This window comes from Lindgomyces ingoldianus, assembly GCF_010093535.1.
Source record: "Lindgomyces ingoldianus strain ATCC 200398 unplaced genomic scaffold BDR25scaffold_54, whole genome shotgun sequence".
NCBI classification, from domain to species: domain Eukaryota; kingdom Fungi; phylum Ascomycota; class Dothideomycetes; order Pleosporales; family Lindgomycetaceae; genus Lindgomyces; species Lindgomyces ingoldianus.
The window spans coordinates 144,583-216,671 of NW_022985215.1; the positions used below are offsets into that span (position 1 = coordinate 144,583).

A 72,089-nucleotide genomic window follows, 5' to 3' on the forward strand; every position below is an offset into this window, starting at 1 on the left:
ATTTAGGCATATTAGCTACTTACTAATATTAACTTAAATGCACAATCCTTAAAACATGTCTAACCTAGCGCTACCTCTATCTAGACCTACACTCTCTTTATTTAATTAAGTTAAAGTTAGAGCTAACTTACTTAAGCTAAGCATAACACTATATTAAGTAAAATGTTAGTACTTAATTATTTATTTTAAATATATTAAGACCTTTTTAAGTCTTTTACACTTTTTTTTACTTTTTTTATGCTATTTATTTAGATCTACTAATATATATAATTAACCTTATCTAAGTTCTTTACACTAACTTCTACTTCTTCTACACTGTTTATACATATATAGTGTAATATATAGCTAGCCTTATAAAGACTTATTAATTTTTTACTCTTTTTACACACTCTAGATTAGCCTACTTTATCCTTGTTTATATGTAAAGATTAAGAGCAACTTAGAGCTAGTCTTTTATAAAATAATATGCTAAAGGCATATATTATTACTACTATAACTTATATTACTTTTATAGACTTTAGTCTATTATAGAATTCTATTAGTAGCTATCCTAACTATAGTGCCTTTTACTAGCCTAAAAAGTAGGTTAATAAAAGTTAAGTAGATTCTTCTTAGTATTCTATATATTATTTAATAGGTAATATTAACCTTCTTACTTTTTTAAATTTACTTTTATTCCTGTGTTATTTGTTGTAAGGTAGGCACTTGGTAAATTTTTTCAAAAGTATTTTTAATTTTATAATATAGCTTTAGCTTTTATGTTAGCTAACTATAAATAAATAAATTAAAGTGCATGTAGTATAAAAGTAAAAGTTTTTTAGATTATAGAGAAAATGTACTATATGCATAGCTTATTAAAGCCTACTAAGAGTAACATTTTTTTCTACACATAGCTATACTTTTATAATCCTGCGTAGGCAAATAGTGCGCGTATAGGGCATTAGGCTAATAGTAGTCTTAATCTAACTATACTTACGCAGCTACTATAGATAGTTAAGATAGATTATAATAATTTTTAAATTAAAATATATAAAACTATATATAAGTAGTTATAGTAAGCTTATAAGTAAAATAAAAAGTTATAGATTACTTTTAATCTATAACTATAGTTAATTATGTAGGCTAGGGCTAATTGATATTAAGAGAACTTACTTATTACAAAAAAAATTACTACTCTAGTCTATAATAAGCTAGTTAAAGATTATAACTAAGATTTTATTTTTTACTACTAACCTAGCTCTAATCTAAGACACTGTTAGTCTTTATACTAAAAAATTAAACATACACATGCAGCATATTAGCCTCTCTACTACATCTTAATGTTTTTATAAGGTACCTTTAGCTTTTACTATAGTTTATAGCTGCGTAGTTTACGCATGTCTTACACCTAAAATACTTTAACTAATTCTAAGTATTACTAATTTTACTTATTTCCTTAGTGTAGTAGTTTTATTATGCCTTTTAATTATAGTCTATTATTCTAGTAATTTATTGTTAACTGCTAGGCTTAGTGTAAATAAAAAAAGCTACAGTAGATTACAGCAAATTAGGGATAGTTATGTGCTAACTTATATTAAGAAGTGCATAATGCATTAAATTAAAATAACCTTTAGGCTAATTTAGTTAAAATTTAAACTATTTTTTTTAAGTTATATTAGCAGCAGTTGCTTTATTACGTAGTGTTATTAAAACTTTATAGCTATTATTTAAAAGCTTAGTTAACCTACTTTATTTATTACTTTTACTACTAATTCTAAATAGCTAGAGTTAGAGCAAGAGATTAGTACGTCCTTTTAGCTATTAGATTAGCTAGATCTAGTTGCGCGCGTTTTTAAGCTGCGTCTTAACTCCCTCCTTACAGACCTCTAGACTACCTAGGTATTTAGCTAGTACACTAGTATTATGTATACTATTAAGTACTAGAAGTAAGAGTTGCTTTATGCTTATATTTTACTTTTTTTATGTTATAATTACTATAATTAGTTCTTTAACCTAAACTTTATTAATTAGGTTATATAGGCTAAGCTTTTTATAAAGGCTTAAGATCTAAATAGTGTTCTAAGTAACATTATTAAAACTACTAACGTACTTTATAGGCGAGTTGCTTACACACCTAAGTTGCTTACTTTTGCTAAGACCCTACTATACTACTTTTCTTACACTAATGCATTTCTAACAACACTACTTAAACATGTTAAAAGAATGTTAAATGCAGCTTACACTTTAAGCTTTTAAATAAAATGTAACACTTTTTAACTAACATGCTGCAGCTATTTATAAGGTTTTTTAAAAAATAATAAGTAACTAACACGCTAGACAACTTTTCTAAGCTAATTATATAGCTAACTTATAAAAGCTAGATAATAATAAAAAGTAGGTAATTATTTAGTACATACTTAAGCTAGATACGCAAGAATTTCCCTCTTAGCTAGCAGCTATAGCTAATATAGCTAATTCTTTACACGCTAAGCATAATATAGGCTATATTAGTATAAACTAGCCTAATATGTTTATTAAGTGTTACTTAAAGCTTAAAGTAAAGTTTAAGTGTAAGTATAACTATAAAAAAGCTTTTTATAAAAATCCTATAGTAATTTAAAGCTAGTTTAACTTTATAAAGAATATTAAAGCTAAGTATAGCATCTAAGATAATAACACATACAACTTTAATAAAACAGAGTTTATAATAGGCTAAATATCTACTAGAGCAGTTGTTAAAAGTTTAGAGAGATAAGAACAGCTAAAAGCAGTCTAGCTAGGTAACTAGAAGTAGACAACAGCTATTTAAAGCATTAATGCTAAAAGGTAAGCTATTCTACTTTTTATTATCTTTTAAGGTAGTAACTACTTTTTAAACTAGTATAAAAAAGAAAATCTACTTTAGAATTAAGTTATTATAATCTCTAAGCGCAGCTAGACTACTAATTAGCTTAGTTTAGACTAGTTAAAGCACTTTAACACGCATATAAAGAAGTGTACTATTAGTAGCTACTATCTGCTAGTTATTAATAGCTATAAAAGCTATAACTTACTTTATTTCTAGTAATACTATAAAAATAATAAAATTATTACTATTTATATACCTTTTTACTTATTACACCTTTTATAGCTACTTAATATAGGTTGTTTTACTTTTTTAAAAAAAGTGTATAAGTGCTAAGCTAAAAACCTTATGCGTAACTAGATTACTTATATTATAAAAATAAAGTTCCTACTATGCTTTAAAGCAGCTTATAATGCTATAATTACTTTTAGTAATATCTAAGAAAAGTTTTAAAGCGCTAGATTAGTTCCTTTTAACCTATAATAAGTTATAATAAGCCTTAATATAAAGTTATGCACTTTATTACTACTACTACTTATATATAATAAGCTCTAGTAGTTGTAAACCTTAAGTAATACTTTAGAACTTAAGTTGTAATTAATGCTTATAAAAATAAAAATTTAAAAGTATATAAATAGTTTACTAACTTCTATAGTTAAGGCGTTTAAAAAGGTTTTAAAGAGGGCAGTAATAATTACGCATAAGCTAGTGTTAGTGTAATAAGAAATTACTAAGCTTTAAGCAGCTAATAAGGCTACTACATAACATAAATTACATAAAAGAAAGTAAATTAAAGTAAAAAAGACCTTAATAATTTAAAAAGGCCTACACTTAATAGCTCTAAAGGAGTTTAAAGCGCGCAGTAATAGGAAGAAAGTAAAAAAGCAGGTGCAAGCTAAAGTAGGTAAGCTATCCTAAAGGCGCTGCAGATAGTGTAATTAGACTAGGCATAACGCGTAAACGTGTAAGCAAGAAGCAGAAGTAGTATCTAAATAATATTCTAGGCTGTACTGTACTATATAGTGCCAGAGCGGGTTGTTATGGGCCATAATAGAGTTTGTTAGAGTAGGGTCTTAGCAAAAGTAAGCGACTCAGGTGTGTGAGCAACTCGCCCATGAAGTACGTTATAGTTTATAGGCTATGTAAAACCTTAAATCCTAGCATGCCTTATATATAGACTACTAAGCGTTCTCTCTAAGTAACCTGTTAGAAGCAATTTCTAAAGAAATATAGTAATAAAACTCTAGTTAGTAGAGATAGTTATTTTATATATTAGTGTTAACCTAGTCTAACTTAGGTTATAAAGTGTTATAGTTAAGATGTTATAGTTAATAATTACTAATGTAACAACTGGCTATCTAGGTGTTTCCTAGGCTGTCGTAGACTGGCCTAGACTGCACTAGGCAGTCCCGGACGACTCCCGAACTGTGCTGTTAACCCCGCACTTCCTAGACAATGCCTACCTCGCCTAAAAAGCTGGGCATCCTAGACAGGTAATACTTTGAACTAGACCTACAGCATACTAGATCTGTCGCTACTAGCGCTGCCGTGCCTGGCTCTCTAGAGAAGTATATAGCCAGTTGTAGAAGCCCTCTTTAGATAGCAGAGGATCGCCTTAGGAATTAGGCAGGTACTAATTGTACTCCTATGTCACAGTCACGCCCTTGTTGGTTAATACACCTCTTGATTGCAAAGTGTATACCCTGTTTTTTACAACTAAGTAGTGCCTTATAGTCTATACCTTTTATATAAGTACAACACACATGTTAATATAAAGGTCTATGCCTTTATAAAGTTAGTTAAGTATATACATAAGTATATTTATAAGGGGACTAATTAGGTTACTATTTATATCTAGTAAAAAGACAAAGTTGCGCAGTATCTAAACATGCGCTATATTAGACTAACTAAGGCTGTTTAGTAATTAATAAAGTTTAAAGTTTATAAAAAGAAACTTTCTGTTATTTAATTAGCAGTGCATTTACTAAGACAGCATATAGTTACCTTTTATAATAAGAACAGTGCTAAACAGGTAAAAGTTGTAGTTAAACAGAAAAGATTATTATTAATAAAATAGTTTAAGTATAATGCTTTTTATAAAAATAAGTATAATCTTCTTTACTAGGACTTTCTAACCTAGTATTGCTAGAATCTAGAGAAAGATAGTAGTAAATAGACTTAGTTCTAGCGTAATTAGTACTTTATTAGTTATGTTTATTTTAATAATCTTTTCTTTAAAAAGTGTTTCTATTTTAGAATGCTTCTTATATAGATTCTAGGCATAACTAGTTTTAAACATTTTTATATAGTTAATAGTTAGATCTAACTTACTTTTAAAAACACTTGTTTAGCTCTTAATCTTTTAGTTAAAAATAAATTATAGTTGTCTGTACGTAGCAGCAGCGTCGCGGCCTGGATACAAGCGATCACGCACAAGCAGGATCACGTATCTATGTTACATGATGCTTGTGCGCGAACCTCTATGCGCAAACATCTAGATATCTTCTTTTTCCTCTATACAGAGAAAAGATAAAAGCAATAGAACTAGAAACATATTACTCTTACTTTACCTACTTTATATGCTATGCACACTATACACTACTCTTACTTTTACTACTTAAGTGCTTATACTATAAGCAGCTAGCTGTTAGAGCTTATTTAACACTAATTAGTAGTTAATTTAATTAACTATAAATTAGCAAAAGTAATAATAAAGTACTTATACTTTATAAGGTACTTTGTTTTGTTACTTATCTCTTAGAAAAAGTAACAACAGAGCACCTATGCCTTATAAGGTACTTTATTTAGTTACTTATTTTTTAGAATAGTAAATTAATTCTTTGCATTATACAGCAAGCTCTGCTACTATATAAAGTAAGAAAGAGATAGTGTAAGACGCACACTAAAGCTACTAAAGCTGTATAACTTAGTAGCTAGATAATAGCACATTAATCCTTTACATTATATAGTAAGCTCTACTACTGTACAAAGTAAGAAGGAGATAGTGTAAGGTGTACACTAAAGCTATTAAAGCTGCACAACCTAGCAGCTAGATAATAGCAGTACCTGCGTAATCTACTAGAAAAGCAATTAACTATACTATTATAATAAAATCTTATTAGCAACTAATAACTCTGTGTAATAATAAAAAGAATAAGAAAAAATTTTTATTATATAAATAACTTATAAAGAATATAAGAATATTAGAGGCAACACTATAGAACAAGACTAGCTTAGAGTACTAAAATAATAAAATTAATATGTTAGAAGCTTTAATAAGCCTATAAACTTAATTATATATAAGTTATATAATTACTAATCTATATATAACAACTTAAAAGGGCGCTACTCTTCTAAGTGCGTATATTAAGGATTTTAAAAAATAGACATTATAAGACTTTTTAGCACTTAGCTGCGCATTTAAAAGAGAGCTTATATAAGTGCTAAAGAATAAGAGAATTACACTATAGCTAGGCACTAAAGGTACCTAAGCCTAAAAGCTGTATAATATAGCATAAAAGAAGGTAATTACACTAAAAAAGCTTTATATATAACCTTTATTACTATATAAGGCTCTACACAAAAGTAGACTAAACATAATGCTGCTATTAACACTAAATGTACTAGTATTACCTACTTTTATACTTTAGCTAGCACTACACTAATTACTATATAAACAATACATGCTACTCTACCTAACGCCTGCTCTACACCCTTAATTGTACACACCACTGCCTGCAGTAGTGTATGCACTACTAATGCTACCTGTATAATCCCTACTATATTGCAACCTGTATAAACTTCTACTCTAAAAAGAAATTGCTAAAGAAAAACTTTTAGTAGATAAAATTATATAATTTTAAAAAGCATAAAAAAAATAATAACTATATAAGTTAACTATATAATATTTTTATAGATAAAATAAGAATCTTTATTAATTTATATTAATAGCTAGATATCTAGAAAACTTAGTATATAGACATCTTTCTAGATATCTTAAAAGGTTAGGTAAATATGTACTATATGTATAACATAGGCTCTAGACATAACTAGAAGCATTTATATAACACCTTAAGTAGTTACTTTAACACTAATGTAAACTATAGCTAGTACTAGATAGACTAGATAATAATAACTTTTACATAATACTAATAAAAAAACTTTAATAAAAGTTTATATAAAGTCTTTAAAATAATAATTAACAAGCTTATACTTATATAAAAGGCACTAGAAATAAAATTTTAAAGAGATGTTTTACTGCACACTACTATTATATAAGCTTATTAAGGATAACTAGAACTAGAACATGCTATATTTACTATTAAGCTTTTATATAAAGCCTTATTTAGTAACTTACAGGCATTACTCTAAGTTACTATAGACTAAAGGGTAAACTAATACCTTTAGAAACTGCCTAATGTATACTACACAGACTACTAATACAACTCTGCATAACAAAAGTCTATATAATAAAAAAAAGCTTCTTTTTGCATAGAAAAAAATAACATAGAAGATCTTTATCTAGGTTTAGGCTATAATTTAGAGACAACTGCACATAGATAAAAAAGTGCTTTATTTACTATAAAAAAATATTAGTTATTAAACTACTTTTATAATAACTATACATAAGTAAAGAACTAGTACATTACTTTATATAAAAATTTTTATAATAAGACTTTATTATGTAAAGCTATTACTTTATACATTTAAAACTTTAAAAGTTACTTTAAGGAAAAGAATAATTTGCATAATATAAAGGAAATAAAATAGAAGGGTAAAAATGCTAAAAAAGCTATTAACTACTTTACCTCTACTGCCTATCTACACTATGTAATAGGAGAGGACATCTATAGCATTAAACTTAAGAAATATGCTAAGCAGTTTATTCTTAATAACTAATACTATATAGTATACTAAGGCAAACTATAAGACATAAGTGTAGTAAAAATCTCTACTATTAGTAAGTCCTAACTTAAGGTGTATATATAAGAGAACTTATATATAGAAATTAATTAGACACCTAGCTAAACAGATATTAGCTTTAAAGGCTAGACACTAAAGAAATTAATTAGTACTATATAAATCTAGAACCTAATTAGTCTAGTTACATACTACATCTTAGAGACTTTAACACTATTCTTGCTATTACTAGCAGATGCTAACTAACTTAAGGCATACTTTAATAACATTTTAAATGTTATTATATATAAAGATAAAACTACTGTTTTTATTATATAAAAATAAAGACACTTTTTTTTTAACATTAGTAAGAAAGAATTTATGTCTTTCTTTACTAAATTAGAACTTTACTGCCTTTACTGCTAATTTAGACACCCTTGTATAAAGAAACTCTAGAAAATGCTAACTAGCGCTAGCTACAACATTAATGCTGCAGTGCTAGAAGAGATTAAGAAGTTCTGCTACCTCTACTAATTATATAACTAGGCCTTATAAAGATTTAAGTTTATAATTAAAAATAACACCTACTTTAACTATAAAGTTGTTATTAATGTTATATAAATTAATAATAAAGATGTTTTACATGTTATTAATATAGACACATTATTTTAAGCTACTACATTCCTAAAATCTATGTCTGCACAAGATACCTAGAATGCACTATGCAAATGCTAAATTAACACTTATTAAAAACCCTTAGACTATATTATACATAACCTTAGTATAAACTTTGCTTTAAAAGATTTTTAAGCTTATGCAAAGATTATAAAAGCTATATGTAGGTAAATGCCTATAGAAGTATATTAGGCAGTTAGAAAGGTTAAGCGCGCGCACACACCTCTTTAATAAGTGTTTAACATCTTAAAGACTAAGCTAAGTAACTATATAGATAATAAGGCTATTCTGCAGATAGCAGTTAAGGCTCTAAACAACACAGCTAGCCTACACAGTCTAGTACCTACGCTGCTAGTCTTTAAAGCATACTTAAAAATTAACCTAAACTTTTTACTATTACTAGACATTATTACATAAGCAAGCGCTATATAAAAAGTAATAAAGATACTTTAAAAAGACTATGTAAAAGTAAATATTAATTATATAATTAACACTTATAATAGCTTTATAACATATAAAGTTCTTAACCTCTTTCTTAGCTTAAAGATTATAGCATAAAGAGAGAAAAAAGGCTAGACTAGCCTATATAAGATTAAAAGCATTAAAAAAAAAGATGTTATTATTAAAAAAAAAAATAGCCTACTAAAGCTCTAATGTACGCAGGTTAAACTATACTATAAAGAAAAAAAAAAGATAACTTACCTATAATAGACAACTTAGATAAACTAATCTCTATATAAAAAAAATTTTTAAAAAAAAGAAAAAAAAAACAGCCTTATAAAAATGTTATAAAGGTAGAACTAAAGCCTACTATAAACTAAGCCCCTTAGAATAGCAATGCTGCACTAGTGCAAAGAGAAGATATAGATACTAGAAGAAGTAAAAGGTAAAGAAAACCTGCATAAAGTCTAGACTAGGTATTTCTAACCTAGAAAAAAAAATAATTAGGCTTTATTTATTAAGCTTTATATAGATAGTGTAATTACTACACTTAAAAAACTATTTAAAAAATTAAACTATATAAAGATAGACACTTTAATTACTAATAGCACTTTTAAAGTTATAGTGTATAACTTAATAAGGCATAAAAGTTAGATTTTTAACCTCTGCCTTATATAAAAAGTAAAAGGCAAAATAACCTAACTATATAAGAAATCCTGCCTAGTGTTTACTAGCTACTTAGATAAAAAAAAAAAAAGAAATTCTTACCTAGTTACTAACTATCTAGAGAATAAGCTAGAGACTACTTTTAGCTATAAAAGTAAGCCTAAGAGCTATGTATAAAATGCATTTTAAACTATGTAATATTACATAAGTATACATTTAATTAATAAATAAGCTTATGCGCACACTATATATAAAGCTACTAAAAAAGATGCGCTAGAGCTTTCTACTAAATATAATACTCTAGGTTGTACAACTCTTATATAAAGCTACTAAATTAGGACTATATTAGTTTAAGACATACTATAACTACTATAAAAAAAAGCTACGCATGCACATTTTTTTATACAACCCTTACTTTTTAATTACTAATAAAAAAGAGCACACTTTTAGTATTACTAGCTTATAAATAAATAACACTTTAAGCATTATAATAAAAGATTTTATGTAAAGAGAAAAAAAAAACTATAAAAAGCAAAGTTTTATATAAAAGAAAAAACTATTTTAGTAAAAAAGCAGCCTATTAAGTTTAATAGTAAAAGAATTAAACTTACACATAATATAGTAGTTCTTACTTAGAAAAAATAAGTAAGCTACTTTTATATAATTAACTTAAAAAATAAAGATGCTGTATAATAATATATTAAGTAATATGTAAGAGAGGCATATATTATATTTATGTGTTAACTAGAGGCAGCATTTAACCTGTTTATTACTGCATAAACTATAAACCTTTTATATAATAACATTAACACACTTAACATATAAATCTAATAGTAAATAAATAATAGTAAGTGTAGTCTTATCTTTCTACTATTATAGCTTAATTATGCAAAGCTATTTATCTTTATAAATAAATTATTTACTAATAATAAAGACCTTAGCTTATAGCTAAAATTCTTAATTATATTAAGTAATAAAGACTATATAAAGTAAAGTAACTACTTTAAAATACTAGGCAACATTATATACTAGAATTCTACTAAGTGTAAAAGAGTAACTAAGAGTGTCTTTACTAGTAAACTATATAAAATAGTTAGAAAGTTTAATAATATAATTACTTTTAGTATAACTTTATAGTAAATTATATAAACACTTAAACTACTACTAATTCTAGTAGTAATTTATATAAATTTAAGGTTTTTATATAATTACTTTATTAAGCTAAGCACTACTAGTAAAAAGTAACTTATAATTAACATTATGTTACTCTGTAAATTATATAAAAAAAAGAAATTACTAAAATTAGGTAGATTAATAGTAAAGATAACTTTGTAAATATATATATAAAAAAAACACTAAACTAGGCTTTTTAATTATTAGTCCTAACTAACTACCTCTCTGTCTAGATAGAAGCATCTGTAGACTAGCTAGATTCTGTGCGCAAAGATGCCTTAGACTAACTAGACTAACAACACCTTTATATAAAGCCTATTTTTTTTTATTTTATTTTTTTTATATTATACACACTTATTTTTTTTATTATAAGGATCTATTACTGTTAGCACTGTATAAAAAGAGAAAAAAGCTAGAGAATTGTACAGTAAAGCTTAAAAAGTAAAAAATAAAGAAAAAAAAAGCTATTTATATAGTGTAACTAGCCTATTCTAATGTATAGCATTACTAAGGTAAGTCCTAATAAATAGGGTAGAGTAAAGGCAGAACGTAATTAGATAGACCTATATAGATAGAAGGGAGGTAATGTGTACAGAAGACAACTTTTTAGATAAAAAGAAAAGTTGCTAGTGTCTATACACAGCAGCAGTGTTACAGCCTAGATATAAGTAATTACGCATAAGCAGAATTACATATCTATGTTACATAATGCTTATGTGTAAACCTCTGTGCGCAAACATCTAGATATCCCTTTTTTTCTTTATATAAAGAAAAGATAAGAGTAATAGAACTAGAAACATGTTGCCCTTACCTTACCTACCTTATACGCTGTGCACACTATACACCACTCTTACTCTTGCTACTTAAGTGCTTATACTATAAGCAGCTAGCTGTTAGAGCCTATTCAACAATAGTAGTATATATTTTTTAAGCTTTAGCATTTAGCACTTACTTTTAAGTTATGTTGCGTCTTCCTTTAGGCCTTAGTTTTTAAAAATATAAGTAATTTTATAGCTTTATAAAATAAGTTCTTTTAACATTTATCTAACAACCTGCCCCTTTAGTTAGAATAAATAGTGTTACCCTCTAGTATTATTAATTTTATAAAGGATTTATGCCTATAGCTACTTAACTAGGCTATGCTTAAGTTATTTAGAAAAAACCTTTCTAATTTTAACATACCTATGCTATAAAAGTATTAGTTATAAAAAGTTATTAATTTATTAGTTGCTAAGTAGCTTAATTATAACACTATAAAGCAGAATTTTAACTATATAAATATGTATAATAAGCTAAATAAGGCTTAACTAGAAGTTTTTTATGCTGTTACTTAGTTTATTTTTACTATGCTATAATTTAGTTACTATTTTATTTAAAGCTTTAGTAGAACTAGAAAAACTTTTTTATATAAGACTATTTGCACTTATCTTTAGACCTAACATAAGATTATTTTATGCGTAGCATTGTCTAGCATTGCTGCGCTCCTCTTGCCTAGCAGCTACACTGCTTATTATTAGTTTAAGATACCTATTAATAGTAAAAATAAATCTACTTACTTTATGCATGCAAACTCTTCTGCTACAGACTTTATTTATAAAATAAATTTAATTATATAGAATAAAGTTTTAATGCAGCACTAGTACTACTTTAAAGTAGTTAATTATATGCTATAAAATATTATAAAGAATAACTCTTTATTTAAAGGTATCCTAGTGCTGTTTAAAGAGGACTTTACCTAGATCTTTCCTATTGTTCTACATAGTAGAAGGTTACAGACTATACAAGCCTGCCTTTAAAACTCTTATTTATAGCTATACTTTACTATTCTACAGCTAATAGAGAATATAAGGATAAAAGGGGGACCTACTAACTAAGAATATGCGTAGTAGATATTAAACTTAGCTAAACATAATAAGAAGTCTGTTACACTTTTTCTTAAAATCTAGAAGTTTTAGTCTATATCTATATTCTATTCCTACATCTATTTGCCTAATCTACTCTAGAAACCTACTAACTTAGAGGCCTATACTTCTTTGTTAAAGTAAAGGTGTATATTAGTAGTCTAAAATAATGCTGTTAATTTTTTAAATAACTTTTTACTTAAGTGCTTTAAAAGTGTTGTAATAAAGTTTAACTTTACTAATAAAGTTTACTAATTTTTTTTAAATAAAATTAATTAGCTACTAAAAGACCTGCTTTAAAGTTTTAATTTACTTAGCCTCTCTCTATCTACTTTATAACTAAAAGTTAGTGTTCTTGTTATGCTCTTGCGTAATTTATATTTAAGGTAAGAATTATATAACAGTATATGTTTTATAGTTACTACTATTAGCTAAACAGCGCCTTTCTTTACTAGTAGAATACTTAGCAGTAAGTTTAATAGTTAGATTTAAATAATTACACGCATAAAGTTAGTGTTTAAGAATAATAATGCTTTACTTTTTTTAATTATTTAGTATTAGATTCTAGTTTAACTCTGTTTTACTATGTCTATTAATAAGTTATAAGGTTAGTTGCTTAAGATTATTAGTGTTAACTTATAACATCCTGTCTTTACTTATAGCTAGTTATATATAGCCCTTTTACATATAACTACTGTATCTAGCATCTCTATTCTAATTCTGCCTAATTTAATAAGTAACGTAGTTAATATTATGTATCTTAAAGTTCTTTTATAAACTACTCTATACAGTGCATGTACATTTCTGCCCTACTACTATATTTGCCTTATTAGTAATGTTTTGCTTTTATTATAATTATATTAATCCTGCGCTATTTTATTTTAAGTAGTGCTTCTAAAAATCTAGTTTTAGCTTTATGTTATAACAGATCTAGCCTTAGCCTTTTTAAATTAAGTTTAATCCTCTTTAATTTGTTATAATACTTCCTACTTTTTACTTACTATATTATACTTCTTATTATTTTACCTTCTGTCTACTTACTATATTACTCTTTATATATAAATCTACTAGGGCTATTTTGCCTTTAGACTCTTTTATATATAAAAAGCCTATTAAGCTTATAACTGTTATGCTAATTATTAAGTAGTAAACATTTATTTAAAAGATGCTTAATTAGTATTATATTATAACTACTTACTTTACCTACATTAATTATAGTCTAACTAAATAAAAGAAAAGAAATATTAGCTACACTTATTTTAATATAAGCTACTTTTATGTTACTTTATTATATGCGCTAATTTTTTTTATAAAACTAGAACTTTTATTATTCTTTTACTATCTTACTTTAGTATAAGCTACTTTTTTTAACTTTAACTATAACCTAGACTAGCCTTTTGTTAATAATAAAGGTGCTATAAATTAGTGTTAGTAGGGCTGTTACTGCAGCCTCTACCTGCCCTATCTAGAGCAGGTCTAGTCCTAGATGTGGTTCCCCCTTACTGTTGTCTAGAAGTGGCCGCTCTAGAATAGACTACTTTATAGTCTAGTAGTAGGTAATCTACTAGATGCTATCTAGTTCTATCTACTTTATATGTAGAACTATAACATAAAGCTTTTAAGGCTTATGTTTTATAATACTAAAGTAGTTAAACTAAAAAACTAATATTCTAAGCCTAACTTTTATTTCTAGTATAATCTTTAGCTAAGGCATAGGTGTGTAAGGTTAGAAGAGTAGTATAAATTAAAAAACTCTCTTTATTAAGTTTAGCTTAATGCTTATTAGGTATGTTATCTTAACCTATCTTTAATTCTTTTTAATTATACTTTAGCTTTATTATAATTTTAAATGCTTTACATGTTATTTATTACTATAATATTTTTAGTTATTACTAGAAAATTATAAGCTAGAGTATAAAAATACTTTTTTACTTTTAATAACGTTAATATTTAGTTTTGCTTTTTTTTTATAAGCTACTATAATAGTAGCATGTTACAGGATCTTTAATTAGTGTAGATTTATTATTAGGTAATTAGCTGCATAAATTAGGCCTATTAGCACTAGTCTAGTTAAAAAAAAAAAGGTAGATAAATAATATTAGAAGTAGAAAAAGCATTTTACTAATTAGATTAACAAAAATACTACTTACCTAAAGAAGTTAAAAAAGTTTATAAGTGTTTAAAGGTTTAAGCTTTAGCATTATTTTTTTAATAGTCTTAATAATGTATAACTACTTACTTTATACCTGTTGTAATAATAGTTATGTGCAGCATATAATTAAATTATATTAGCTATTTATAGTAAGTTTATAATTATTATCCTTTATTTAGTAGGTATATTATTATAAAGTTAATCTATTAACTTTAGCAGAAAAAGTACTAGTAGGTGTAATGCTTAAACAAGCTACTGCTACACTAACACACCTCTATCTAGAAGTTAAACTAACTGCCTAAACCTAGCAACTAAAAAAAAACTTTGCTAATTTTACTTAATACTTTTTAAATATATTCTAATCTATTTAAAACTAGTTAAAAAATTTTTATATTTAAACTTACACTTATTAAAGTATTTTTTATTAGTTAGTAAGCCTTTTATAAGAACATCTATATTATTACGCTTTAGATTAATTACTGCTATTTTTACCTTTTTTTTTTAAGTGTAACTAGATTTAAACTAAGTTAACTATAAGTTATAAAATTATTTTAATATAAAGTAGGTTTTATTTAGCTTAATGTACTTAGGCTTAAGGCTTAAAGAACTGTTAGTAGAGACTTTTATGTTATTAAATACTATAAACTCTAAATTATTCTTATTCTTTAGGTTCTTATTATTATTAGATTATTCCTTAGCTAGATCTATTTAGTCTGTAGGTTTTTCTGCATTTTTATTATTACTATTACTTATACTCTTCTTTATATTAAAGCTTATATTAACATTAACTAATAAGCTAAGCTAATTATTTAAGGATTTAACTAGCGCTTTTAACTTCAAGGCCTTATTATTAATAAGTTTTATAGTATTTAAAAACTACTACTAGACTTAATTAAACTAGAAGTAAAGTAACTTAGTGTTTATACTAAGCACTTTATTAGTTAACCTAGTTACAATATAAAGAGCTATATATGTCTTTTTAAAAATAAGTTAAAACTTAGTCTTAAAAATAAGGTAACTAAATAAGTTAATTAAGTTACTTTAAATAGCATTTTTAAAAGTGCTAGGTGTGTTTTAGGCAAGTTTTTTACACTTTTTTTTAAAAAGAAATTTAATTTAGTTAGAGCTAATTTATAAGAGTTTAGAGTTAAGGTAGGTATTTTTATAGCTATAGCTATTTATAGAGTAGGCGTCTTTTTTAACTTTTTCTTACTATTTTATTTAGCTAGTTTTATCTGTTTTGCTAATATATTAGTATTTAGTTATATTTTATTTAAAAAAAAATAAAAACTTACTTACTTTATAAATTACACATTTTTTTTATTACACTATAGTAATAATTAGTACAACTGCTACTAAAGTAATCTAGGATATAAACATAGTACATAAATTTACTATTTTTTTAATGCATTTTTAGTATAGATCTCTTAAGATTCTACCTACTATAAAGGTAGCTAGAGCTTTTACTACTTTAAAGTAAGTAATCTTAGTCTAAATAAGAACTTATACATTCTAAAAAAATTAACTTATACATAAACTATAATTATGTGTTGCTTAGGCATTTTTAAAAGTTTACAGTACATAGTTATAACTTTTATGTTAAAATTTTTAATATAGTTTATTTTTATATTTAGTAAGTAACTAGCTAAACTATTTAATTTTGCAGCAGTCTAAACACTCTAATATGCTAGCCTAAGATTAATAACTTTATACTTATTTATGTTTTTTATAGATTTGTCTAACTAGTTAGATTTACTACTAGAAGATTTAACTAAAGGTATGTTTCTTTTTTTTTTTTTTTTAGCTTTAACTTAGCTTTAGCCTAGTATAAAAAAATAATAAGAGTTAGAGCAGGTAAGGCATAACCTGTACTATATTTATATAGTCTGTATAGGAAATAAGGCAACATAAATTATTAAAAAGAATATAGTCTACCTAAAGTAAATAAAGGCGCTTACTATTAAAGCTATAAAGTGTTTAAGTAAGAATCTTAATCTAGTAAATATTAACCTTAATATTAACTATTACTCTATAAATATTAACTTTAATGTAGAGAATATAAGCCTTACTATAGTAAGTATAGTTCTTAACTAAGTTAATAAGTAAACTACTGCTAAAGTCTTTTATAGCTAAAAATAAGTTAGACATAAATAAAAGTAGGCTATAAAAAGATATTATTAGTTTAATTCTTTACTAACTTATATTAATTTAGATTTACTTATACTTACACTATACTATTACTTACTTTGCTCTTAGCTGCTTTATAAGCTATATAATCTAATCTAGCTAAAAGTGCGCATAGGTATATTCTAATTCTGTCTAGCCTATAATGCTATTAGACTCTAGTGAGGCTACGTGTCTTCTAGGCAAGTAGTATTAGTTATAGAAAGGAAAAAGGTTAAAAAAAAACATGTAGTTTAATAAGTTAGAGTTATTATTATTTATAGCCTTTATATTTCCTAATTAGCTCTAGATTATAACATATGTAAAGTAAAACTTACTTTTACTATTAGCACTAATTTTTTAGGCTAAAAGGTCCTAGCTTCTAGTCTAGACTTTACTTTAAAAATTACTAATAAAGTTAGTATTAATTATTAATAATTTAGAGTAGTTATTAAATTATAACTAATAGTTATCTAGTGTTATTATAGTAGTAATAAACATAATTAGCTATATTTAAAGAAAGTAGAGAGTGTTAGCGCTGTTTTTAATTAGATTTTAACCTAAAACATATAAATAAAGTAAGAATCTATACCTATTACATCTTTAGCAGATAGGGATTAGCTAGTAAGGTAGGACAGCAAGAGAAGAAAGGAAGCTAGGTTAGTTAGATTATTTATTGTAGGGACTGTGCGCATAAGCAAGCTGTTACGTAATCCTTCCTAATCAGGACTAGCCACCTTCTTCCTGGAAAGGAAGGCTAATCTGCTCGTCATGTCTACTTCCTCGGAGTTCGCTTTCAAAACTAATACTTCTTATCATTATTCACTGCTCGAGAAACTGTGATAAACAGTAAACAAATGAAATTATAGAGATACTGGCCTAGGAAAACCAGGTTGAAGAGTACCCGGCGTGCGGGCGTCTATTGCATCTGCCTCGCCACTATTAGCGTGGTGGGCACGTGATGGGTTAGGTCCCAGGTCAATGTGTGATTCTTGGCACGATGGCTCGTGCGTTTGCCGCCCGAAGGCTGAGTCACGTCGCCCCATGATCTTTTTCCCAGTGATCACAACAATGAAAGGCAGCTCGTCACCATCACGCACTCTCTCTCTCTCTCTCAACGATATATGCGATTATTTTCTGCTTAACCTGGACTCTCTTCTAGGAGACCTAGAAATTTGACAGCTTGGTTACGAAGCGGGACGCGCTGCTCTTTGCTAAGGAAGGATCTGACGCGAAGAAACAGAACGACGTCGGAGAAGTAAACATCGACCTTGTAGGATTGGAAGACCGTCCACGTAAGCCCCATACGCATCACGACACGCAAATATCTTCACGGATCTGTCTCTTGGACGGCCCAACCGCCCTATCCCCAAATCAATATCTCTTGTTCTTAGCTTATCATGATGGGTTGGCTAGGGTATCTTGTGCCCAAGATTCTCTTGCCTACCTTTACTTGGCCTCACCAAGTCCTTGGATCCGTTGATTTGGCTTCAACAATTCCACCCGCACCACGGCTGTTGCCGCCTACTATTCGTCGGGCTGTCGGATTTGTTCATGATTACCTTCAGACCTTCTCGTACCACTACTGCCGATGGTGTGGCATTCCATTCGATAACCAGATCGCAGCCCTTCCGTTTGGATTGGTGTTAAAGTGGTCAGACGGTACGCGGCTTGAAGAAGTAGCGGCAACCATGATTGCGCGGGCGGCGGGCTTTCCAGTGCCAAAGATCCTTTCATACGGCGATCATCCCGATACACCACATGCGCCCGTTTCGATTCTTATGACACGCATACCGGGAAAAGAATTGGGTGAATTGTATGAGAAAATGACCGACAACGAGCGTGAGAGTGTTTTTGCAGAACTGCAGTGCATCTTGCAAGTCATGCGGAGATGGGAACGCCCAGGTGGCAATAATCAGATCTGTTCCGTTTTGGGCACTGCAATCAGGAGCGTACGCATCCCTAATCATGCTGTCGGACCGTGTGAGTCCGAGGCAGAATTCAACAACCACCTTTTCAGCACGGTCTCCAGCCACAGCTTCACGACGCGAGAGGAGTTTGAAGAGACTGTTAGAATTGCCGAGAAGATCCGAAAGTCACAGCATCCGATTGTTTTCACTCATGGCGATCTCAAGCATCATAATGTCATGGTTCTCGATGGTCATATTTCGGCATTTTTAGACTGGGAGTCTGCGGGCTGGTATCCAGATTATTGGGAGTTCACTACACCGTTAAGATATGGCCCAAAAGATTTTTGGTGGAATGCGATGGTACGGAGACTGGGTGGAGAAAATTATGTCACGGAGCTAGAGAGTGAGAAAGCACTAGTTGCTCTTACGGTGGATTCATGGGTATGGTAGCCGGTGCGGCTCGACAACCCTCACTGCTCGTGGCGGCAAACTGTTGAGAGCTTTAGGGGCATAACAGCGTTTCTTCTGGAGGGCCTTGTACAGAACTTTAACAGCCCCTCAGCTGAACCTTTCTCCCATCCGGCCTGACCTCAGGCGCTGGGCAACTGCAGATGCACCACCGACATTTTGAACGATGCGTAGAGCAAGAAACTCTCTATCTAGCGTCCTGTGTCCATATGCGATTGGAATATAAAGATATGGTATTAGATAGCGGCCTCGTACCTCTGCACAGCAGCAGCACAAAACCCCGGTGCCGTCCACCTACCTACCTCTCCCTTGCAAATTTGCTCATGGCTGCCCTTTTGGTATTAGCTTATACTGGATATATGTCGCGAATAAACCTTCTGACTTTATAATCTGCTGTTCATCGCTTGTTTAGCAGGTTCGAGTTACTGTGATTTAGCCCGATCGCTACCGTCAGTCCATGGCCCTCACGCGAGAATGTGATGATCAAAAAGCAAAGCTGCTACAAGGCTGTTTAGCTGAACAAATTTCGGTTTAGAAGAAGGAAGTCGGAGGAAAATGGTAGAATGGAAAGCTCCTAAACCTATGTCATTAGCAAACATGGGTTTCTTCAGCGAACCTAGTTTCTGTCTGCACACAGCATGAGTTAGGTATATGGAGTGCCATGGAACAGTATACGTACTAGTAAGAATCAGACCCTCTGCTCTAAAATCATGCATTGTTAGGGGTTTGTTGTAGCTAGCACAAAAGCCCTATTCTTAAAGGTATTAGCTAAATGCGCTTGCAGTCTCTATCTTTCTATTACTTCCCTTAAAGAACAGCAAGTCTAAGACGCTTAGATTCTAGTAGAGTTAAATTATTTACTGTCGCGTAAGAGAGCACATGGTCCTAGTGTCGCGCCTGTGTTTCAGACAAGCAGCCTAAGACACTTGGCGCCGGAGCTCCCACTACATAGGCAGGCTCCCTATAAGCCTCTTATAGTTAATAGACTTGCTTCTTATTGCTCTTTAATTAGCAGTTGCGACAGTTATAGGCCTAGTTTGTGCAAATTCCTCTGCGTTGCGTTAATTAAAGCACTTGTCTATTCCCTGCTCCTTATTATCTGCTCCTATTGTCTCTCCCTCTCTACTAAAGCTATAGATTAACTAGCAAACATTGCTACGCTTCTAACAAGCGTTTAACTTATTAATTGCTACATGTTTTTACTATAGTACGCGCAGCTTAAATACCTTGCGCAAGCTTAAGGCGTATAGGACTAAATTAACCTAGATGCACCACCACAGCCTAATCTAATAAGCAAAGCACCTGCAATCCCTAATCTTAATACAGCTAACTTAGAGGCTCTCTGCCTTTATTAGATTAAGGCATTAATATACACGCAGCTCTCCTTAAGGCTCTAGGTGCTGTGGAACTAGGTGTATACAACAGTAGACTCTTAACTGCTTAAGCTGGCAACTCTGCAGGCAAGCAATTAGTTGCTCTACGCGCTTATTAAGGAGCTTAAGAGGGACCTTTACCTAAGCAATAATAACTAAAAGAAGCAGGTATAAATAACCTATTAAGAGGTTACCCTACACTTAGTATTAGAAGGGAATTAGTTACTAGCATACTAGCTGCTTAAATAGACGCAGGCTTATGCTAACGCAAAGCTTGTTAATCTTAAAGACATTAAGAGTGCGCTCTTTATTAAGGACTTTCTCTACTTAGCTGCTAAATACAACTATAAGTAGGCTTAACATAAGCTAGACTCTCTAGCTTAACTAGGCGCCACTACTAATGCTCTCACGCTTGAGCAGTACGCTGCTTAGTTCTCCTAGCTTGTACAGAACAAGGAGAAAGGCCTAGGAGTGTACACAACTTTTAGGACAAGATTAGATAAAAAGCACTCCTGCCCCTACTGTTTAAACATATAGAACTTATAAAAGCTAATACATTACAGACGCCTTAAGTACATAATTAAAGGACATACAGATAGGGAGCTCTGCAACCTGCTAATAGATAAGGAAATTACTTAGATTAAAAAGCAACTAGAGAGCGCGCAATATAGCAGTTTATAAGATGCTCTAGCAAAGAAGGGATGGATCTTAAAGGTCACTGCTAGGAGTCCCCTGTACCCTGGCAGCATTACGGCATGAGCTCAGTGAGGACGTCGTGGATTAGGATGGCATCCCTAACAGCGCGGCGCGCCCAGACTGTACGCTGCATGCTCGCGCTCTCATCAAGTTATGGATCAGGTCTGGCCGGACTGGCAGCATGCTTGATGAAGCGTCACTTGTTTTTTTTTTTTCCCCATGTACTGACCGCGTGTGCGAAGAGCTTGCCGTCTCCCACGCCCTAAGTGTCTTATGATGGTTACCCTGCTCTCTTTTGTTCTCTTACTGTTCTCTATTACTCTGTTAAGCTCTTCTGGCAGCTCTGTCTAAGCTCTTCTGGCAGCTCTGTCTAAGCTCTTCTGGCAGCTCTGTCTAAGCTCTTCTGGCAGCTCTGTCTAAGCTCTTCTGGCAGCTCTGTCTAAGATCTTTTGGCTGCTCTGTCTACGCATTGTGCTGCTCTGCTCTCTTTCAGCTCCCCTCGTTACTCTCGGCGAGCTGGGGGGTGTGTCGCGTAAGAGAGCACATGGTCCTAGTGTCGCGCCTGTGTTTCAGACGAGCAGCCTGAGACACTTGGCGCCGGAGCTCCCACTACATAGGCAGGCTCCCTATGAGCCTCTCATAGTCAATAGACTTGCTCCTCATTGCTCCCTGATCAGCGGTTGCGACATTTACTTATTTTATAGAGGTTCTAGTGCTAGAACCTTATCTATTAACTTGTAATTTCTAAATGCATTTCTTACTAATGTACTTTATAGGCGAGTTGCTTACACACCTAAGTTGCTTACTTTTGCTAAAACTCTACTACACTACTTTTTCTACACTAATGTATTTTTAATAACACTACTTAAATGTGTTAAAAAAACATTAGATATAGCTTATGCTTTAAGCTTTTAAATAAAATGTAACACTTTTTAAGTAACACGCTGCAGCTATTTATAAAGTTTTTTAAAAAATAATAAGTAACTAACACACTAGACAACTTTTCTAAGCTAATTATATAGCTAACTTATAAAAGCTAGATAATAATAAAAAGTAGGTAATTATTTAGCATATACTTAAGCTAAATGCGCAAGGATTTCCCCTCTAGCTAGTAGCTATAGCTAATATAGCTAATTCTTTTCGCACTAAGTATTATATAGGCTATATTAGTATAAACTAGCTTAATATGTTTGTTAAGTGTTACTTAAAGCTTAAAGTAAAGTTTAAGTATAACTATAACTATAAAAAAGCTTTTTATAAAAATCTTATAGTAATTTAAAGCTAGTTTAACTTTATAAAAAATATTAAAGCTAAGTATAGTATCTAGAATAATAACATGTATAACTTTAATAAAATAAAGTTTATAATAAGCTAGATATCTACTAAAGCAGTTATTATAAGTTTAGAAAGATAAAAATAGCTAAAAGCAGTCTAGCTAGGTAACTAGGAGTAGACAACAGCTATTTAGGGCATTAATGCTAAAGGGTAAGCTATTCTACTTTTTATTATTTTTTAAGGTAGTAACTACTTTTTAAACTAGTATAAGAAGAAAAATCTACTTTAAAATTAAGTTATTATAATCTCTAAGCGCAGCTAGACTACTAATTAGCTTAGTTTAGACTAGTTAAAGCACTTTAATAAGCATATAAAAAAGTGTACTATTAGCAGCTACTATCTGCTAGTTATTAACAGCTATAAAAACTATAACTTACATTATTTTTAGTAATACTATAAAAATAATAAAATTATTACTATTTACATGCCTTTTTACTTATTACACCTTTTATAGCTACTTAATATAGGTTATTTTACTTCTTTAAAAAAAGCGTATAAGCGCTAAGCTAAAAACCTTATATATAACTAAATTACTTATATTATAAAAATAAAGTTCTTACTATGCTTTAAAGTAGCTTATAATGCTATAATTACTTTTAGTAATATCTAAAAAAAGTTTTAAGGCGCTAGATTAGTTCCTTTTAACTTATAATAAGTTATAATAGGCCTTAATATAAAGTTGCGCACTTTATTACTACTACTACTTATATATAATAAGCTCTAGTAGTTGTAAACTCTAAGTAATACTTTAAAACTTAGGTTATAATTAATGCTTATAAAAATAAAAATTTAAAAGCATATAAATAGTTTACTAACTTCTATAGTTAAAGTGTTTAAAAAGGTTTTAAAAAAGGTAGTAATAATTATGTATAAGCTAGTGTTAGCATAATAGAAAATTACTAAGCTTTAAGCAGCTAATAAAGCTGCTACATAACATAAATTATATAAAAAAAAGCAGATTAAAGCAGAAAAGACTTTAATAATTTAGAAAAGCCTATACTTAATAGCTCTAAAGAAGTTTAAAGCGCGTAGTAATAGAAAGAAAGTAAAAAAGCAGGTGTAAGCTAAAGTAAGTAAGCTATCCTAAAGGCGCTGCAGATAGTGCAATTAGACTAGGCATAACGCGTAAATGTGTAAGCAAGAAGTAAAAGTAGTATCTAAATAATATTCTAGGCTGTACTGTACTATATAGTGCTAGAGCGGGTTATTATAGGCTATAATAGAGTTTGTTAGGGTGGGGTCTTAGCAAAAGTGAGCAACTCAGGTGTGTGAGCAACTCGCCTATGAAGTATGTTATGCACATAGCAATAATTACAAGCATTAGATTACAGAATAGCAGGCAAGTCTTAATACCTTTATGCAACGCGTGCTCTAGTCTATCTTGTAATTAGTATTAGGTGCGTGCGTAATAAAGATTAATTTTACTTCTTATCTAGAGTAAACATTATGCACTTAGCGTTTTACTAGAGTTGTATAGTAAATTCTATGTTGCTGCACTTATTATAAAAGATAGCAAATATTGTTTTCTAACCTGTTGCTGTTAGTTAATGTAGGCTACAGTAAGACAGACTTACCTAAAAATGTAAGCCCCTACTAGATTTAAGGCAACATGTAGATTCTATAAATTTGCTAATTCTTAAAGTGCTAAAAACACAGGCTATAATAAAAGCCTATATCTTAACTCTACACCGCGGCTTTAGAAGCACAAACTAATTGTTCTTCTACCACTATGTTCCTAGGTAAAAAAAATAAATTTATAAGCTGTATCTCTGCAGTCTCTTTCTAAAAGATAGCTTAAGGATATTGTATAGCTTGTATACTTAATAAACTGTCTAATGCAATTAGTACTAACGCTATAAAACGCCTAAATAGCTGCAGTAAACTTACATTTAAGGTGGACAGCGTTATGTTTAGGCTTATTACGTTCACTTTTTCCTTCTTCTCTCCCTCTTTATTAGTCTCCTTGCTGTCCTATTCTTTCTCTATCCTAGCTTGCCTCTAGCTAGCAGTGAAGTCTTTATAGTACTAAACTACAGTCTATAAGCCTAGCTTTTTGTTACTATACCTACTCTTAATTCTAAGCGCAATAGACATAACGTAGTCCTTAGATGTCTTATTATTGTTTAGGTTTACTTCTAGATTTAACTTTTTATATCTAATGTTAAAATTTTATGTTAGTAAGGTGTACTACTCTTAAAAATATTATTGTAGACTTACTAATCTTATAGCTCTAACGCGCGCTTGTAGTTTTTCTTTATCTTTAGTTAAAGTGCTTTTAGAATTTGCTTTCTGTTAACAATATCTTTCTTCTTTTTAATAGCCACATTATAGCTAGCACGCTTAAAGAAGGCCTCTAGAGAAATATTTGCTAGCATTTTAACAGATAAGGCGCTACAGAGTGAAAAATAGGAAAAATATCACAAAGTTCTAAAACTAATAGTAATGCTGCTAAGAAGACAGCAATGTTGCAGTAATAGCTAAGGTAGTTAGGTAGGCTTAACCTAGCAGCACAATGGTGCCTTTATACTGCAAAGGCATAGCACAAGCTAACTTAGCAAGGAGGGATAGCACTGTGTTGTGAGACACTAGAGGGCGCATGGCGAGGGGGCCTATTTTGTCCCTAGCCCTTAGGGACGATTCCGTCCCCCTTCTAAAACGCACCCTAAAGCTTAAAAACTGCCTCTAAGCATCCTTCTTGTCTAGACTTAACAGAATCCTAGAGGCCTGCCAGACTTATTAAATTAGTACAATTGGCTATTAGTGGAGCGCGGGGCAACGTGACTGAGCAGCAGGTGAGCAGCAGGTGAGCAGCCTGAAAGTGGGTGAGCTGAGGGTGATAAGCGCCTAAGTAAAGCAGCACTGCTTACTAGCCATAGCAAGAAAGAGAGCGCTGGAGAAATTTAACTAACTACTTAGATAAAAGTAAAACATACTCTAAAAATAAACTATAGTAAGAATAGCTAGTGTAAGGACGGAGCTCTGTACCACTACGCCAATACAACCAAAAAGGTGCGAATAATTAACCAACGTTAATTATTGCGTACAGAATAGTATATATACCCGTCGCACGTAAGCACCATCTCAGCCTTACACGTAAGCGCCATCCTGGCCTTACATTATCCCCCTTCTTAGCAGACGCATGTCCCAGGCGTCACATGACCTACCCGCAGCTCAGAGGCGCCTATGCGCATGTCTCGGTTACCGGCCAGAGGCTGACCACCTGCGGCCCAGAGGCGCGGGATAAACACAACGCAACGCTCAGTGGCCCACGCCAGCTAAGCCATATACACTAGACCTCCCAGCAGCAACAACGTGGCGCCAGAAGAGGCCGCCTCACGTTTCAGTCTAAAAACTGGCTAAGCTGTCCGAGGTGTGGGTCGAACGCGCGACCGTCCTCGTTGTTGGTTGATTATTATGTAAGGACGGAGCTCTGTACCACTACGCCAATACAACCAAAAAGGTGCGAATAATTAACCAACGTTAATTATTGCGTACAGAATAGTATATATACCCGTCGCACGTAAGCACCATCTCAGCCTTACACGTAAGCGCCATCCTGGCCTTACAGCTAGCACACTTTACTATATAAGTTAGTTATTATACAACATGTAAAATAAAAGGCATATAGTAAGGTTTTATGTTAATAGTACTACAAGTCTAAATTAACACTACATTAATATATAATAAGTAGTAGGTATTTAATTAAAAGGCATAAAAAGTGCTGCTATAGTATTTAACATTATTATAGGGTGCAGAGAGAACCTGTTTCTGCTAGATCTAAAATTATTAGCTTATTATATAATAGAGGGAGTAACTTACAGTATGCGCTACAACTTCTAGAGCTGCTTGTACATTTAGGTTAGAAGCAGCAGAAAAAACCTAGATGCATCTTTTATAGCTATTAGCGCTATGCTGCTTCTAGCTATTTTTATTATTTTTTTTAGCATTCTAAATTACAATGTCTATGTTTTTATATAATAAGATAAAAAGAAGATACTTTCTGTAATACTTATTATATAAAGTAGGGCTTAATATACATTTTTCCCTTTATTATTTAGATTTTAAGCTCTTAACTACTCTTATTATAAATAGAATTCTATTATCCTAAGCTAAATTTTTATTAAATGTTTGTTGTATAACCTATTAAAAGTATAATAGCACAAAAAATTAAGTAAAAGACTAATTGTTTAGAATAGTTGCTTATTTAACCTTAGCGCTGGATCAATTTATGGATCCGATCCAGATCCAGGATAGCGCCACGTGATTCCGGATAATCGATTCGGACCGATTCCCGCCAGCACTGGACTCAGGCCCGGCTCAGCTTCGGCTCAGGTCTGCTCAGGTCGCGGCGCAGTCCCTGAAGTACCTCGTTAGAAATTGTCAGGTTTTAGCGATGGGGCCCAAACCCCCCCCCCCGGCGCCCGGTCCACGAAATGGGACTCCAGGCGGACTCGCAGCCTTGAGGGCTTAAACTTCTCTCTAGAGATGATTGTCTGCTAGCCTTGTCCTTGTTGTTAGCATGGAGCGCGCTATTCTACAAGAATAGCCGACCTCCTTCTCACCTTCTTATCTTATCTCTTATCTGTCCAACAAATACCGCCTTTCTCTTTTCTATTTTAGCCTCCACTTCGGTACAGTTGGCACCCTGTATACTATAAGTATCTAGCCAAAAAAAATGAGGTCGGAAGAAGGGTGACCTAGACAGTTAGATCGAGGCGGCTATATAGGATAGGCTCTCTAAGGACAAATCCGGAATCAATAGGACATCGGTCCACCGAGAGCTTTCTAATAGTAGTAAACCGCGGTATACTATTTAACCAATCTAACGGCAAATCGACCCCCATTTTCGGCGGTTTACGATGCTGTAATCTGCGGTAAAGTTTCCAGCCAATCAGCTCGCCCGGCTAAACAATTACCCGAACTCCGTTCACCAGTGTGCTTCTCTCCGGAGTCGTCACTGCGTTTCTCCCCGTTTCAACAACCTCATACCTCGTGACAAGACATTTCAGAGTCATCATTGCGTTTCTCTCTTCTTCAACAATCTCCACGTCACGACGAGGCGTTTCGGAGATAGCCGTTTAAAAATGGCTGCTCTTTTCAGAGACATAACGAATCTGTCTGACTCTCATCACCGTCTTTCCAATGACACATCAAAATCAGCTTCCGCTTCACCCACCGCGTCGGCTTCACCCACCTCGTCAGCTGCACCCTCCGCCTCAGCTTCACCCTCCGCCTCAGCTTCCTCCTCTACTACTCCTATCACATCTTCCCAGCTTTGTGAGGGACTGGATGGCAAGATTCAGAGATATCCCGGAGTCGCTGGAATACGAAGAGCTGTCAGTACGCTATGGAAGAAGTTACAAGAGGGTGAAACCACGGATCAATACCTTGTTTTTCAGCCTGTCACAGTGAATGAGCTTGACAAAATTGACAATCAGCGCTCCGAAGTTGGGAAAGGCATACGGTTGACTCACTGTGCGGATATTGAGACGTTGATAATTAAAGTGCCCACGGCAGCTCACGAGGTGGTGGCTAGGGGTTTCGGGATCGATCTGGCGATACGGTGCAGCCAGATGGGAGTACCACGTCGAGAATACACCTCGGTTGGTTCAACGAGATTTACAGGAACTTCAACGTCCAAGGAAGCCGACGAAGTCTTTAAGCCTGCTACCCTCCGGCCACATACGCTAGATTGGCCGACACTTGTCCTCGAGGTCGGCGTCTCAGAGTCATTACTGAAGCTCAGAAATGATGCGAGGTGGTGGCTCAGCAATTCTAGGGGCCACGTGAACATTGTTCTGATCTTCCACATAAATCGAGGGACAAAAACAATGTTGATCGAAAAGTGGGAGACCATACCGGCGACTGGAGGACCAGTCACTCGATCAAATCAGCCACCAGCACAAATTCCGACTCAAATACAAGCAATCACCATCGACCAAAACAATGTTACTGGAGCACCATTAACTCTGCACTTTCACGGAATTTTTCTCCGCCAGCCTAATCTGCCAGAACAAGACTTGGTATTTACTGCGCAAGATCTTCAAAATTGGTCAGATGATATCTGGGCTGCTCTTACCTAGGTAAAGGATCAAGGCGGAATACAGGCAGAGTAAGGAGAAGCCCGGTTTACCGGTGGTTGTATCTTTCTCAAATCACCTTTCACTAAAGCGGGGGCAGCTGGGAGAAATCAAAACTTCGATTTTGTAAAGCTATAGTTAAGCAAAAGTCTACTTCGACGCATTTTCAAATGTTCGCCTAATCCTCTAAAATCGGTGGTCGACTTGCCGTGTGATTTTTTACGAACTACTTCAAAAGATCCGACGGCAAATCTACCCCTATTTTCGGCGGTTTATGACTGCGGTAAAGTTGCCAGCTAATCAGCTCGCCGGGCCAGCCAATTGCCCGAACTCCGCTCATCACTAACTCAGTGTGCGTTTCTCTTCTTCAACAACCTCACACCTCGCGACAAGACATTTCAGAGATATCCATTTAAAATGGCTGCTCTTCTTAGAGACATAACGAATATGTCTGACTCTCATCACCGCCCTTCCAACGCCACATCTAAGTTAGCCTCCACTTCACTCTCCGCCTCAGCTTCCTCCTCTATCACTCCTATCACATCTTCCCAGCTTTGTGAGGGATTGGATGGCAAGATTTAGAGATATCGCGGAACCACTGAGATACAAAGAGCTGTCCGAGAAGTTAGGTGAGGGTGAAACCACAGATTAATCTCTTGTTTTTCGGCCCGTTACAGTGAACGAGCGTGATAAAATTGACGATCAGCGATACAAAATCAGGAAGTGCATACAGCTAACTCATTGTGCGGATACCGGGACGTTAATAATTAAAGTGCCCACAGCAGAGCACGAAGTGGTGTCTCAATCTTTTAGAGAAGAATTTGTGGCTAGGGCCGTCAGGATGCAAATACCACGTCAAGAACGCGTACCGCTTGGTGGAACGACATTTAGAGGAACTTCGTCTAAGGAAGCAGACAAAGCCTTCAAGCCAAGTACTCTCCGGCCACATAAGCTGGACTGGCCGACGCTTGTCCTCAAGGCTGGTGTCTTAGCGTCACTACTGAGGCTCAGGAATGATGCGAGGTGGTGGCTTAGCAATTCTAGGGGCCGCGTGAACATTGTTCTGATTTTCCATCAATTAAGGGACAAAAACAATGCTAATCAAAAAGTGGGAGGCCATACTGGCAACAGCGACTGGAGGACCTGTCACCTAATCACATTGGCCCTAGGCATAAATTCTAACTTAAATGCAAGCAATCACTATCTACTAAAACAATATTACTGGAACACCCCTAACTCTACACTTTCACAAAAATTTTCTCTGCCAGCCTGCACAGCAGGCTAGCCTACTAGAGCAAGACTTAGTATTTACTACGCAAGATCTTTAAGATTGCTCAGATGATGTCTGGGCTGCTCTTACTTAGGCAAAAGATTAAGGTGGAATGTAGGCAGAGGGAGTAAGGAGAAGTTTAGTTTACTAGTGGTTGTATCTTTCTTAAATCAGCTTACATTAAAGGCGAGGCAGCTGGGAGAAAATTAGATCTTTCGATTCAGTACTATTATAGTTAAGCAAAAATCAACTTCATGTCACGGGTTGGACCCTGTGTGGCCTGGATGCCTGCGGCAACAAGGGCCCTGACCTAGCTTGGTGGTGCACGCACGCCACACACGTGCACGGAGCAGGAGCTTCTATTTCTTTCTTGTTAATCCTTCCTCTATTTCCTCCCTTTCTTTAGCTTAGCCTTAATTAAATTACGTCCCTCTAAGCAGTTTGCTTTTAAACCTGTGACAAAAAGGACTATTTTAAAGCCTTAGAGAGAAATAGACTGTATATTACTTTTAACTACTTTATTTTAAGAACTGTGACATTAAGCCAATAATTAGGTTCCTAAAACAAGGACCCTTTTACATGTAGAGGCTTCTTGAATAGTGGTATAGTTCTGGTCACGTTATGGATGTATGTCTCTCCCTAGAGACTAGGGCTTCTTGGAGATCTAAGCTCCTGGGAGATCTAAGCTCTTATAAATAAATCTCCTTAGAGCTCTTAGCCCTTAGGAGATATTAGCTCTTAGGAGATAGAAGCTCTTACAAGATCTCTCTTATAAGATCTAGTCTCTTAGGAGATCACTCCTATAAGTGTGACGGGAACAGGTCAGCCTTAAGTTAGGCTTAGATCTGACACTAAAGGTGGATTTCTGCTACAATACAACTAAGCTAAGGAGGAAGGAAGAAAGGAAGAAAGGAATAGAATCCCCTCCACTTAGATCCTGCCCTGTGCCTCAGGCACCAAGGCTTCCATGGTTTCCAACTTCCACCCGTTCATCTGGGCCGGCCCAAATTGCCATACTTCTGCTCAGGCCTAGCCTGAGTGCAACCTTGGGTTCAACCCGTGACATCTACCAGCCGTCAAAGGCAGTAATATCTCACTATGGCTCTATCTGTAATGCTAACGCTCTAATCTTAACTACTGCTCTCCACTCTGCATGGATCCTATGGCGTTCGCTTAGTCCAAAAAGAACCATTGTTCGTCAAAGCGCGTTGCCGTCCAAGCACTCTGCGCTGTACGCTACGCCGCCTTGTTGAAGGCTGTCGCTTAGCTTGGGTTAGAGCGGGCATATGGTACTCCTTTGCCAATGGGGTCGCTGTTGAGTCACTTGTAGGCACTAAGGAATTCACCAGCGGTAGCCAGCTGTTTTATCTGGTTTAGTCCATCATCAAAGCTCTTCTACTCAGCAGTTGTACAGGGTCCGGGAGGGGTAGGGGGCAGTAAGAAGTAATTAGTGCTGTTGGATTGTAAGTAGAAGAACTATGTTAATGATGAGAGCAAATACAGTGCCTATGGAGTGCTCTATAGTCCCTCAATAGCTATCTGGGTGGATGAGAAGTTGGAGTGATAACAAGGACGGGTTAGCTTCTGGGAACTTTCGCTGATGTCAGCAGCAGGCTTGGGCGAACTGAGTCGGCATGCGTCTGGGTAAGAATAACCGGGCTTTGAGGGTCCGAAACAGGGCCCGCTCCAGCTGATGATGTGATGATGTCTTTATTACGCCCGGCTCTAGCCTAGAGGGCACTAGTGTGTTATTGCCTAAGCGCTTCCTTGGTGATGGCTTAACTCCTTGTAGCCCTTACATGCCTCCTGCTCTGCTATCTAGCGTAGTTGTTACATATCCCCCTAATTGTAATTTGTAGTAAGCGTTCTTAAAGTCTCTTCTTTAAGTGTTTAGAGTCCTTTTGTTAGCAAGTAAAGCAGAGCCTGCTGTTATGTAGGGTTAGTATTAAGCGTCTCTTTTCCACTATTGTCTCTGTAGTTCTAGGTTCCTATCTTCTTTCTTGCTCTAGGCGGCCTGTTGCTATTGCGTACCTAACTGTTATCTTTACTGTGTTAATGTCTAGCGACCATTCTGCTAGGTCTGCTAGTGCCTTTCCCCTTAGAAAGAAGGGGAGGTTTCCTCTTCTAGTCTCTGTTTACTAAAGCATATGTATTTAGAGTGTGTCCTATCTTTAGCATTAGAAAAGAAAGTGCTAAATAGTTTCTTCTGCCTAACTACATATGCACATGTTTAAGTCTACAGCTCCTATTTAGTTTAGGTATGTGTTTAGCTGTGTCATCCTAGTTTGTAATTGTGCTAGTATCTTTGCTTCTTACTAGGTTAGGGCGTTGTAGAGCTTCTTAGTGTGTTTCCCTAGTAGAGCTATGTCCATCTTGCGCGAGTATCTCCCTACTCCTGTTAGTAAGTCTTTTCTCTGTCCCTAGTTTCTCACTGTGGTCCTGGTTACTGTTGACCTTGCTTGGTAAAAGGGTCTAGTTAGCACGCTGCTGTCTGCTGTGGCTTTCCTTGCTGCTTCCTTAGCCTTCTTTACTAAATCGTTGCTTCCTGCTGGGCACTATACCATACGTACCGAGCACCGCCTTTCCCTTAGTGCCCGAGTCGCGTTGTAGATCTGTTCGATGCTGGCTTGGCCGGACTGATCCCGCGGTTGGCGTATTGCCTGTATGGCCGCTTGGCTGCTGGTGAGAATGATGACCTGGTCCGCCGTCTGGCATGTCAGGAGGGAGGTCAGCGCTGCCGCCATCGCTGCCAGCTCCGCTGTGTAGGGGGCCCGCTCCAGCGTGCGTAGGGGGAAGTTCACGCTGCTCAGACCCGTGTCAGACCCGTGCTCAGGCTGCTCAGCCTCAACTCAGGATCCACTCACCCCAACTCAGCCACAGCTCAAGCTGGAGCAGGAGCAGCTCAGTTTCCTGAACGGAACGGAAAGTACAGAGCTCCGTCCTTACAGTTGGACCGTAAGCGAGTATTGGAAAACAACCCCTCAGTGGTGGAACCCCTTTGAGATGGAGCCAGAGGAGTCACGTGACGGAATTGGCGAAAGAAGGCCCAACCACGTGACCATGCAACCCGGGCTAATACCCGGGGTATGTCTTGCATGAGCTGAGGAGGGAGCATATGGCAAACGACTCGACAAGGGAGCGAGATCCAAACAAGGTGGATTGAACGAGCGTATTGTAAGGTCTAAGGAGCTCGATAGAGCTCTGGGCTGACTATATACTGTACGAGAGAGGAGCTATGCCTAATGAGTGAATAGTGCAGTGCATGGGTATGATATCGCGTGAGACACGTGCGACAGTATGTTCCATCCTGTAGGTGCATGCAACAAACCCAAGTATATAGTTTGGATCTCGACCATCGTTGGAAGGTCGTGACCAACGTTTGGTTTTATCTTTACATAGACCGAGTAGTATAATAGTTTACGAAGACATTATACTGTCGAATATCTTGCACCATATATTCACTCCCATTACCATCTCTACGAGATCGTTTCCCCTGCTCTCTCATACAGCAGAAGAGGCAAACCACGACAAGTCCAACCGAGAACCTCCAGCGCCCCACGTATATCTGTCGTAGGACTGTACACCCTATCGCCAGATATACTCTTCTCATCGCCCCCTCATTCCATCCATACCCTCACCGGACCGCTTACCGAACGGACACGTCCTCATTAGCATCCAGTTCCCAAATTTTCTCGTGTACTATCCTCTCAATATCCTCTTGAAATTCCTTGAGCATATCGTCTTTCCTGCACTGCATGTCGAGTTTCTCATCTTCAACAACAGAGAAATTCCTCGTCGGTAGCGCTCCGCAGATATTGAGCGTCGTATGCAGTGTTCTCATAGATTGTAGTAAAGATTGTAGTAAGCTTTTGCTCTGCGTAGGCGGCGGCTCGGGCGGAGATGAGGCCGCGCAGGGAGCGGATGGAGCGGAGGGATGGCACAATGGGGTTTGTGGTGGGGTTTGAATCGGACGGAGGAGGTGAAGTTGAGATGGATCTAGGTTTGTCGATGAATTGAGCGAGCATCTCCGGGAACATTTGTTGCATTATCTTTTTCACAGCATCCTCTGGGACAGCGCTTCCAACCGTACGTAATACGATTCGACTCGACCAAATCTGGGACGTTACGTCTGACTTTCTTAGTACGTTTCTACTATACGATTGACATGAGGACCACTTACAAGTCTCAACTGTAACAATTAAGAATCCTTGTACGGCTTAACGACTTAGCAGAAGTTACAACGTAACGCTGGAACAAATATAATCTGTGTTGAATAGGCTCTTTTAGCTAGCTGCTTATAGTATGAGCACTTAAGTAGCAAGAGTAAGAGTAGTGTACGGTGTGCACAGCGTACAAAGTAGGTAGGGTGGGGGCAACATGTTTCTGGTTCTATTGCTCTGTCTTTTCCTCTGTACGGAGGAAAAGGGGAATATCTAGATGTTCGCGCACAGAGGTTCGCGCACGAGCATCATGTGACATAGATACGTGATCCTGCTCATGCGCGATAGCTCGTATCCAGGCTGTGACGCTGCTGCTGCGTACAGACAATCTAAGAGAGCTAAGAGCTTAGAGTGAATTACCCTCTAGCAGAGCTAGTTCTTTTGCAATTAAAGAGCCTTAATTGTCTCTCTAGAGAGGCGGTTCCTGTTAAGGTGGCAAGTCCTTCTTCTACTAGAGAAGGCTCTCTCGCAGTCACAGGACGTACACAGGATAGAGAGGAAATTAAGGGCGATTTTAAAGAGCGTGGGGTAGGAGAAACGTCCTACTTTTGTCTACTATGTGAGAGGATCTGCGAACAAGGGGCTGTTATCCTTAGCTATAGCAAAGTCCTCCTAATAAGAGTTATAATATTGCTGCAACTCTAAGGTTTTCTGCTACCTTTTGTATAAGCGATTGCTGGTGAGAGAGAATAGCAAATTATAACTTAAGGATAATATTAAGGGCAAAAAGTTGACTGTTTGCATAGGATTTAATACCCTAGCCCCCCCCTCTCTGACGCGTTCTTGCTTGTAGTACATGACAGAGTTTTCACTAATTATTACTTAAAAATGCCCCCTTAAACGCCCTCCTAACGCTTGCCCATGGATGTCTAATCAGGTCCTATATTACTAGGAAAAATCGACTTTCTAAGACGTATTACGGACTGTAAGGGGACCTCTCTCAGTCGTACGTTACAATTGACAGTCCTCTTACGTTTGTACGGCTCACGTGACCGTAACTATTCACTTTTCTGAGTCGTAGTACGTACGGTTGGAAGCGCTGCTCTGGGATATGCGAACGACCCAGAGTTGGTGCACAAACAGAGCGAATATGTGGTGATGCAGAGCAAGAGGAATGAGAGGCGTGCAGCGATTCGTCGACACTGAAACTAGAAGTCGAAATTGTGGTGGCCTTCTCGGTGGGCGAGCCTACGGGTGTGCGAAACACCCGTTTTGGCAGTGGCGACCCTTCTGGACTGCTTGACTCTATGATTGCGCGTTAGTCAAGTGAGAAGGGCGGACTAGGACTGGAAATACTCACTTTGCAGGGCACGCTTGCTCGCCTTTATGTATGGAGGAGGTTCGTTCGACACATGATCGTCAGCGGGGCTGAAGACTGACCAGTCGTCAAGCCTGCGTCCTCTGAGGTTCTTCTCGTCAATGCGGAAGCCGCTGAATGTTTCCGGCCGGGAGACGATATCCAATATCGACTTTTTTTGGTGCTGATTAAGCCATTTCCAGTCAAATAGTATTGTTATCTCGGTGGCTTTAGCAAGATCAACGAGCTGGCGAAAGGAATCGTCCTGGCTGGCTTCGGGTGCGACATTGGGACAGAGGATGGCGCAAGGTTTCTTAAGATTCAGCGATAGTTCTTGAACTTCAGGCATATAATTTCGCGCAAGGCAGTCCAATTCTGTTTGTGTAACAGCCCGGTTTGCAGTTGCGCAGGTTGTTGTGGTAGGGTGGAGGTTGTTAGCATTATATATCAAGATAAAGGATTGCGCCGTCGTGGAACCACATATGTGTTGAAGAGACAAAGTGGCACAGAACCTGACTTGGTTATATTTGACCTGAAAAGTGCATTGCAGGATTGGTGCATCATTGGTAGTGACACAAGCTAATGCAAGCAGACTTTTTCAGAAGAGGTTGTGTGCCATTCTATATTAATAGTCCATCTGCTCCGCCTAATGCAGCACTGACTTACTGAAATATGCCCTTGCAATGATGTGTAGCAAGATGCCCTCCCACATCAGCAAAGAACAGCCCTGACTCAGTTGCTGCCACAGTACGCCGCCGCTCCTTGAGCAGCTATCCTCACCGTGTTCACACTGCACTTGTCTGTCTGCGAACCGCCCCTCTGATGTAGGCGAGCCGGCGCGTGGGCTGTGAGGCTGAGGCGCGCTGTGATCGCCAACGTTAGAGGCATTGTAAGATTCGCAAGGATGGTGGACGGAGTATTAGTCTAAGCGTAGGCAAAGGCGAAGCGGTGGGCGAGCGACAGTCCACGGTTGAGAGTCTCGTATTTAGCGCGGCTCAAAGGGAGGATTTGGGGTGACTTAGCAGAGTAGGATTCAAAGGCTAAGGGCAATAGGTTAAAAGGATTTGGCAGGGGGGGCAGGCTCTTTATATATCCTTATCTTTTCACCTTCACTTCAGTGGTGATAGTACTCAAACTACTTAAAAACTGCCTCACAGTTGTGAAAATAGGCGTTACAGGACTTATTAAAGAGTGAGTTAAGCTTTTAGCGTCTATTAAAGTGCTTTTAACCTTTTTAGTCGCTAAAAAGGGTGAAATCACGTAGAATATAACGTATGTGAGCAGATTTTTGTCGTCATGTGGCCTGATTTGACGACGAACAAGCTAGGCAACAACAGTATAAAGAGGGATTAGAGGGATTAACTGCAGTGAACGTATATTGCACGTGACTATCAATCAAATAGGATGTTAACCTCCTAGTGCCTAGTTCTTTTTAACACTTTAAAAGAACTTTAATTAAAGCTTATACAAATCTAACAAGATATAATTGTCCATCCCTGCGTAACGGAAATCCCGCCGTGGCGGAACGCTAGCAGCACTTTCTATCATAACAACACTAAAAACAACCACACGGTTTAGATAATCTTAGAATAAACACCTACGCATCTTAGCGTCTTATATACTAAGTATCTTAATTGTAAAATTCTTGCTGGCTTAGGGTGGATTAAGCGGTAAGGAAACGAGTTGAGGGACGTTTCAGGCACGTCGGATGACCTTTAGTAGACTGCAACAGCTACCTCTGGTTCGTACAGTTAAAGATCTCCCTGCCTAAGGTAGGTACAGTGACCTTTAGCAGACTGCAATAGCTGCCTCTAGTTTGTACAATCAAGATTTTTAATCTTCCTACCTAAGGTTAGGTGCGATTAGAGTTGGCAACAATTAAGTTAATTAAGTTAGAGTGAATTGCTTAATTAATTAACAGATCTAGCACATTTTAATTAACTTAATTAACTTAATTAATAGATTAAGTAGTAAATTAACTGCTGTATATCTTATAGATAGTCTTTAGGTCTTTAAAAAAGATAGCGTTACTATGTAGACTTTTTACTAACTTTATAAGCTTTAAGCTAAGGCGCTTCTAACTATGTAGGCTTTATAGGGCAGAGAGAAGGTCTGCCTTTATGCAGAGACACCTTGTCTCTAGTAAATTACCTAGCTTAAAGAAGGTCCTCTTATAATTAGTAGCTACTATAAAGATGCTAAAAATTATAAGAGTAAAGCATAATAAAATAAGGTACTTACTAGCCTTTTTTATCTAGTATAAAATTAAGTTGTGTGTAAATAAAAACTTTTTTAGTATAAGTAACTTAATTATTTAGCGCTGTCAGATATGCGCACCTACGGTCAAGACAGGAGGAACGCTTGACGAAAGCTGCTACATAGTACAAGCAATAAGCTCGAACAGTATGTTGCAGCAAATTGCAGCATTTTGCAGCATTTTGCAGCATTTTACAGCATGTTGCAGCAAATTGCAGCACTTTGCAGCAAATTGCAGTATGTTGCAAGCTGGTCGCGCATAGGGCAAGTGCGCGAGGGACTCGGATCGGCAAAACAAAAAGCCGAGCAACACGAGTAGAGCAGAAAAAGGATTGATAAATCAACACCATCAATAAAATCAATTAATCATCCCATACATCATATCCAAACCCATCATTCATCTTAGGAAGCCTAGAAACAGTGCTTTAATCTAACAAGCGCTTAAACTTATTATAGTAATAAGTTAAGTAGGTGTTATTACTTTATAAAGTAGCTCTTATAAAATCTAACTAGCTCTTAGCTAGCCCTATATATGCCTTCTTTAGTAGAGGCTTTAGAGTACTAATAAAAAAGGCAGCGTCTTTAAACTTTACTTATAAGTGTTAAAAGCTAAGGTAGCAGTTATCTAGCTAGGTTTTATATATATAAAGTTTTTTATAAAGCTTCTTATTATAATTAAGAGGCACTACTTACACTTTATTTATGTAACTTTTTATGTGTAGGTAAAGACAGTAGGCAGTGTAATAAGCTAAAGTGTCTTTTAACTTATATATATAATTAATAATCTTAATATAAGCTATATTATAAGTAGCTTAAATATAGTCCTTTTAAAGTGTTAACATTGTTAAAGTTAATATTATTATACTAAAAGAGCATTTTATTAAGAGTAGTTGTAAGCTAATTAAGCGTAGGGAGCACCTTTTAGATAGCGCCTAACGTGCTAGCTACGCCTCTGCTCTTTATACAGGTAGTAGCCTTTTTAAAGGGCTATAAGATTTTTTAGTACTCTATAATTATTACTTAATTATTAGTAAAGAAGCTATCTTCTTTAATAAACTAGCGCTTCTTAAGATTACTAAGTTAAAAGTGTTAATAAAAGCTTTAGTAATAATATTTAATAAGCTTATAGCTAATATACTTATTAAAAGGCATGTAAAGCTTAAGCGTGCGCGTAAAATAGTTATAATAAAAGTTTTACTTTATCTTTACTAGTTTAATAATCTTTAGTGTTTTAACCTTATAATCTAGCTTTAATTAAGTGTTGTAGGTTATCTAGCACTATTTAAGAAGCTAGTAGGCTTATAGTGTATAAATAAAGGTAATAACATTAATTAAGACACCTAAAGGGCTAGCCTTACGCTACTTATTAAGAAACACATTCTTCTTTTTAAGATGCTTCTCTGTGTTCTTAAACACCTTATAATCTTTACTAAATATAATTTATTAAGTAGTAAAGTTAATTATATAGTAAGTGTAACATAGTTATTAATAGTAAAAGTTAAAGTTATATTTAATAGCTAGGGCGTTAATTATAAAGTTATTATTAGTAGTGTTATTAAAGATAAAGTAACCTAAGTTATAAGCAAAGATTTTAAAGCTCTTAAGTATAGTATTAACAACAGTAGTAATATTAACACCTATATACTAGCTTATTAATAAAGGTAAGCTAAGTATATAATTACAAGGCGCGCTATTATAATTAAGGTAGTGTATATAAATTTTTATAAGCGCTTACTTACTACTTGTTAACATCTATTTATTAAAGAAAATATATATAGCTAATTATATGTTATAAAAAGAATTAATAATAGTAGGCATATATAACTTATACTGTATAATTATATAAGCTTATAGGGTGTTGTAGGACCTTTATAGCTCTACCTTAGCTAATAAGTTTGCTTACTATAAGATAGCTTAAAAAGCAGCGCCTTTAATTATAAAAAGCACCTAGTTATTAGCTACTACCTAGTTAAGCACTAATTATAAGAAGTTTATATGTAAAAAGCTTTCTATAATAAAGTTAGTAACACCCTAGAATACTCTAAGGCCTTTATAGTAGAAGTAGGTAAGTAAAGAGAATTACTAAGAAGAAGTTGTAACGTAAAAAGTAGCTTTTAGGCTATTCTTATTAACACTATAGCTAGCCTTATGCTTAGTAAGATAGCGTGTAATTAACATAGTTAATAAATTAGCTTAATAAAACTTATTAAAGTGCTTATAATAGTAGTAATAGTAGTAGAGCTAGTATAAGCGTTATTGCTTATAGTGCTAGAGGTAATACCTATACTACTAAACTTAGCTCTTTTAACTGCGCTTTGCTGTGTAAGCTAGCTTATAATAATTAAGTAAACACATCTATTTAATGCTTTTATACATGTTATTATTATTATTGTTAATATTAGTAGTAAAGGGGGTGCCTTTTATAAAGCTTTTATTAGTGTTAAGCTCTAATAGCGTGTTAGTAGCTAAATTAGTAGAGCTATTTTTAAAAGTAATTTATAAAGCTGCGCTTTTAAGCTACTAGGTCTAGACTTTTATAAAGTTACTATTTATACTTTCTAAATAATTAGGTAACGCTATATTAATAAAGAGGGGCGTTAGTAGAGTAAGAGAGGTAGTAAAGGCAGGTAAGTTAGTAGGCAGTAGAAGTTAAAAAATTTTAGATATATAGTGCTAAGCTTAGTTAAGTAACTATTATAACTCTAAAGTTTCTTAAAGCTAAGCTGCTTTATACTATATTTACTACTCCTGCACACTAAAGGATCCTGTATCCCCTAGTAAACCTAAGATCCTAGGGATTTAAGTCTGTTAATTAAGTTAATTAAGCAGGTGTAATTTACTTAATTAACTTAGTAAATTTTGCCTAGCTAATTAACTTAATTAACAGCTATTAATTAGGTTAATTAAGTTAAGTTATTAAGTTAACTTAATTGTTGCCAACTCTAGGTGCGATACAGAGACCTATTAGGCAACAATAGGTGCGGCTCTGTCTTCACTCTTGCTAATTTGCAGTTAACGGGTAAGTCTACAACAACCTACTCTAGTCAACCACTAATTAGTGTTGAATGGGCTATCTCCCTTGCATCAAGACGGGATAGCTGGTGTGACTGGTCTGGAAGGTACTTGCGTACGAAGGGGTATTCAATTGATTGTTCTTCTTGTTAGTCTCTATCTACGTAAGAAGAGGAGATATAGGATTCCTAACTGTCGCACCTTGTGCGCAGTCCTGTTTCATGTTGGTTGAGCCTCGGCCGCTCTAGCTGCACTATGCGGCCTTAGCGTTAACTTATCAGTCAACTATCAGACGTCTAAGTGCCTTGTACAGACAATAACTTTTAAAGTTAAAAGAACCTTTATTTAGAAGCTAGTTTTATTAAAGTTATAAATATTTTTAAGGTGCCTCCCTGCGTAACGAGACACCCTGTGTGCCGAGACAAATGAGGGGTACTTTAACTTTCAGCAGCTGGAAAGCCTATGCGCACAGCGAATATTGCTATCATTCTACAAAAATAATCTGCTGTAGCTAATTCTAAATGTTTCTGTTCTACTTTGCCTAAAAATTACGTCTGTGTTGTTGCTTCCGCGCCTAATCTGTACAGCGCCTTGTGTTGTGGCATAACAGACTTCCCTCCTTACAGCGCTAACCTTAAGCCTTTTTTGCTCTAAGATTGGGTAGAGTAACCTAATCCTACTCTTACAACCTCCCTTAAATATTAGGAAGTCATTATCAGCACTATGCGCGCTGCGAGGCGCGATTTTATGCGGGGCTGCCCTATTAATTAGTACTTCTATTGGAAGCGAACTACTGATCCTGGCTAATGCGAGATGACCCCGCATGTCTTATCTCATGCACTAGTAGGGTATTTTATTGTATAATATGTACAATATGTGGCTGTGCAAGTTGCATAAGCGTTTAGATTATCCTTAAATCTGACTTAAGATTAGGAGCAGTGATATGACATAGCCTAGTGCTTGTTTAGTTAGGTAACGCGCTTCTTAGTTAGCGTTAGCGATCCCACACACTTCGAGATGCAGTCCAACGCACAGCGATACCTACTTTGTGATGTAGAGCCATACCATCGCGCCGCCCACTGAGTGCCGAGATCCGCCGTTGTCCCTTCCGCTGACTGATGGAACAATCTGATCGAGCCCACCACGCCGTCATGCTTCTCGAGTCTACCGGCGCGCTGATTCCTAGACTAAGCCGCAGCGAGCTCTAGTCTCAGCTCGTTAAAGGGGAACACAATGTGATAGGAAGGATACAAGCTAAGATAGAGCGCGGCTGGCCTAGGAGTTGAAGCCTGCGCTTTGTTAAGTGGGTTCATTAGGTGATACAGCTATCGTACGCAGCGTGGCCAACAGTACGTAGTACGTTACGTTTAAGCTTTTTTCTGCTAGTAACTTCTTAATTTAGTAGTACTTTTATACGTAAGTAGTAAATTAATTAGTAAGTACATAACATAACAGTAACTTCTTAAAATCCTTATACTTTTATACTTTTTATAAGAAGTTTTATTAGTCTAGGTAAAAATTATTCTAAAAGAAGCTTTTTAGCTTAGATAAAGTCTCTTAGAGTAGTTAATTTACTCTCTACAGCCTTATAACATAACTAGTTTTTTTAGAGCTGCAGAGCCTTAATTATACAACCTGCTAAGTAGTTTCTATTAATTATAACTATTCTTTTGCTTTTAAAGAAGGCTCTCTTATAGTTGTAGCTTATTAAGGGTACATAAAGAAAATTAAGAGTAATTTTAAAAAGTGTAAAGTAGAAGTAACAACTAACTTTAAGCTACTAAGTAAGAGGTAATTAGAACAGTAGAGATTTTTTTTTAGCTATAAAAAAGTCTTTAATGTAGCTGTTATAGTATTATTAAAGCTTTATTATTTTTTACTATTTTTTATATAACTTTAAGCTTATAAGAAGGCTTATGTGAACAGAGAGAGTTTGCTTATAGCCCTTATTATAATATGTCGCAACTGCTAATTAGGGAGCAATAAGGAGCAAGTCTATTAACTATAAGAGGCTTATAGGGAGCCTGCCTATGTAGTGGGAGCTCCGGCGCTAAGTGTCTCAGGCTGCTCGTCCGAAACACAGGTGCGACACCAGGACCATGTGCTCTCTTACACAACATAATACTTACTACTAAGAAGCTTACGCTAGTAAAGTTAAAAAAGTAATTTTATTACTTTTTATTTTTTTATTAATATAGTTTTAAAAAACTGCTTTTATTAAAGCCTTAGCTTACTTATGCTACGCTAAGTGCCTATACTAGTAGTCTTTAAACTAAATAAGTTATAATTAGAGGTTAAAAATAGTTATAATAGCGCAGTATAATATAAGCAAACCTATAATAATCTTCTTTTAGCATAAAGTTAGCTTTTAGATTCTAAACATAACACTATTTTTAAAGTAGTAATTATTACTTTTACTCTTAAGCTTCTTCTTTATCTTTGTAAGCTTTGTATATAGGTGCTAAAAGTTAACTATAGTTATTTAAATACAGCTGTACTTACTGTTAGCAGCTACTGTCTGCTAGTTATTAATAGCTATAAAAGCTATAACTTACTTAATTTCTAGTAATACTATAAAGATAATAAGATTATTACTATCTACATGCTTTTTTACTTATTGCACTTTTTATAGCTACTTAATGTAGGTTGTTTTACTTCTTTAAAAAAGGTGTATAAGCGCTAAGCTAAAAACTTTATACGCAACTAGATTACTTATATTATAAAAATAAAGTTTCTACTATGCTTTAAAGTAGCTTATAATGCTATAATTACTTTTAGTAATATCTAAAAAGAGTTTTAAGGCACTAGATTAGTTCCTTTTAACCTATAAAAAGTTATAATAAGCCTTAATATAAAGTTACGCACTCTATTACTACTACTACTTATATATAATAAGCCCTAGTAGTTGTAAACCCTAAGTAATACTTTAGAACTTAGGTTAAAATTAATACTTATAAAGATAAAAATTTAGAAGTATATAAATAGTTTACTAACTTTTATAGTTAAGGTGTTTAAAAAGGTTTTAAAAAAGGCAGTAATAATTACATATAAGCTAGTATTAGTGTAATAGAAAATTACTAAGCTTTAAGTAGCTAATAAGGCTGCTACATATTATAAATTATATAAAAGAAAGTAAATTAAGGCAAAAAGAACCTTAATAATTTAGAAAAGCCTACGCTTAATAGCTTTAAAAGAGTTTAAAGCGCGCAGTAACAGGAAGAAGGCAAAGAAGCAGGTGTAAGCTAAAGTAGGTAAGCTATTCTAAAGGCGCTGTAGATAGTGCAATTAGACTAGGCATAATACGTAAACATGTAAGCAAGAAGTAAAAGTAGTATCTAAATAATATTCTAGGCTGTACTATACTATATAGTGCTAGAGCGGTGTCACGATTGTGCACAAGTAAGGTTATAGAGCTTCACAGAAGTCTAGTTTAATTACTATGTAAGGTATCATGGTAGGTACAAGACGTTGTGTGAGGAACAGGAAGGTTTAAAAGAAAATTAGCAATTAAATACTTAGCTTAGAAGTCTAAGCGCTTTAAGTATAAATTAAGCCTATTTTAAGTTTAGTTAGTGTTAAGGCAGTTTGTGCTTAAGTTTATGTCTGTGTTATATTATGTTTATGTTATGTTGTGTTTATGTTAGATGTGCACTAATAATACTCTAGTACACGTCTAATACAGTTATGTCTAGGATCTAGGGAGGATACTATAACAGTACCCCCCCCCCTTATTAGGAAGAGAATCCTTACATTAGTAGTTCCAGCATTAGGTTGTCTTTATTAGGGTACAGGTTTAGTTTAGATAGGTATTAAGCGTAGAATTAGGTTACTGCAGAGTTCTTTTACAGGGCTTCTGCAGGTTCCTACAACAGTTTATTATATCTAGTCTATTTTATAAAGTATTTATAGATACATTTCTTTTTATTAAACTAAATCTGTTTAACGTCTTTTATAATGTATTCTAGTTTATTGTTTATAATAATAGGTTTAGGTAGTAAGTTTAGCTGTCTAGGTAGATAGTTAGATTTAGAGGCTGCTTAGCGCAGCAACAATACATAGAACACAGGGTGTATCTTTATGCTGTTAGGTAGGATTAATTAGTAAGCATATAATAAGACTATATAGGCTACTATAAAAGGGCTAAGGTTCTTTTAATTAAGTTTCTTTAATTATTAGTTTATTTAGATATTTCTAGCGTCTAGCTAGACCTTCTTGCTAGCTACATACATAGGGGCAGAGGTTTAAAATTAGTTTATGTACTCTTATTAAAAAGCTTAAGCCTATGTAAGCTTTTTATAAACATATTTAGATATGTTTTAAATCTTGTTAATAAGTCTATTTACATTTATTACTAATATAAATTAATAAGTTAGTTAGAGGGTATTTAAAAGTAGTTTAAATCTTATTTAAAGGTAGTATCTATAGTTTACTAAAAACAGAGATACTTATGTTAATTTAAATGTTATGTTATTACCTTTAAACTATACTATAGCTAACTATTTTACCTAGTTGTCCTACTAGTAGTTTATGTACACTTATAGGACTTATTTTATTACAGTGTTTATGTTCTTAGTCTAGCTGTTAGTCTCTAGGCAAAAAGCTGTAGATAGATAGAGAATAATTTAGAGCTATTTATAAAGTTTGTTCTAGAAGGCTAAGACAAACTGCGTACCTCTATCTAATATAATTATGTTAGGCAGGCTATAGTAAACCTATATGTATTAGTAGAATAACTAGGCTATATTAGAGGTAGTTATAGAGGAACATAGTATTAGGTGTTAATACTTAGTTAAGTAATTAACAACTACTATAATATTTATGTACTTTTTAGATAGAAGTAGGTCTATAATAAAATTAATTAATATGTCTTTTTAAGCTTGTTTAGAAATTAAAAGCAGTTTAAGCAGGCTATTATACTTTTTTTAAGAGGCTTTTACTTTACAGCAAGTATAGCAACATAATATGTATTAGCGTATAGTATAGAACATGCGGGGCTAGTAGTACTCTCTCTATAGTAGGTTAAGAGTCTTTTTTTTGCCTAAGTGTTCTTTAACAAGCAAGTTGTGTATAATTTAGAGTAGTTTAATTTTTAGTTTGTTAGAATTAAAGATTATAAGTTAGTTATAGTAATATAGCTTACTATTTTAGTTTTTATAGTTAGCTAGTGTTACTTTCTTTAACTAACTAGCGCTGTTTTAGAGCAGGTCTAAGGTTTCTTAAATAAATTTATTATTTAGATACTTATTAGTAATAATTTAATTAATTATCTAATCTATTTTATTTAGGTTAAGGTCTAAAAATAGCTTAGGTTAGAGCAGAGTTTAGTGTTAAGCCTTTTACACTTCTTTCTAAGCAGAGACGTCTTAGGATTGCCTTATAAAGGCATCTAGTTTCCTTTTATTTTAACTAGGATAATAAGTAATCTTAAAATTAAAACAGAACAAGTATTTAGACTAATAAGCTTATTAGTAGCTAAGTTGTTTTATAGTTGCAAAGTACTATAAGTTCTTATAGTTAGATAAGACCTGTATTAGATGCGCTGCACCTTCTAGTTTAAGTTGCTATTATTTAAAGCAGTGTACTATAGTAAGTAATTTCTTATTATAGATTTTATAATTGCCTTTTATAGAGCTTATTCTTTTTAAAAAGTATATAATAGGCCTAATAGTCCTGTCTAGCTTAGTCTAGAAGAGAACTCCTACTACTACGTAGTCTAAGGCATTAGCTTCTACAAGTATTAGTAGTTTAAAGTTAAAGTAGCAAAGTATTAGGGCTTTAGTAAAGGCTTTTTTTAGCTAGTTAAAGGACTATTAGTAATTTAAGTTAAAGTTAAATTAAATCTCTTTCTTAGTAAGTGTAATTATAAGGCTTACTAGCTAACGTACCTAACGGGTTGGCCGGCCACACGGGTTGGCCGGCCACTTTTGCTAAGCCCCCACTAAAACCACCCTATTCTCTCGTAAAACAGCCCACTTTAGCCCTGTATAAAGTAATACAATACAAGATATTATTTAAAGTCTACTTCTGCTACTTACTTACATGTACGCAAGTTATGCCTAGTCTAATTGCACTACCTGCATTGCCTTTAACTTAGCTTACCTCCTTTAGCGCGCACCTGCGTCTTTAGCTTCTTCCTATTACTACGCGCTCTAAACTCCTTTAAAGCAGTTAGACAAGCCCTACCCTTAACTATTAAGGTCTCTTTTGCCTAAATCTACTTCCTTTTATGCAATTTACGTCACGTAGCAGCCTTATTTGCTACTTAAAGCTTTATAATCTTATAGCCTACCCTATTGTGTTAATGCCCTAGATAACTATTGTCTACTCCCTATTGCCTTACTATATTGCCTTTAGCTGTCCTTATCTCTTTAAAGCTATAACAACTGCTCTAGTTAATATCTAGCCTATTATAAAGCCTAACTTGTTAAAGTTATACCTGTTTTTATCCTAAATACTGTACTTAGCTTTTATGTTAGCTACTAGGTAAAACTAGCCCTAGATAACCTCTAGATCCTTGTAAAGCGCTTTTTTATAATTATACTTATAATTAAACTTTATTATAAACTTAGGGCAGTGCTTAACTAACATACTAGTCTAGTTTAAGCTAACCTGGCCTAGATTACGCTCTGCAGGCAAGGAATTAGCTATATTAGCTGCAGCTGCAAGCCTAGGGGGAAATCTGCGCGTAATAAGCTTAAGTATGTACTTAACAACTACCTTCTTTTTAAGCTTAGTTAGATTCCTTAATTTAGGCCAGCATTCTGCTTGTAAAGGCTGTCTAGCGCGTTAATTGCTTAGTGTTGTGTAAGAGACATTATAGATAGCTGCAGCGCGTTGCAAGGAGAGTTTTAAGTCTTATTTAAGAGCCTAAAGAGCAAGCTGTATCTAACGTTCTTTAGAAGATTTAATCTAGTGTTGTTGATAAGGCATTATATAGATAGGTAGAGTTTAGTGGGGGCTTGGCAAAAGTGGCCGGCTAACCTGTGTGGCCGGCCAACCCGTTAGGTACGTTATAAAAAGTTGTTAATAAATTATTAGTAAAAGTTAGTAAATTTTATAAAGGCTTAAACATCTTTTATGTCCTTTAAGTATTACTAATCTAGCACAGTCTAAACCTTAACAGGGTCTATTTAAATGCTATCTGTAGAGATTACATATCCTAAATATAGAACCTTTAATTAGTAAAACTTACATTTATCTATGTTAAGTTATAAACCTGCTTCTTTTATAGCCTTTAGCACTAAGCGTACATGCTGTTTATGCTCTAAAAGGCTATTACTATAAATTAGAATATTATTAATATACACAGTGCAGAACATGTCTAGGTAGGGTTAAAGTAAGTTATTTACAAAATGTTAAAAAGTACTAGGCGTGTTAGCTAAGCTAAAGGGCATTACTAGGTACTTAAATAGTCTGTATTAGGTCTAAAACGCTGTTAGCTACTTATTACCCTTTACTATTTTTAGCTTGTTAAAGGCAGCAATAATATCTAACTTTATAAAATACTTTACTTTACTTTGTTAGCTTAGGGTTTCCTGTAAAAAAGAAATTAAGTATTAGTTTTTAATAGTAACAGCGTTTAGTCCTTAGTAGTTAACATAGAATTAAAGCCTACCTTTAAGTTTCTTTATAAATAGTATAAGTAACACTACTAGTAAGAAGCTAGCTTAAATAAACTCTTTTTCTAGGTTTTTATTAAGGTATTTTTAAAGCACTTTTAATTTGTTTAGTAACATCTTATATAGTAGCCTATAACTAGGTTGTTTACTAGGCTTAAAGGTTATCTAGTAATTGTACAGACATTATATTAAAAGCTTATTAGACTTATCTTAGAAGAAGACATGTAATAAGTTATAGTAGTTTAAAAAGACTATTATTTTTAAGTTAGTGTATTTTTAGGGAGCTAAAGCTTAGTTTATATTAGAAATTATAACTGCGTAGATTTTATAATCTAGTTATTAAGCTAAGGTTATAAATAAGGCAGGTTCTATATAGCAGATGTCTATCTGCTGTTTAAGTTCTAGTTTATGTCTAAATTAAGTAAGTAAAGATTTTTTAAAGGCTTTCTTTTCTTTAGGTTTAGGCAGTTGTTAAATTATTTTACATAGTTTATTTTAGTAAGAGGCCTAGTGTTTGCATTAATAACTTGGATGCATTGTCAGCATGGTCACACGATAGTCGGATGTGTCGGATGTGTCGTCACACGATGGTCGGATGCATCGGCAGATGCATCAGCACCATAGTCTGTTGCTAAGACCCACCCACTTATTTCGCATATATATAGACTCCTGCAAAGGACTCCTCTAGGAAGACAATTTAATCTAGTTCCTCATATCTTTAGTGCCTCACATAGCTTCACACCTAGCTTATTAGCCTAGCTTAGGTAGTTTTTCTCTAGGTTATTAAAAAGTAGGTCTAGAGACCTTTTATATTAAGTGCTACTTAAGTGTTGTTTAGGTGTAAGCGTAAGCATATATCTTAGCATTAAAAAAAGTTAAAGTTTAGAACTTACTCTTAGTAATTAAAAGCAACTTTATGCTAATACAGCTATAGTTATCCTAAAATTAGGTTATAACATCTTATGTTTATTACATAGAGCTTAATCTACTCTTTATAGTGTTAGTAGGTAATTATAATAGTTATAGTATAGAAAATAAAACCTTCTTTAAGTTATTTTTTATTAAATTTAGTTAAGTAAATTATTTAAGTAAGTAGTGTTAATTAGAGATTTAGTTTACACACTAGTTTTTTATTAATGTAACCTATGCTGTTCACTCTTAAGTTAATAAAAGCCTATATTAGAGCTAATATAGTTTCTTATTATAAATATATAAGAATATTAACTTAGTACTTTTAGTTATTAGTAGGGGACTTAGCCTATAGGTTAGCAGAGATCTAGTGTTAAATTAGTCTTAGGGGGCAACTTAGCCCTAGAACAAGCCTTTTTATAGGCTTCTACTGCTATAGCTACAGCTACGTTAAGAGTAGCAAAGAGCATTAAAGCTTAAATATAAGTTAGAGCCTTTACAGAAATAAAATTAAAATAGTAAAAAACTTTAATAAGTGCTAGCAGCGCTACTTGCGCAGACTTAAAAAAAGAGAATAAAGTAGTTTTAGAAAATATAACTATGCTTACTGCACTTAAAGTATTAACTTTTTTTTTTATAATCTTTACACTCTCTAGAACTAACTAGAGCATAATTTAAATTAATTTTTATTATGTTAGAGTTCTTATTTACAACTACACTAGTTTAGGGGCGTATTAGAGCTTATATAGAGAGGAACCTTATGTTATTATTATAGGTAGTAATTAAGTTTATATACATGTTAAGGTTATTTAGAAGGGGTTCTCCTACTATAGCGCGTTGCAGTTTAGTTAAGAGGTGTCACGGTATCCTCCCCGGATCCCAGACATAACTGTATTAGACGTGTACTAGAGTATTATTAGTGCACATCTAACACAAACACAACACAACACAGACATAAACTTAAGCATAAACTGCCTTAACACTAACTAAACCTAGAACAGGCTTAATTTATACTTAAAGCGCTTAGACTTCTAAGCTAAGTATTTAATTACTAATTTCCTCCTAAACTTTCTTATTTCTTATATAATGTCTTGTACTTACTATAATACTTTATATAGTAATTAAACTAGACCTCTATAAAGCTTTATAACTGTACTTGTGCATAATTATAACATTATGTTATGTTAAAACTTTAGCTAAAAATAGCTTCTAAATCTAATTTAATAAGCTTAGTACTTACATAACTCTAAGCTATTAGAGTAAGCTAAAAAGCTTTATAAAAAGCACTTACTTTATAAAAAAGCTACTATGTTATAAGCTTTAAAGCTTTTTAAAAGGACTTTAAAAAATAGCTTTGTGTTATTAAGTAGTCTATTTCTGCCTTAACTTTTGTTATAGTAGTAGAAACTAAGAACTTACTAGCCTTAAAGCCTACTTAGAAGTCTAGAGATAGCTTAACTTCTTTTTGCCTAACACTGCCTATAACCTATAACCTTTTTAACCTAGTAATAAAATCTAACTAACTTCTTAATCCTCTGCTGTTTAATAGAAAATAAAAAGACCTACCTTCTTTTCTATATAAGCTCTAATACAAACTTAAAGAAAATGTAGACTAATTCCTCTTTAAACACTTCTAGTTACTATATGCCTACTTTTAACTTAACTATAATATAACAGCCTTAATTAACTTACTAATAAATAAAGATATTATTAACTTAGACTAATTTATAGTGTTCCTGTAAGCAACTTATAGAGACTTAAATAAAGAGTTAACAGCCCTAAGTTGCCTAAACATCTTATAATAAAAAAGAAAAAGCTTTACTTTACACTTTACTAAGTTCTGCTAACTTGCATTTAATATAGGCCTAAATAAAATAAGTCTAATTGCAGCTTTATATAACTCCCTTTTAACTAAACTGTAACACACTATAGTAGAAGAACCCCTTCTAAACAACTTTAACGCGTATGCGAACCTAATTACTACCTATAATAATAACATAAAGTTCCTCCCTGTACAAGCCTTAATACGCCCTTAAACTAGCGCAGTTGCAAATAAGGACCCTAACATAATAAAAATTAATTTAAATTATGCTTTAGTTAGTTCTAGAAAGTGTAAAAATTACAAGAAGAAAAGTTAATGCTTTAAGTGTAGTAAGTATAGTTATATTTTTTAAAACTGCTCTATTTCTCTTTCTTACGTCTGCGTAAGTAGCGCTGCTAGCACTTATTAAAGATCCTTACTATTCTAATCTTGTTTTTATAAGAGCTTTAACTTATATTTAAGCTCTAATCTTTTTTACTACTCTTAACATAGCTGCAGCTATAGCAGTAGGAGCCTGTAAAAAGGCTTGTTCTAGGGCTAAGTTGCCCTTTAGAACTAATTTAACACTAGATCTCTACTAACTTATAAGCTAAGTCCCCTACTAATAACTAGAAGTACTAAGTTAATATTTCTATATATTTATAATAAGAAACTATATTAGCTCTAATATAAGCTTTTATTAACTTAGAAGTAAACAGCATAGGTTATATTAATAAAGAACTAGCGCGTAAACTAAATCTCTAATTAACACTGCTTACCTAAATAATTTACCTAACTAGATTTAATAGAAAATAACTTAAAAAAGGTTTTATCTTTTATACTATAACTATTATAATTACCTACTAACACTACAAAGAGTAGATTAAGCTCTATGTAATAAACATAGAATGTTATAACCTAATCTTAGAATAACTATAGCTATATTAGCATAAGGTTGCCTTTAATTACTAAAAGTAAGTTCTAAACTTTAACTCTTTTTAATGCTAAAATATATACTTACGCTTACACTTAAATAACACCTAAATAGCACTTAATACAGAAGGTCTCTAGACTTACTTTTTAATAACTTAGAGAAAAACTACCTAAGTAAGGCTAACAAGCTAGGCCTTTTACTAAAATAGGCTATGTAAAATAATTTAACAACTGCTTAAACTTAAAAAAGAGAAAGCCTTTAAAAAACTTTTACCTACTTAATTTAGACACAAACTAGGACTTAAACAGCAGATAGACATCTGCTACATAGGACCTACCTTGTTTGTAACCCTAGCTTAATAACTAGATTATAAAATCTATGTAGTTATAATTTCTAATATAGACTAAGCTTTAGCTCTTTAAAAATACACTAACTTAAGGATAATAGTCTTTTAAGACTACTACAACTTGTTGTATGTCTTCTTCTAAGACAAGTTTAATAAGCTTTTAATATAACATTTGTATAATTACTAGATAACTCTTAAGCCTAGCAAACAACCTAGTTATAGGCTACTATATAAGATGTTACTAAATAAATTAAAAGTGCTCTAAAAATGCCTTAATAAGAACTTAAAAAAAAGGTTTATTTAAGCTAGCTCTTTACTAGTAGTGTTACCTATACTATTTATAAAGAAACCTAAGGGTAGGCTTTAATTCTATGTTAACTACTAAAGACTAAATGCTGTTACTATTAAGAACTAATACTTAATTCCTTTTTTATAGAAAACCCTAAGCTAACTAAGTAAAGCAAAGTATTTTATAAAGTTAGATATTATTGCTGCTTTTAATAAGCTAAGAATAGTAAAGGGTAATAAGTAGCTAATAGTGTTTTAGACTTAATATAGACTATTTAAGTATCTAGTAATGCCCTTTAGCTTAGCTAACGCGCCTAGTACTTTTTAACATTTTGTAAACAACTTGCTTTAACCCTACCTAGACGTGTTCTGCACTATGTATATTAATAATATTCTAATCTACAGTAATAGCTTTTTAGAGCACAAACAGCATGTACACTTAGTGCTAAAGGCTATAGAAGAAGCAGGTCTGTAACTTAATATAGACAAATGTAAGTTCTACTAATTAAAAGTTATGTATTTAGAATATGTAATCTTTACAAATAGCATCTAAATAAACCCTATTAAGGTTTAAACTGTGCTAAATTAGTAATACCTAAAAGATGTAAAAGATGTTTAAGCCTTTATAAGATTTACTAACTTTTACTAATAATTTATTAATAACTTCTTGTAGCTAGTAAGCCCTATAATTACACTTACTAAAAAAAAGGTTTAATTTAACTTTAACTTAAATTACTAATAGTCTTTTAACTAGCTAAAGAAAGCTTTTATAAAAGCCTTAATACTTTACTACTTTAACTCTAAACTACTAATACTTGTAGAAGCTAATGCCTTAGACTATGTAGTAGCAGGAGTTCTCTCTTAGACTAAGCTAGATAGGACTATTAGGCCTATTGCATACTTCTTAAAAAGAATAAGTCCTGCAGAAGGTAATTATAAAATCTATAATAAAAAATTGCTTACTATAGTACGCTGCTTTAAATAATAGCAACCTAAACTAGAAGGTGCAGCGCATCTAATACAGGTTCTATCTAACTATAAGAACTTACAGTACTTTATAACTATAAAATAACTTAGCTACTAATAAGCCTGTTAGTTTAAATACCTGTCTTATTTTAATTTTAAAATTACTTATTATCCTAGTTAAGACAGAGGGAAACTAGATGCCCTTATAAGGCAATCCTAAGATGTCCCTGCTTAAAAAAAAGTGTAAAAGGCTTAACACTAAACTCTGCTCTAACCTAAGCTATTTTTAGACCTTAACCTAAATAAAACAAATTAGATAATTAATTAGATTATTACTAATAAGTATTTAAATAACAAATTTATCTAAAAAACTTTAGACCTACTCTAAAACAGCGCTAGTTAGTTAAAGAAGGTAACACTAGCTAACTATAAAAACTAAAATAGTAAGCTATATTACTATAACTAACTTATAATCTTTAATTTTAATAAACTAAGAATTAAACTACTCTAAATTGTACATAACTTGCTTGTTAGAGGACACCTAGGCAGAGGAAAGACTCTTAACCTACTACAGAGAGAGTACTACTAGCCCCGCATGTTCTATACTGTACGCTAATACGTATTATGTTGCTATACTTGCAAAAAAAGTAAAGGCCTTTTAAAAAAGGTATAATAGCCTGCTTAAACTACTCCTAATCTCTAAATAAGCTTAAAAAGACATATTAATTAATTTTATTATAAACCTACTTTTATCTAAAGAGTACATAAATATTATAGTAGTTGTTAATTACTTAACTAAGTATTAACACTTAATACTATGTTCCTCTATAACTGCCCCTAATATAGCCTAGTTATTCTACTAATATGTATAAGTTTACTATAGCCTGCCTAATATAATTATATTAGATAGAGGTACGCAGTTTGTCTTAGCCTTCTAGAACAAACTTTATAAACAGCTTTAAATTGTCTCTTATTTATCTACAGCTTTTTACCTAGAGACTAACAGCTAGACTAAGAATGTAAACGCTGTAATAGAATAAGTTCTATAAGTGTACACAAACTACTAGTAGGACAACTACGTAAAATAGTTAGCTATAGCATAGTTTAAAGCTAATAACACAACATCTAAATTAATATAAGTATCCCTGTTTTTAGCAAACTATAGATACTACCCCTAAATAAGATTTAAACTACTTATAAATACTCTCTAACTAACTTATTAATCTATATAAGTAATAGACGTAAACAGACTTATTAATAAAATTTAAAATATATCTAAATATGTTTATAAAGAGCTTACATAGGCTTAAGCTTTTTAATAAGAGTACGTAAACTAATCTTAAACTCCTGCCCTTATGTATGCAGCTAGCAAGAAGGTCTAGCTAGACACTAGAAATATTTAAATAAACTAATAATTAAAGAAACTTAATTAGAAGAACCTTAGCCCCTTTATAGTAGCCTATATAGTCTTATTGCACGCTTACTAATTAATCCTACCTAACAGCATAAAGATACACCCTGTGTTCCACGTATTATTGCTGCGCTAAGTAGCCCCTAAATCTAACTATCTACCTAGACAGCTAAACTTGCTACCTAAACCTGTTATTATAAACAACAAACTAGAATATGTTATAGAAGATGTTAAATAAATCTAGTTTAACAAGAAAAAATGTACCTATAAATACTTTATAAAATAGACTAGATACAACAAACTGTTATAGGAACCTGCAGAAGCCTTATAAGAGAACTCTGCAGTAACCTAATTCTACGCCTAATACTTATCTAAACTAAACCTGTACCCTAATAAAGACAACTTAATGCTAGAACTACTAATGTAAAGGATTCCCTTCCTAATAAGAGGGGGGGTACTGTCACAGTATCCTCCCTAGATTCTAGACATAACTGTATTAGACGTGTACTAGAGTATTATTAGTGCACGTCTAACATAAATACAACATAACATAGACATAAACTTAAGCATAAACTGCTTTAACACTAACTAAACCTAAAATAGGCTTAATTTATACCTAAAGTGCTTAGACTTTTAAGCTAAGTATTTAATTGCTAATTTCTTTCTAAACTTTCCTGTTCCTTACACAACGTCTTATACCTACTATAATACCTCACGTAGTAATTAAACTAGACCTCCGTGAAGCTCTATAACCTTACTTGTGCACAATCATGACAAGAGGGAGTTATATAAGGCTGTAATTAGACCTATTTTATTTAGGCCTATATTAAATGTAAGTTAGCAGAACTTAGTAAAGTGTAAAGTAAAGCTTTTTCTTTTTTATTATAAAGTGTTTAGGCAACTTAGGGCTGTTACCTTTTTATTTAGGTCTTTATAAGTTGCTTATAGAAACACTATAAATTAATCTAAGTTAATAATATCTTTATTTATTAGTAAGTTAATTAAGGCTATTATATTATAGTTAAGTTAAAAGTAAGCATATAGTAACTAAAAGTGTTTAGAGGGAAATTAGTCTATGTTTTTTTTAAGTTTATATTAAAGCTTATGTAGAAAAGAAAGTAAGTCTTTCTATTTTCTATTAAACAGTAGGGGATTAGGGAGTTAGTTAGATTTTATTACTAAGTTAGAAAGGTTATAGGTTGTAAGTAGTGTTAGACAGAAAAGAGTTAAGCTATCTCTAGACTTCTAGGTAAGCTTTAAGGCTAGTAAGTTTTTAGTTTCTACTACTATAATAAAAGTTAAGGTAGAAATAGACTGCTTAATAATGCAAAGCTGTTTTTTAAAGTTCTTTTAAAAAGCTTTTAAGCTTGCAACATAGCAGCTTTTCTATAAAGTAAGCGCTTTTTAAAAAGCTTCTTAGCTTACTTTAATAGCTTAGAGTTATGTAAGTACTAAGCTTATTAGATTAAATTTAGAGGCTATTTCTAGCTAAAGTTTTAACATAACATAATATTATAATTATGCACAAGTAAGGTTATAGAGCTTTACAGAAGTCTAGTTTAATTACTATGTAAGGTATTATAGTAGGTATAAGACGTTGTGTAAGAAATAGAAAGGTTTAAAAAAATTAGTAATTAAATACTTAGCTTAGAAGTCTAAGCGCTTTAGGTATAAATTAAGCCTGTTCTAGGTTTAGTTAGTGTTAAGGCAGTTTGTGCTTAAGTTTATGTCTGTGTTGTGTTGTGTTTGTGTTGTGTTGTGTTTGTGTCAGACGTGCACTGATAATACTCCAGTACGCGTCCAATACAGTTATGTCTGGGATCCGGGGAGGATACCGTGACAAGCGGGTTGTTATAGGCTATAATAAAGTTTGTTAGAGTAGGGTCTTAGCAAAAGTAAGCAACTTAGGTGTGTAAGCAACTCGCCTGTAAAGTACGTTAAAAGCTAATTATTATTTATAAGATACTAGCACTATGTTAATAAAGTTATACAACTTACCTATAACACTCTACTATTAGTATAGCTTAAATTAATTATCTAGAGCAGCTTAGGCTAAAGCTTTTTTAAAAGTAGAAACTTTTTAGCTATATATAACTAGCTTAATAATAATTTAAATTGTATAGCTAGCGCAGCAGATATAGTGTTTAGTAGTAAAAAGTAAGTAAAGCTTTTTAGCTAAAGTTATAATAGTTTTTACATTATTATTTAATATGTTATTAGTAATAACGTACTTCACAGACAAGTTGCTTACACACCTAAGTTGCTTACTTTTACTAAGACTCTACTAAACTACTCTTTCTACACTAATGTATTCCTAACAACACTACTTAAACGCGCTAAAAGAATGTTAGATACAGCTTACACTTTAAGCTTTTAAATAAAATATAAAACTCTTAAAAAAACAGGCTGCAGCTATATATAGAGTCTCTTAAAAGATAGTAAATAACTATAGCACTAGACAACCTTTATAAGCTAATTCTATAGCTAACTTATAAAGGCTAGGTAATAATAAGAAGTAGGTGATTATTAAGACTATACTTAAGCTATTACATAAGGATTTTTCTCTTAGATAGCATTTATAGCTAATATAGCTAATTTTTTACGCGCTAAGTGTAATCTAGGCTATATTAGCATAAACTAGCCTAGTACATTTATAAAGCGTTATTTAAAGCTTAAAGTAAAGTTTTAAGTGTAAGTATAGTTAATAGATATTTAGCTTATAATAAAGCTTATCTTGCTAAAGTTGTACATGTTATTATTTTAGATGCTATACTTAGCTTTAATATTCTTTATAAGGCTAAACCTGCTTTAAATTACCTTAGAACTTTTATAAAAAGCTTTTTTATAGTTATACTATGCTTAAACATTACTTTAAGGTCTAGATAACACTTCTTAAACATACTAGGCTAGTTTATGCTAACATAGCCTAGATTACGCTTAGCGCGTAAAGAATTAGCTATATTTAGCTATAAATGCTATCTAAAAGGAAAATCCTTGCATGTATAGCTTAAGTATAGTCTTAATAATTACCTACTTTTTCTTATTACCTAGCTTTTATAAGTTAGCTATAGAATTAGCTTATAAAAGTTATTTAGTGCTATAGTTATTTATTATCTTTTAAGAAACTCTGTACATAGCTACAGCATATTTTTTTAAAAGTTTTATGTTTTATTTAAAAGCTTAAAGTATAAGCTATATCTAACATTCTTTTAGCACGTCTAAGTCGTGTTGTTAGGAATGTATTAGTGTAAAAAGGTAGTTTAGTAAAGTCTTAGTAAAAGTAAGCAACTTAGGTGTGTAAGCAACTTGCCTGTGAAGTATGTTATAGTAATAAAATTTAAACATAATTTTATAGTCTTTAAGCACTTTAATAATCTCTAGCGCTTAATTCTTTCTAGTGTAGTCTTTATATAAATTTATTAAAGCTAATAAAAAGGTCTTTATGCTAGTAGTTAGCATCTATGTAGAAGATGTTAGTGTTATAGTTTTAATTTTTACGCTAACACAGCTAAGCTAAGGTTTTACTAGTACATACTAAAAAAATAAGCTACTACCTCTAGGCAGGATAAGTAGTTTAGAGAAGTCTATATAGTAATACTTAGTATAATTTTACTATAAGCTAATCTTAGTATTATTTAAATCTCCTACTTCTAGCGCACTAGACTATTCTAGATATAGATTAAGAGCATAGTGTAGGAAAATAGTATAGTGTTAAGAAAGTTAGCATAGTTCTAAGTAAGTACCTTATAAGTTTTAGCTAAAAATGTGTTTTTAAAAGTTTAATTTTAAAAAATAACTTAGTTTATTACTGCAGCTTTAAAACCTTTTTTTTACTAAGCTTTATATAAAATAATTTTTATAGATCTAGCTACTTTTATTATAGCTTTAAAAGAATTAGCAGAAAGCTTTAAGCTGTTAAGTAAAAAATCTCTACTAGCATTAATTTTATACTTTTTTTAAAAATAAGAGATAATATAATTATAACTACTAATAATTTTTGTAGTGCTATGTTGCTACATTATTTACAAAGCTACACTTTAAGAATAGTGCTGTTATTGTTCTTATACACTAAATCCCCCCTATAGCACTAGACTTAGAAGATAAAATACTACGACAGTGTAAAAAACAGGGTATACACTTCGCAATCAAGAGGTGTATTGACCAACAAGGGCGTGACTGTGACATAGGAGTATGATTGATACCCGCCTAATTCCTAAGGCGATCCTCTGCTATCTAAAGAGGGCTTCTACAACTGGCTATATACTTCTCCAGAGAGCCAGGCACGGCAGCGCTGGTAGCGACAGATCTAGTATGCCGTAGGTCCAGTTCAAAGTATTACCTGTCTAGGATGCCCGGCTTTTTAGGCGAGGTAGGCATTGTCTGGGAAGTGCGGGGTTAACGGCACGGTTCGGGAGTTGTCCGGGACTGCCTAGTGCAGTCTAGGCCAGTCTACGACAGCCTAGGAAACACCTGGATAGCCGGTTGTTACAGACAGTTTATAAATGATCTGTAAAAGCAAAGCTTGCTTAGAGAAATAGTTAGTACATTAAGGTAGGTTATTTAGGTTAAAGAATAGTTATAGCATAATGCTTAGCAAATTAGTATTAGACAGGTAATAGACACATAATAACAATATTTAACTAGTTATAGCATGTAACTAATTACAGCCTGTAACTAAGCGTAGCTAATACTAATATCTAACACACTAATATAGCTAATGCTAATCTCTAACACACTAATATAGCTAATGCTAATCCTTAACACACTAATATAGCTAAAAAAGTAGAATAAACATAACTAACTATAATTTAAATATGTTTTATATAACATATACTAGAGTAAACTACATGTAAATTAATATAAAAATGTATGTATATTAAGTATACATTATCTTAAAAAAGAATATAAGAAATATATAAAGTAATAAACAATAGTGTTACTAAAGTTTATTTAAAAAGATTTTACTTAACTTTATATTTTATAAACTTAAACATATTAAGTATAGTATGTGTCCGTACGCAGCAGCAGCGTCGCGGCCTGGATACGAACGATCGCGCACGAGCAGGATCACGTATCTATGTCACATGATGCTCGTGCGCGAACCTCCGTGCGCGAACATCTAGATATCCCCCTTTTCCTCTATACAGAGGAAAGACAAGAGCAATAAAACTAGAAACATGTTGCCCTTACCTTACCTACCTTGTACGCTGTGCACACTGTACACCACTCTTACTCTTGCTACTTAAGTGCTTATACTATAAGCAGCTAGCTGTTAGAGCCTATTTAACACTAATTAGTGGTTGATTTAATTAACTGCAAATTAGCAAGAGTGACAATAGAGTACCCACGCTCTGCGAGGTACTTTGTTTTGTTACCTATCCCTTAGGAAGAGTGACAGCAGAGTACCTACGCCCTGCGAGGTACTTTGTTTAGTTACCTATCCCTTAGGATAGCAGATTAATCCTTTGCATTGTACAGCAAGCTCTGCTACCGTACGAAGTAAAGAGGAGATAGTGCGAGACGCACACTAAAACTACTAAAGCTGCACGACCTAGCAGCTAGACAACAGCAGTACCTGCGCGATCCACTGCACAAGCAATTAACCCTACGCCCTGTAAGGCACTTTGTTTTGTTACCTATCCCTTAGGAAGAGTAACAACAAAGCACCTACGCCTTATAAGGTACTTTGTTTAGTTACCTATCCCTTAGAATAGCAGATTAATCCTTTGCATTGCACAGCAAGCTCTGCTACTGTACAAAGTAAAGAGGAGATAGTGTGAGGCGCACACTAAAGCCATTAAAGCTGCACGACCTAGCAGCTAGACAACAGCAGTACCCGCGCGATCTACTAGAAAAGCAATTAACTATACTATTATAATAGAATCCTACTAGCAACTAACAACTCTACGCGATAACAGAAAAAACAAGGAATAATTTCTATTATATAAATAACTTACAAAGAACATAGAGATATTAAAGGCAACACTACAGAACAAGACTAGCCTAGAGTACTAGAATAATAAGATTAACATGTTAGAGGCTCTAATAAGCCTATAGACTTAATTATACATAAGTTATATAATTACTAATCTACACATAACAACTTAGAAGGGCGCTACTCTTTTAAGTGCGTACATAGAGAATTTTAAAAAATAGACACTATAAGACTTCTTAGCACTTAGCTGCGCGTTTAAAAAGGAGCTTATATAAGTGCTAGAGGACAAGAGAATCACACTACAGCTAGGCACTAAAGGTACCTAAGCCTAGAAGCTGTACAATATAGCATAAGAAAAGGCAATTGCACTAAAAAGGCTTTATACACAACTTTTATTACTATATAAGGCTTTGCACAGAAGTAGACTAAACATAATGCTGCTATTAACACTAAATGTACTAGCATTACCTGCTCCTACACCTTAGCTAGCACTACACTAATCACTGTACAAACAATACATGCCACCCTACCCAACGCCTGCTCCACACCCTCAATTGTACACACCACCGCCTGCAGTAGTGTATGCACCACCAATACCACCTGCACAATCTATACTACATTACAACCTGTACAAACTTCCACTCTAAAGGGAAACTACTAAAGAAAAACTCTTAGCAGATAAAATTATATAATTTTAAAAAGTATAAAAAAAATAATAACTATATAAGTTAACTATATAACATTTTTATAAACAAAATAAGGATCTTTATTAATTTATGTTAATAGCTAAATATCTAGGAAACTTAGTACATAGACATCTTTCTAGATATCCTAGAAGGTTAGGTAAATATGTACTATATGCACAACATAGGCCCTAGACATAACTAGAAGCATTTGTACAACACCTTAAGCAGTTACTTTAACACTAATGTAAACTATAGCTAGTACTAGATAGACTAGATAACAATAACTTTTATATAATACTAATAAAAAAACTTTAATAAAAGTTTATATAAAGTCTTTAAAACAATAATTAATAAGCTTATACTTATATAAAGAGCACTAAAAATAAAATTTTAAGGGGATGTTCTACTGCACACTGCTGTTATATAAGCCTGTTAAGGATAACTAGAACTAGAACATGCTATGTTTACTATTAAGCCCTTATACAAAGCCTTATTTAGTAACTTATAGGCATTACTTTAAGTTACTATAAACTAAAGGGTAAACTAATACCTCTAGAAACTGCCTAATGTATACTACATAAACTGCTAATATAACTTTACATAATAAAAGTTTACATAATAAGAAAGAAGCTTCTCTCTGTGTAAAAAAGAACAACATAGAAGATCTTTATTTAGGTTTAGGCTATAATCTAGAGACAACTGTATATAAATAAAAAAGTGCTTTATTTGCTATAAAAAAGAATGTTAGTTATTAAACTACCTTTATAATAACTATACATAAGCAAAGAACTAGTATGTTACTTTATATAAAGATTTTTATAATAAGACTTTATTATATAAAGCTATTACTTTATACATCTAAAACTTTAAAGGTTACCTTAAAGAAAAAAATAATTTACATAATGTAAAAAAAATAAAATAAAAAAGTAAGAATGCTAAGAAAGCTGTTAACTACTTTACCTCTGCTGCCTATTTACACTATGCAATAGAAGAGAACATCTACAGCATTAAACCTAAAGAATATGCTAAGTAGTTTATCCTTAATAACTAATACTATACAGTATACTAAGGCAAACTATAGAACACAGGCACAGCAAAAATCTCTACTGTTAGTAAGTCCTAACTTAAGGCGTATATATAAGAGAACTTATGTATAGAAATTAATTAAACACTTAGCTAAATAGATATTAGCTTTAAAAGCTAGACACTAAAGAAATTAATTAGTACTATATAAATCTAGAACTTAATTAGTCTAGTTACATACTATATTCTAGAGACTCTAACACTATTTTTACTATTACTAGTAAATGCTAACTAACTTAGGGCATACTTTAACAACATTTTAAATATTATTATATGTAAAGACAAAACTACTATTTTTATTATATAAAAATAAAGACACTTTTTTTTTAATATTAGTAAAAAAGAATTTATATCTTTCTTTACTAAATTAAAACTTTACTGCCTCTACTACTAATTTAGACACCCCTGCATAGAGAGACTCTAGAAGATGCTAACTAGCGCTAGCTACAACATTAATGCTGTAGTGCTAGAAAAGATTAAGAAGTTCTGCCACCTCTACTAATTATATAACTAGGCCTTATAAAGATTTAAGTTTATAATTAAAAATAACACTTACTTTAACTATAAAGTTATTATTAATGTTGTATAAATTAATAATAAAAATGTTCTATATGTTATTAATATAGACACATTATTTTAGGCTGCTATATTCCTAAAATCTATGTCTACATAAGATACCTAGGATGTACTGTGCAAATGCTAAATTAACACTTATTAAGAACTTCTAGACTACATTATGCATAACTCTAGTATAAACTTTACTTTAAAGGATTTTTAAGCTTATGCAAAGATTATAGGAGCTACATGTAGGCAGATGCCTGTAGAAGCATATTAGGCAGTTAGAAAGGTTAAGCGTGTGTACACACCTCTCTAACAAGTGTTTAACATCCTAAAGACTAAGCTAGGTAACTGTACAGATAATAAGGCTATCCTATAGATAGCAGTTAAGGCTCTAAACAACACAGCTAGCCTGCATAGTCTAGTACCCACGCTGCTAGTCTTTAAGGTATACCTAAGAATTAACTTAAACTCTTTACTATTACTAGACATTATTGCATAAGTAAGTGCTATATAAAAGGTAATAAAAATACTTTAAAAAGACTATGTAAAAGTAAACATTAATTATGTAATTAACACTTATAATAGCTTTATAACATATAAAGTTTTTAACCTCCCTCTTAGCTTAGAGATTATAGCATAGAGAGAGAAGAAAGGCTAGACTAGCCTATATAAAATTAAGAGTATTAAAGAGAGAGACATTATTATTAAGAGAAAAAATAGCTTACTAAAGCTTTAATATACACAGGTTAAACTGTACTATAAAAAAAGAAGAAAGATAACCTACCTATAATAGATAACCTAGATAAACTAATCCTTATATAAAAAGATCCCCTAAAGAAGAGAAAGAAAAGACAGCCTTATAAGAATATTATAAAGGCAGAACTAGAGCCTACTATAGACTAAGCCCTTTAAGATAGTAATGCTGCACTAGTGTAAAAAAAAGATATAGATACTAGAAGAAGTAAAAGGTAAAGAAAACCTACATAAAGTCTAGACTAGGTATTTCTAACCTAGAAGAAAAAGGATAATTAGGCCTTATCTATTAAGCTTTATATAGACAGTGTAATTACTACACCTAGAGAACTATTTAAGAAATTAGACTACATAAAGATAAACACCTTAATTACTAATAGCACTTTTAAGGTTATAGCATATAACTTAATAAAGCATAAAAGTTAGATTTTTAACCTTTGCTTTATATAAAAAGTAAAAAGTAAAACAACCTAACTATATAAAAAATCCTGCCTAGTGTTTGCTAGCTACTTAGATAAAGAGAAAGAAGAAATCCTTACCTAGTTACTAACTATCTAGAAGATAAGCTAGAGACTACTTTTAGCTATAAAAGTAAGCTTAAGAGCTACATATAAAATGCATTTTAAACTATGTAATATTATATAAGTATACATTTAATTAATAGATAAGCTTATGTGCACACTATACATAAAGCTACTAAAGGAGATGCGCTAGAGCTTTCTACTAAATATAATACTCTAGGTTGTACAACTCTTATATAGAGCTGCTAAATTAGGACTGTATTAGTTTAAGATATACTATAACTACTATAAAGAAAAGCTATGTATGCACATTTTTTTATATAACCCCTACTTCTTAATTACTAATAAAAGAGAGCACACCTTTAGTATTACTAGCTTATAGATAGACAACACTTTAAGCATTATAACAAAAAATTTTACATAAAGAGAAAAGAAAAAACTATAAAAAGTAAAGTTTTATATAAAAGGTAAAACTATTTTAGTAGAAAAGCAGCTTATTAAGTTTAATAGTAAAAGAATTAAACTTACGCATAACATAGTAGTTTTTACTTAGAAGAGATAAGTAAGCTACTTTTATATAATTAACCTAAAAAATAAGAATGCTGCATAATAATATATTAAGTAATATGTAAGAGGGGCATACATTACATCTATGTGTTAACTAAAGGTAGCATTTAACCTCTTTATTACTACATAAACTATAAACTTTTTGTATAATAATATTAACACACTTAACACATAAATCTAATAGTAGATAGATAATAGTAAGTGTAGTCTTACCTTTCTACTATTATAGCTTAATTATGCAAAGCTGTTTATCTTTATAGATAAATTATTTACTAATAATAAAAACTTTAGCTTATAGCTAGAATTCTTAATTATATTAAGTAATAAAGACTGTATAGAGTAAAGCAACTACTTTAAAATACTAGGTAACATTATACACTAAAATTCTACTAAGTGTAAAAGAGTAACTAGAAGTGTCTTTACTAGTAAACTATATAAAATAGTTAGAGGGTTTAATAATATAATTACCTTTAGTACAACTCTATAGTAAATTATATAAACACTTAAACTACTACTAATCTTAGTAGTAATTTATATAGATTTAAAGTTTTTATATAATTACCTTATTAAGCTAAGCACTACTAGTAAAAAGTAACTTATAATTAACATTATGTTACTCTGTAAATTATATAAAAAAAGGGAAATTACTAAAATAAAGTAAATTAATAGTAAAGACAACTTAGTAGATGTATGTATAAAAAAACACTAAACTAAGCTCTTTAATTATTAGTCCTAACTAACTGCCTCTCTATCTAGATAGAAGCATCTATAGACTAGCTAGATCCTGTGCGTAAAGATGCCTTAAACTAACTAGACTAACAACACTTTTATATAAGGCTTATTTCTCTTTATTTTGTTTTTTTTTTATATTATACGCACTTATTTTTCTTATTATAAAGATCTGTCACTGTTAGTACTATATAAAAAGAGAAAAAAGCTAAGAGATTATACAGTAAAGCTTAGAAAGCAAAGAATAAAGAAGAGAAAAGCTATTTATATAGCATAACTAGCCTATTCTAACGCACAGCATTACTAAGGTAAGTTCTAACAAATAGAGTAAAGTAAAGGCAGAACATAATTAGATAGACCTACATAGACAGAAGAGAGGTAACGTGTATAGAAGGTAACTCTTTAGACAAAAAGAAAAGTTGCTAGTGTCTGTACACAGCAGCAGCGTTGCAGCCTAGATACAAATAATTGCGCACAAGCAGGATTACATATCTATGTTACATAATGCTTATGCGTAAACCTTTGTGCGCAAACATCTAGATATCCCCCTTTTTCTCTATATAAAGGAAAGACAAGAGTAATAGAACTAGAAACATGTTGCCCTTACCTTACCTACCTTATACACTATGCACACTGTACACCACTCTTACTCTTGCTACTTAAGTGCTTATACTATAAGCAGCTAGCTGTCGGAGCCTATTTAACAGTATGTGTTACTAATAAATTACTTTATTTTTAGTAATACTATAAAGATAGTAAAATTATTACTATTTATATACTTTTTTACTTATTACACTTTTTATAGCTATTTAATATAAGTTATTTTATATTTTTAAAAAATTATATAAGCGCTAAGCTAAAAACCTTATATATAACTAAATTACTTATTATAGAGTAAGCTTATAAGTAAAGTAATACTTAAAAGTAAATAATAGCTAGCTAATTTTTAGCTTTAATTAAGTTAGTAAAATTTATTTTTTAAAAACTAAAGGTTTATATAAATTTAAGATTAACGTTAGTTATTTAGAAATTAGTTAATTATTAGCTATAATTAAGAGAACACGTTCTAGCTCTAGCTTTTAACGCGTTTCTACTCTTATAATAGTCTTCCTCTTCTTTACACCTTACGTTCTCTAGCGTTGCACCTGTTCCTTTTACTGCCTAATACTGCCACACTACGCCTAATACTGCTACCTAATATCTTTAATTTAACGTACCTAACGGGTTAGCCGGCTACACAGGTTAGCTAGCCACTTTTGCTAAGCCTCTACTACACTCTACCTATCTACATAATGCCTTAACAACAACACTAGATTAAATCTTCTAAAGAATGTTAAATACAGCTTACTTTTTAAGCTTTTAAATAAAACTTAAAACTTTTCTTATAACATGCTGTAGCTATTTATAATGTTTTTTATATAATACTAAGTAATTAACACACTAGATAGCCTTTATAAGTAGAATGCTAGCCTAAATTAAGAAATCTAACTAAGCTTAAAAAAAAAGTTGTTGTTAAGTATATACTTAAGCTTATTATACATAGATTTCCTTTTAGACTTACAGCTATAGCTAATATAGCTAATTTCTTGCGCGCAGAGTGTAATCTAGGCTAGGTTAGCTTAAACTAGCCTAGTATATAAGTTAAGCACTACTTTAAGTTTATAATAAAGTTTAATTATAAGTATAATTATAAAAGAGCGCTTTATAAAAATCTAAAGGTTATCTAAAGCTAGTTTTACTTAGTAGCTAATATAAAAGCTAAGTATAGTATCTAAGATAAAAACATAGATAACTTTAATAAAGTAGGCTTTATAATAGGCTAGATATTAACTAAAGCAGTTATTACAGCTTTAAAGAAATAAGAACAGCTAAAGGTAATATAGTAAAGTAATAAGAAGTAAATAATAGTTATCTAAGGCATTAATATAATAAAGTAGGCTATTTTACTTTTTATTATCTTTAAGGGCTGCTATTACCTTTTTGCCTAGTATAAAAAGAAGAATTTACTTTAAAACTAGGTTATTATAGTCTCTAAAAACAGCTAGACAATAAATAAGCTTAAGCTGCAGTAGTTAAAGCACTTTAATAAGCATATAAAAAGAAAAGTTATAAGTGCTTATTAGCTTTTTATTATTAATAGCTATAAAAGCTATAACTTACTTAATTTCTAGCAGTACTATAAAGAAAATAAGATTATTACTATTTATATACTTTTACACTTATTATACTTTTTACAGCCTCTTAATGTAGGTTATTTTACCCCTTTAAAAAAGGTGTATAAGTGCTAAGCTAAAGATCTTATATGTAACTAGATTACTTATATTATAAAACTTAAGTTCTTACTATGCTTTATACGCGCTTATAATGTAGTAATTACTTTTAGTAATATTTAAGAAGGGTTTTAAAGCGCTAGTTTAGTTCTATTTAACCTAAAATAGGTTAAAATAGCCCTTAATGTCTAGTTATATACTCTATTACTACTACTACCTATTAATAATAAGCCCTAGCAGTTGTAAACCCTAAGTAATACTCTTAAATTTAAGTTATAATTAATGCTTATAAAAGTAAAAATTTAAAGGCATATAAATAGCTTACTAACATCTATAGTAAAGACCTTTAAGAAAGTCTTAAAAGGGGTAGCAATTATTACGCATAAGCTAGTGTTAGTGTAAAAAAAGATTATAGAGCTTTAAGCAGTAAATAAGGCTGCTACATAACATAGATTGCATAAAAAGAAGCAGATTTAGGCAGAAAAGACTTTAATAGTTAAGGATAAAGCTTATCTAACTGCTCTAAAGGAGTTTAGAGCGCGTAGTAATAGGAAGAAGCTAAAGACGCAGGTGCGCGCTAAAGAAGGTAAGCTAAGTTAAAAGTAATGCAGGTAGTGCAATTAGACTAGGCATAACTTGCGTACGTGTAAGCAAGTAGCAGAAGTAGACTCTAAATAATATCTTGTGTTGTATTGCTTTATATAGGGCTAAAGTGGGCTGTTTTGCGCCAGAATAGGGTGGTTTTAGTGGGGGCTTGGCAAAAGTGGCCGGCCAACCTGTTAGGTACGTTAATTGTTTTAGCATTAAAGCCCTAGTTGTAGAGCTGCAGCTTGTGTAGTTTGTTGCCTCTGCAGGAATTTCTTAGAGTACTAGGGAGCTCTAGCGCTGCTTCTGCCTCTGCCTCTGCCTCTCTATCGCCGCAAACATTAATGTAGTGTAAGGCCGGATGTCCTAGAACGGGCCAGTATGGCCTCACCTGACCTGTTTGGAGGTCGTATGACCTGTGCTTCGTATATAAGCATGAATCCTGACAAGCGAAGCTTGGCAGCGATTCGTCTCTCTTACAATACACTCCTATCTTTCTCCGAAAGCTTGCTCTCAGTGCTATCCGTGCTACTTACCATCCCATCTTTACATGTAGTACATGTAATACCTTAACAAGCTGTTTTGCTTGCACAACTGCTAGTTTAGCTTTTTTAACTACTGTTTAAATATAATAGGCTAATGCCTAGAGGTGTTAGTAAGAGATTACCTAGCAGTGTTAGGAAATGTATAAAGTAAATTGCAGCAAATTGTAGCAAACTACAGCAAATTGCGGCAAACTATAGCAAATTGCAGCAAACTACAGCAAATTGCGGCAAACTATAGCAAATTGGAGCAAACTACAGTAGATTACAGCAGCAGGCAACAATCTCTAGTAGATATTAGTTGTGTTGCAAGTAGCTCTACGTATAGAGAGGGTTCTAGGGGGGTAATGCCTCTAGAAAAAAAGCCTTACAAAGGGCAGCAATAATTGTACATAAGCTAGTGTTAGCGTAATAGGAAATTACTAAGCTTTAAGCAGCTAATAAGGCAGGTACATTTAGAAAGGCCTGCGCTTAACAGCTTAAAATAAGTTTAGAGCGCGCAGTGATAGGAAAAAGGCAAAGAAGCAGGTGTAAGCTAAAGTAGATAAGCAATTCTAAAGGCGCTGTGGACAGTGCAATTAGACTAGGCATAACGCGCAAACGTGTAAGCAAGAAGTAGAAGTAGTATCTAAATAATATTCCAGGCTGTACTGTACTCTATAGTGCTAGAGTGGGTTGTTATGAGCCTGTCAGATATGCGCACCTACTGTCAAGACAGGAGGAACGCTGGACGAAAGCTGCTACATAGTACGAGCAATAAGCTCGAACAGTATGTTGCTGCAAATTGCTGCATGTTGCAGCTGGTCGCGCATAGGGCTAGTGCGCGAGGGACTTGGACCGGAAAAACAAAAGCTGAGCAACACGAGCAGAGCAGACAAAAAGAAAAAGAAACATTAATAAATCAATACAATCAATCATCATCCTATACATCATATCCCAAACCCATCATTCATCTCAGGAAGCCCAGAAACAGTGCTTTAATCTGACAGGGCTATAATAAAGTTTGTTGTGGTGTGGTCTTGGCAAAAGTGAGCAACTCAGGTGTGCGAGCAACTGCCAATCCCAGGGCGCAGCCCAGCTGACCTGGGCCACTTACCTCAGCTAAGGTGACTTGGCAAGCCACATTTTTTTGCCACGTTAGCTGAAAACCGCATCAGGTCAGCTAAATGTTAAAATGCTGCCTTGCCGCAACAGAAAAAAATGTAGAAGTGTTGTCTTAATATTATAGACTATAATGTATTCTTAATGCATTCCTAATATATTTAAACTAACCACAACCTAGCAGCTGCACTTTTTAATGCACCTACTGTTGTGCAGCCATGGGTTGATCCTATTACAACATAGGAGAACAACCTTAATTTCCTGTATAGTGTTTCTGTTGCAAGTGAACCTAACATATTAACATTAATAGTAATAAATAATTCTGCTAGTTTAAAGGAAAATAAAGAGACCCTTATATAAGCTATTATATTTCTAATGCATTTAGACTGCATTGCTAATAGATTACTAGCAATCTATGCTTTGTAAGCTAAAGGATAGCGTCATCCTAATATCTACTCTAGGTAGTAAGCATATTTTAACAGTAAAGAAGCTTTACTATGCTCTAGATTTTCTAGAGTACCTAGAGTTAAGTAAAGATGGCGTTGCTTATCTTGTCTAAACCTCTAGCCTAGATAAGAAGCAATACAAACTAGTTTAAGAAAATGTTAGTAATCTATTCTTAATAAGTTTATAATGCATTGCTAACATATTAGATTTAATTCTGCTATAAACTTAATTAGAAAAGCCCTTTAAAAAACTGACTCTTTAATAATATCTAATGCTAAAGATATAATTAACAGTGCACTAGCATTAGATATTGTAAGTATCTTAGTCTATCTATATGTAACATGACCTACACCTCTCTATAGCCTAAAGACTAAGAAAGAATTTAAGAGCAACAGAAAACTTATAATTTATCTACTGTTTAAGCGTAAGTAAATAGGTTTATAATGCATTAATAATATATTTAGAATTTATTAAACTTACTATTATAGTTAGTATCTTGCTTAAAAGAGTATTTTCTAGAAAGAAAAGGCATGTAGATAAGAAGTAAGAAATAATACTTGCAAGCTTATATTTAGAGAGTTGCTAAAGCAAGTAAATATAGCAGAATACATTATTAATATATTTCTAATGCATTATACTAGACTATTACTAATATACTAATTTAATACGTTGCTTGTGTTAATTATACAGGCTAGCGCTAGAATAGACACTACTTTAAGACTATACTAGCAAACCTTTAGTTAAAGCTTAAATTCTTAGTAGGATAGTTTAGTAATAAAGACTAAAAATCTAGTACAAGCAACTAGTGTTTTGTTATAGAGCAAAATTAGTTAAGAAAAACATATTATAGTAATGTATCTCTAATAGGTTCTAAATACATTGCTAATCTATTAGGGGTTAACTACTGTTAAGGAGCTAGCTGAATGCTTTACGCTACTTGCAAAGTCATGTATAATATATTTCTTCTAAAAGATTATACACAGTGCGAGTATATTTTTCTTACCTCTTATAGAACACATACACACCCTCTACTGCTAGCAAAACAAACACTGTAAGAGCTAATTAATAGATTAATCTTTATAATTAAACAGATTAATAATCTAACGCTAACAATAAGTAAGTAATAAGAAAAAATTATTAATGCATTGCTAATATATTAGATAGACTTTTACAGAACTCTGCTCTCTGCAAGTTTTGCCTACAACACTAAAGCAAATTATTAAT

The 72,089-nt window shown here is 32.8% G+C and overlaps 4 protein-coding genes across 4 annotated transcripts; 2 read left to right on the top strand and 2 right to left on the bottom strand.

Annotated features, from left to right (window-relative positions):
- Positions 1-17,894: 17,894 nt before the first annotated feature.
- On the top strand, positions 17,895-19,460 carry BDR25DRAFT_347001 (kinase-like protein; the record flags this gene model as incomplete). Its single annotated transcript, XM_033694217.1, has 3 exons — positions 17,895-17,901; positions 18,118-18,189; positions 18,311-19,460. The coding sequence occupies 3 exons, from the start codon at positions 17,895-17,897 to the stop codon at positions 19,252-19,254; spliced, it is 1,023 nt and encodes a 340-aa protein (XP_033540683.1). The 3' UTR covers positions 19,255-19,460.
- Positions 19,461-27,982: 8,522 nt separating this feature from the next.
- BDR25DRAFT_161120 (uncharacterized protein) lies at positions 27,983-28,732 on the top strand (the record flags this gene model as incomplete). Its single annotated transcript, XM_033684041.1, has 1 exon — positions 27,983-28,732. A coding segment is annotated over one exon (750 nt), but the record flags the coding sequence as incomplete, so codon positions are not given.
- A 2,812-nt stretch (positions 28,733-31,544) lies between these two features.
- BDR25DRAFT_362399 (uncharacterized protein) lies at positions 31,545-34,193 on the bottom strand (the record flags this gene model as incomplete). Its single annotated transcript, XM_033696563.1, has 12 exons — positions 31,545-31,565; positions 31,619-31,716; positions 32,459-32,498; positions 32,588-32,831; positions 32,887-33,022; positions 33,054-33,207; positions 33,238-33,373; positions 33,448-33,502; positions 33,550-33,631; positions 33,682-33,915; positions 33,968-34,141; positions 34,185-34,193. The coding sequence occupies 12 exons, from the start codon at positions 34,191-34,193 to the stop codon at positions 31,545-31,547; spliced, it is 1,383 nt and encodes a 460-aa protein (XP_033540685.1).
- A 922-nt stretch (positions 34,194-35,115) lies between these two features.
- Positions 35,116-37,091, bottom strand: BDR25DRAFT_362400 (uncharacterized protein; the record flags this gene model as incomplete). Its single annotated transcript, XM_033696564.1, has 10 exons — positions 35,116-35,169; positions 35,235-35,491; positions 35,547-36,136; positions 36,206-36,282; positions 36,324-36,406; positions 36,512-36,560; positions 36,651-36,689; positions 36,804-36,846; positions 36,917-36,931; positions 37,021-37,091. The coding sequence occupies 10 exons, from the start codon at positions 37,089-37,091 to the stop codon at positions 35,116-35,118; spliced, it is 1,278 nt and encodes a 425-aa protein (XP_033540686.1).
- Positions 37,092-72,089: the final 34,998 nt, after the last annotated feature.